This window comes from Zingiber officinale, chromosome 4A (assembly GCF_018446385.1).
Source record: "Zingiber officinale cultivar Zhangliang chromosome 4A, Zo_v1.1, whole genome shotgun sequence".
Taxonomy (NCBI): domain Eukaryota; kingdom Viridiplantae; phylum Streptophyta; class Magnoliopsida; order Zingiberales; family Zingiberaceae; genus Zingiber; species Zingiber officinale.
The window spans coordinates 163363994-163435660 of record NC_055992.1 but is presented as its reverse complement, the minus strand read 5'-3'; the positions used below and the strand labels follow the sequence as shown (position 1 = coordinate 163435660).

Genomic DNA, 71667 nt, shown 5'->3' with positions numbered 1-71667 from the left:
GAGCGTGCTTCCCTCCGGCTTCTCGTCCCTCGGAATTGCCGCGTGTCCCTTCTCGTCCACCAGCGTACTCATCCGCAGACTTCGTCCCTCGGTCGCACCTCGTGCCGACCTTCGCGCTAGCTGCGTCTCTTGCTCCCCGAGCAATCTTCCGCTCCGGCTTTCGTACCTCGGAACCACCGCGCGCACTTCCTTCTCGTCCGCCGGTGTACTCTTCCGCAGCACCTCGTCCCTCGGACGCACAGCGTGTCGTCCTTCTCGCTAGTTGCGTCTTCCGCTCGAGTACCTGTGCTCCTAAGCTCCTGCACACTTAGACACAAGGTTAGAAACAACGCAGGACCTAACATAACTTGTTGATCACACCAAAACAACCTTGGGGTTCCAACACCTCACACATACATCAGCATTGAACCTGCAGCTTCCAAGTAAGAACATCTCTCATTTTATTTATGTTTTTGCTTTCATGTTATAGATAACTAAAGCACGTTTATATATGATAACATCTAACATGATAATAGTAATTATGTACCTATGATTGTATTAGTTATATATGTCCTCTATTTCTTTAGAAAATGGTACGAGGACGCCCAGCTAGAAAGACACTAGCTACTGAGCGCCAGTATGAGGCAGGCAGCTCAGTGCCTGTCACGCCCCAGAGGAGTCCCTGCCAGACAAAAATCTGACAGCATCTCCCCTGTACCGGTGACAATATGAAGCATACATACATACATCACAATATATAAACATAAACAACATATTCATCAGCCCACACGGCTGGAACATACATAAAATAAAAACAACATAACCACGAAATGTATCAATTATATATATCTATCCATAGACTACAATTACTATACAGATAAACGACATCTGTAACAAAAGTGCAAAATGTAAATACAACGAAACAAAAGTAAAACAAACCAGAAAATCAGCACGTCGAGATCTCTGAGCAACTCTATGAAAGTCCAAAATCAACAGTAATATCAAAAGGATCCCTGTGTCTGCAAAACTGGAGACCAAGGAATGTAGCAAATTAGCCAAATGGCTAAGTGGATACTCAAGAAAGATGTGCATGAATTTAATCTTATTGAAGAAGTCAAGGAAGTAGAATAAATCATCATCTTTTGTTACAACTTTAGGATTATTCTTAAAGTTCTACATTTATACATATATATGTATAATCATCTTCTCATTATCTATAATCAGGTAAAATTTTTAGATTAGAGTTTAGGATCTTCACCTTATCATCACTTGTCATCATTAATAAAATCAATTTTTTCAATCTTATTATTTAATCACTCAATTATAAGTTATCATGGTAAGATCAACATGTATATCAATAGTCTGAATCTGATAAATCAACTAAAAAGTGAATCACTGGAGCCAATATCATCAGAGTGAAATATCATATGGATAGGCTAAAAGCCTCCTAAGAGTATAAAACTGTCGCATACGTCATCTGACGTACGGGCTATCAGCCCTCACCGGTGGAAGACATAATAAACACTGACCGAGGGCTACATCACGCCAACACGCCTCGGGTGTACGGTCAGACTACCGCGCTACCACAATAACATGTGGGCGGTCCAGTACTCTAGTATAGAGCTCTGGTATAAAGCTAGGCTCATAGTCTTCACTTTTTAATTCTTCATTTACTATCTTTATTATTTCACCTTTATGATTATATTCATCCATTTATCATGTTTATTCTCTTTTCATATTGAATGGTCAATCAAGGTAATATTTTCGTATCAAGTCTATTAATTTATCATTATAGGGTCCACAGATAAAAAGCTACAAGTATCAACAGATAGAGTATCAAAAGCATGAAGTATGAAAGGTCAAGCAAGTCAAAAGAGACAAGGTATCAACAGAAGAGAAATTCAGAATATTTCTTTAATTTTTAAAAAAACAACCCTTCCCATATCAATCCCTATATGAACTCACATGTGAACAAGAAATAATATTAATTATTTACCCTCCAATAATTTTAATATTTTAACTCATTTCGCTATTTATAATATCAGTTTAATCCCCATTTTTAAAACAATAATATAACCTATACATATTCCAATTTATATATTTATTCATGCATAAGGAAATAGACAAGAGTAGATGTATCCACCTTATATACAGCAAAATCTCCGAGTATCGGCAGGTCACCGTGCTCCACTCGAGCTCGGATCTACAAACACAATATCAAACATAACTTAAATAATCAAAATACTATCTAATAACAATAATGACCTAAAATCTACACATTAACTCTGATTCAAAATCAGTGAATTATTTTGATCTCGATACCTCGTACCACTTCGCATTCCTAGATACAACATCTGTTCTAATCTAGATATCCCTTCTAACTACACATCAATTTAACCCAAAAGCAACCTAAAATATACCTTCTAAGGGTTTTGTGTGGCTGCTGGAAATTAGGGCAGCAATTAAGGTTCTTTGTCGGCAACTCCGGCAAGCTACGGCAAGCTCCGGCGAACAACGACGACGCTGCCAATAAAAGGACAGCAGCTAGGGCTGCTGTTGGAGGAAACAAAAGGCAGCAAAACTGCTGCTGTTGGTGGGGGAAAAAGGAGAGAGCAACTAGGGTTTTGTTTCCCCTCTTTTCCCTGTGGTTTGGCGAGCTCCGGCGAACTCCGAGGAGCTCTAACAGTGCTGCCGAGAAGCAGAGAAGAGGAAGCAAAGGAGAAAACAGTGCTCTGCCCTAGCTGGAGGAGGAGAAGAGGTGCGGGAGGAGAAAACGAGGGCTGCTTGAGAAGAAGAACGGGAGAAAAAAAATCTGCCGTTCGTCGCCGCTAGAGAAGAAAACGAAGAAGAAGAGAGGGGTTTTGAGGCTTCGGTGGGGAAGAGAAAAGGGAAAAGGAAAAAGGGGGGTGTGGGGGAGGGCAGTGCACGTGGGTGAGTGGCATGGGTGTTTTTTTTTTTTTTTCTCACTTAACATTCTCCCCCACTAAAAGAAATTTGGTCCCCAAATTTAAGTAAGTGTGAAGTATTGCTACCTGGGGGAAATAAATGAGGATATCTGATACGCATGTCCTCCTCACGCTCCCAAGTTGCTTCTTGATCAGAATGGTGTTGCCACCCAACCTTTACGAGACGAAGGCATTTGTTCCTCAACCGATGTTCCTTGCGATCTAGAATACGAACAGGGAATTCTTCGTATGTCGCATCAGACTGTAGGGGAACTACAAGATCCTTCAAGACATGTGTCGGATCCGGAACATACTTTCGCAGCATAGAAACATGAAAGACATTATGTACTCCTGCTAAAGCTGGGGGTAAAGCAAGTCGATATGCAACAGCACCAATCCGGTCAAGAATCTGGAAAGGTCCGATAAATCTGGGTGCTAACTTCCCTTTTAACCCAAATCTCTTAACTCCCTTTATGGGTGAAACACGAAGAAATACGTGATCACCTACTGTGAATTCTAACATTCTTCGTCTTTTGTCTGCGTAACTCTTTTGGCGACTCTGAGCAGTCAATAGTCTCTGTCTAATAGTTCGTATAAGCTCAGCATCATGCTGAACACTCTGAGGGCCCAAGAGTTGACGTTCACCGACTTCATCCCATAAGATAGGAGATCTACATGCTCTGCCATAAAGTGCCTCAAACGGTGCCATTTGAATAGCAGAGTGGTAACTGTTATTATAAGCAAACTCTACCAAATGTAGGTGGTCCTCCCAACTACCCCCAAAATCTAGCACATAAGCACGCAACAGATCCTCTAGAGTCTGGATAGTGCGCTCTGACTGTCCATCAGTCTGAGGATGAAAAGCGGTGCTAAAGCGCAGCTCGGTTCCCAACGCCTTTTGGAAACTTTGCCAGAATCTCGAAGTAAAATGTGGATCTCTATCAGAAATAATACTGAGGGGAATACCATGGAGTTTAATAATTTCTCTGCAATATAACTCTGCTAGACGATCTAGAGATTCTGTCTTACGAATCGGTAAGAAATGTGAGGATTTAGTTAACCGATCGACAATCACCCAGATTGAATCATGTCTCCTCTGGGTTCTTGGTAACCCCGTGACAAAATCCATAGTGACATGCTCCCACTTCCATTCCGGCACTACAATCTTCTGAAGTAACCCGGCCGGTCTCTGGTGTTCTGCCTTAACTTGCTGGCAAACTAGACACCGAGCTACAAAGTCTGCAATATCTCTTTTCATACCTTTCCACCAATATGATCGCTTCAAGTCTCGATACATCCGTGTACCACCAGGATGAACTGCAAATCTCGATCGGTGGGCTTCTCGAAGAAGATCCTCCTTAACAGGATGTACCTGTTGGTGCAATCGACCTAGGTTTTGATATGTGTGTCAAAGAGTTTAAGTTAGGCTTTCATATGTATTTGATATGTGTTTGAGTCATGCAGGACTTGGTGGAACACATAAGGATTTGGTGTGACCAAATTCGGGAAGCTCATCCAAGGGCTCGGATCGTTGAGTCGGTGAAGGATGATGTGGAAGACATCCGAGGGACCGCGCGGACGAGGAGCAATGGAGTGGAGCCGAAGGAAGTGGACTTCAAGGCAGCGTGAAAGATGGCACGGAGAGGAGCCGCGGGCTCGGGTGCATCTGAGGGACGAAGGCCGAGGAAGAGGACTTCAAAGGCGACTCCGGAAAGGATGAGAGGAGTGAATGTACTGGGACCAGTCGACTGGTCATGGGACCAGTCGACTGATCTAGCTTCACAGAATGCACAGAAGCATTCTGTGCTTGTCGACTGGTCCTAAGACCAGTCGACTGGTACATGACCGTTGGCAGAAAACGGGCTCTAAAGAGAGCCGTTGGTGTTGCCTAACGGCTAGCACCAGTCGACTGGTGCATGGACCAGTCGACTGGTGTCAGAGTTTGAGTTGATTGGTGATCAACTCTTTCCTCTTACTTAAGGGGAGCTTTGGGGCATTGAAGGGATTACTGATACTCATTGTAAACCTTCTGAATCTTGCCCAAAGCTTCCAAGCCAACTCTCTTCCTTCTAGCTCTAAGTTTCATCTTGTAAAGAGGAAGAGAACTTTGTGAGAGGTTTGCTCCACCGAGAAGGAGAAGCTTTAGCCGGAGATTGCCGGGGACTGATCCACCAAAGGATCAAGGGCTCATCCACCTCAAGGACACGTCGTGGAGTAGGAGCAAGCAATCTCCGAACCACGTTACATCGAGCGTGTTCGCGTTTGTATTCTCGTTTGTGTTTCATTGTTTTAGTTTCTATATTTCCGCTTGCGCAAACTAACGTATTGTAGAGAAGAAATCGATTTGGGGGTGGCCTAGCTATCCAACCCCCCTTCAAGCCGGCCACCGATCCTCCAACAGTACCTCTGGGACACATAATCTGTTTCGGAACCGAAGAGATCCATCCATATCACGTGTGAATTCTGGCTTAGGGCCTAATTCCAACTCACTATCTATAGATCTGAGATACTGGTCTTCCATTTGACTTTCCTTAATCCGCTCCACCAATGGGGACTGTGCGATCAAGGAGACCAGTATACCACGCTGTGTTTGCCCTACTTCAGTTAAATCTAACTCTGAAAACTGTCTGACTAGATCTGTAACTGCCACCCTGTGAGTTGTCAATACTCCTCTAGACTTCCTGCTCAATGCATCTGCGACTACATTAGCTTTTCCAGGATGGTAGTTGATAGTGCAGTCATAGTCTTTCAGAAACTCCATCCACCTTCTCTGTCGAAGGTTTAACTCTTTCTGAGTGAAAAGATATTTCAGACTCTTGTGATCGGTGAATATCTCAAAGGTAATACCGTAGAGATAATGTCTCCAAATTTTAAGGGCAAAAATGATGGCTGCTAATTCTAAATCATGCACGGGATAATTCTTCTCATGATCTTTTAGCTGACGAGAAGCATAAGCTACTACTCTATCATACTGCATCAAAACTGCCCCTAATCCTTGAATAGATGCATCCGTGTAAAGAATGAATCCATCATCTCCAGAGGGAATAACTAATACTGGAGCACTCACCAATCTCTGCTTGAGCTCTTGGAAGCTTGCTTCACAAGCCTCAGACCAAGTAAACTTGACTCTTTTTCTAGTTAATCGAGTCAAAGGTGCAGCAATACTAGAAAATCCTTCCACAAATCTCCGATAGTACCCAGCTAATCCGAGAAAACTACGAATTTCCTGCACTGACTTTGGTTGTTCCCATCGGTCAACTGCTTTAATCTTCTGGGGGTCTACTGAAATCCCTTTACTAGAGATTACATGCCCTAGAAATCCCACAGAAGTAAGCCAAAAAGCACATTTACTAAACTTTGCATATAAGCGTTCCTTCCGTAAAGTTTCTAGAACTATTCTGAGATGTTGTTCGTGTTCCTCTTCTGATCGCGAATATACCAGAATGTCATCAATAAAGACAATAACAAACCGGTCTAAATATTCTAAGAATACCCGGTTCATCATATCCATAAAAGCTGCAGGAGCATTGGTAAGCCCAAACGGCATTACCAAAAACTCATAATGTCCATACCGAGTACGGAAGGCAGTCTTCTGAATATCTGTATCTCTAACCCGTAACTGGTGATAGCCTGATCTTAAATCAATCCTTGAGTACACACAGGTACCTTTAAGCTGATCAAATAAATCATCTATTCTAGGTAGAGGATACTTGTTCTTGATAGTTGCTGAGTTTAACTGCCTATAATCAATGCAGAGCCTTAAGGATCCATCCTTTTTCTTAACAAAGAGCACCGGAGCACCCCAAGGAGAAACACTAGGACGGATAAAACCCTTGTCTAGCAACTCCTGAAGCTGGATCTTTAGTTCCTCTAGTTCTCTTGGCGCCATCCGATATGGAGCTTTCGATATTGAAGCTGTGCCAGGAAGCAACTCAATGGCAAACTCTACCTGTCGCCGAGGTGGCAAGCCAGGAAGTTCTTCAGGAAATACGTCGGGATATTCACGTATTATGTGGACATCAGAAAACTGGACAGAACTATCCACATTGGAACTTACTAAAGACAAGAGATACCCCTTGCATCCCCGAGCCAACAACTGCTGAGCCTGGAGAGCTGAGATAATAGATACCCCTCGATCATTGATCCCAATAAATTCCCATGATGATTGATCTAAGGGTTGAAAAGTCACCACTTTGGCTCGACAATCGACAGTGGCATGATGCTCTGACAACCAATCCATACCCAAAATAATATCGAATTCAGTCATCTCTAGCACTTGTAGATCCCCAGTAAGGATATGACTATCAAAAGTTAAAGGGCAACTCTTGATCTCCTGATCTGACATCAATACTCCACCTGATGGTGTCACTACTGATAATCCATAAGGTCGAAGAGTTGGGACCCTCATAATCTTGCATACAAACTCAGGAGAAATAAAGGAATGTGAGCTACCCGTATCTATCAATATATCCGCAGGAATATTATAAACAGAAATAATACCTCGGATAACAGATCCTCCAGCTCGCTGTGCCTCCTCACGAGTCAAAGCATAAACATAACCCGGCTCAAGACCTGATGGCTGACCCCTCTGGATAGAAGAAGAGGGCTGACTCTGATCCTGCGAAGGTTGGTATGACTGGGTCGAAGGCTGATAAGAGAATGGTGGCTGATACTGCTGGGGTGGAGGTAATAAGTACTGCTGGGGTGGAGGTAGCAGGTACTGCTGGGGTGGAGCTGGCAAGTACTGAGATGGAGCTGGCAGATACTGCTGAAGTGGAGGTACTGAGTGATACTCACTCTCCACCTGGGACTGCAAATGATAGAGTTGTGGCTGGTGAGCAGACTGTGTAGGTGGGGGATTTCGTGGCTGAGACTGCTGGGATCTCTGCGGGCCTTTCTGCTGCCGAGACTGTGGAGGTCGTGAGGTAGGTCGAGCCTGCTGAGACTGTGATCCTCCTGCTTGATGTTGTGCCTTCAAAGTGCAATCTTTCTGCATATGTCCTGGCAGTTTACAATAAAAATATATACTCTTATCCAGTGGACATTCTGATGCCAGGTGATTTGGTGCACCACATTGAAAACACTTCACCAATATCTGGCCCCGCTGTGATGGAACTGGGTGACTAGATCCCTGTGATACTTTGGCCACCTTTCGTGACCGTGAAGATTCTCTAGTCGTATCCTGACCACGAGATCGACGACCTCGACTCTGCTGTCTAGAGTGTGAGCTCTGCGAGGTCTGTCGGCTGGCTTCTCTTTCTTGAGAGACTTGCTGCTGAGTCATCTCAATAAATATGGCTCGATCAAGTGCCTCTCGATAAGTAGTAACAGGAAATCCAGACATCCTGATCCGAATATATGCTGCCAGTCCCTGTGTAAAGTGAAACATACGGTCTGAGTCCTGAGCAACCATATGTGGGCAAAACTCAGCAAGTCTGCTAAATTCTGCACTATAGTCTAGCACGCTTCGGTCACCCTGCTTGAGACTCATGAATTCCTGGCGTCGAGCAACACAAAATGCTGCAGGAAAATACTGTCTCTCGAACGCCTCTCGAAAAGACTGCCAAGAGATAATCTGATCCCCAAAGACTGTCTTTTGCATCTTCCACCATGTGGATGCTTGCCCTCGAAAATGATAAGCGGCTAGCTCTACCTTCTCTGTGTCTGAACAGGACATGTATCCAAAAGTGGCCTCAATATCCTCCAACCATGTACGCGCCACCCAAGGATCGGTGCCTCCATGGAACAGCGTAAAACGATCCTTTGCTGAACTAGCAAGCAAAGGAATACGGGCCTTTTCCATAATAAACGATGCTGTAGGAATGGCTGGTACGGCTACCTGAGCTGCAACAAGATGAGGTTGTCCCTCAGTCTGACCACCGACTCCAATACTGGGACCAACCTGAGCTCCCGGTACCAACTCAGATGGGGAGATAGGAGCCTCATCCAAACCAAGATCAGTAGTAGTGGCACGCTGACATGCACGACCACGACCGCGACCACTACCACTGTCGTAACCACGCCTGCGACTACGGGCACGGCTACTGCCCCAACCGCGACCACGGGCTCGTGGCATTGCCTATAAAATCAGATGAAAATTTTCAATAATAATTTATAATCAAGATAATTAAAACAAAGAATGACCCGTAAATCCTATAGCTCAGAGATACAACTCGACTTGTATAAAAATGTCTTTGATCGAGAACTACATAAACCGAAAAAATCTTGAAATAAAACCAAAACCCACGAACAAAAAACGAAAAACTGAGCTCTGATACCAATAAAATTGTCACGCCCCAGAGGAGTCCCTGCCAGACAACCTCTCCTGGTGACAATATGAAGCATACATACATACATCACAATATATAAACATAAACAACATATTCATCAGCCCACACGGCTGGAACATACATAAAATAAAAACAACATAACCACGAAATGTATCAATTATATATATCTATCCATAGACTACAATTACTATACAGATAAACGACATCTGTAACAAAAGTGCAAAATATAAATACAGCGAAACAAAAGTAAAACAAACCAGAAAATCAGCACGTCGAGATCTCTGAGCAACTCTATGAAAGTCCAAAATCAACAGTAATATCAAAAGGATCCCTGTGTCTGCAAAACTGGAGACCAAGGAATGTAGCAAATTAGCCAAATGGCTAAGTGGATACTCAAGAAAGATGTGCATGAATTTAATCTTATTGAATAAGTCAAGGAAGTAGAATAAATCATCATCTTTTGTTACAACTTTAGGATTATTCTTAAAGTTCTACATTTATACATATATATGTATAATCATCTTCTCATTATCTATAATCAGGTAAAATTTTTAGATTAGAGTTTAGGATCTTCACCTTATCATCACTTGTCATCATTAATAAAATCAATTTTTTTCAATCTTATTATTTAATCACTCAATTATAAGTTATCATGGTAAGATCAACATGTATATCAATAGTCTGAATCTGATAAATCAACTAAAAAGTGAATCACTGGAGCCAATATCATCAGAGTGAAATATCATATGGATAGGCTAAAAGCCTCCTAAGAGTATAAAACTGTCGCATACGTCATCTGACGTACGGGCTATCAGCCCTCACCGGTGGAAGACATAATAAACTGACCGAGGGCTACATCACGCCAACACGCCTCGGGTGTACGGTCAGGACTCTGGACCGCGGCCGCCGCGCTACCACAATAACATGTGGGCGGTCCAGTACTCTAGTATAGAGCTCTGGTATAAAGCTAGGCTCATAGTCTTCACTTTTTAATTCTTCATTTACTATCTTTATTATTTCACCTTTATGATTATATTCATCCATTTATCATGTTTATTCTCTTTTCATATTGAATGGTCAATCAAGGTAATATTTTCGTATCAAGTCTATTAATTTATCATTATAGGGTCCACAGATAAAAAGCTACAAGTATCAACAGATAGAGTATCAAAAGCATGAAGTATGAAAGGTCAAGCAAGTCAAAAGAGACAAGGTATCAACAGAAGAGAAATTCAGAATATTTCTTTAATTTTTAAAAAAACAACCCTTCCCATATCAATCCCTATATGAACTCACATGTGAACAAGAAATAATATTAATTATTTACCCTCCAATAATTTTAATATTTTAACTCATTTCGCTATTTATAATATCAGTTTAATCCCCATTTTTAAAACAATAATATAACCTATACATATTCCAATTTATATATTTATTCATGCATAAGGAAATAGACAAGAGTAGATGTATCCACCTTATATACAGCAAAATCTCCGAGTATCGGCAGGTCACCGTGCTCCACTCGAGCTCGGATCTACAAACACAATATCAAACATAACTTAAATAATCAAAATACTATCTAATAACAATAATGACCTAAAATCTACACATTAACTCTGATTCAAAATCAGTGAATTATTTTGATCTCGATACCTCGTACCACTTCGCATTCCTAGATACAACATCTGTTCTAATCTAGATATCCCTTCTAACTACACATCAATTTAACCCAAAAGCAACCTAAAATATACCTTCTAAGGGTTTTGTGTGGCTGCTAGAAATTAGGGCAGCAATTAAGGTTCTTTGTCGGCAACTCCGGCAAGCTACGGCAAGCTCCGGCGAACAACGACGACGCTGCCAATAAAAGGACAGCAGCTAGGGCTGCTGTTGGAGGAAACAAAAGGCAGCAAAACTGCTGCTGTTGGTGGGGGAAAAAGGAGAGAGCAACTAGGGTTTTGTTTCCCCTCTTTTCCCGGTGGTTTGGCGAGCTTCGGCGAACTCCGAGGAGCTCTAACAGTGCTGCCGAGAAGCAGAGAAGAGGAAGCAAAGGAGAAAACAGTGCTCTGCCCTAGCTGGAGGAGGAGAAGAGGTGCGGGAGGAGAAAACGAGGGCTGCTTGAGAAGAAGAACGGGAGAAAAAAAATCCGCCGTTCGTCGCCGCTAGAGAAGAAAACGAAGAAGAAGAGAGGGGTTTTGAGGCTTCGGTGGGGAAGAGAAAAGGGAAAAGGAAAAAGGGGGGTGTGGGGGAGGGCAGTGCACGTGGGTGAGTGGCATGGGTGTTTTTTTTTTTTTTCTCACTTAACAGTGCCTCCTCCAGACCTTGCAGCGGTAGTGGCTCAGTTACAGAAGTAACTAGCTGAACAGCAACAGGAGATAGCCACCTTAAGGGATAACCAGCAGAACACTCCCACTGTCATTTCAGAACCTAACTTAGCAACTCCAGTAGTGATAGAGGTTCCACCAGTCCAACCTGCAGCACCAGTGGCCCCAGCAGCGGGGGCAAAGAGGGAAGCCTATATGATCCAGTGGCAGAAGATCAAGCCAGAGAATTTCTCAGGAACGAGTGAACCATGAGATGCCCAAGCCTGGTTCAAAACACTGGAGAGTACGATGGAGCTTCTGGAGTGGCCAGAACCTGAAAAGGTGAAATGCGCCTCCTTCTGCCTGACAGGAGACGCACGTATGTGGTGGGAGAAAATTAAAGCGAAGCGCCCAGTGAATCAGATGACATGGGTCGACTTCGAAAGGGAATTCTTCAAGGAGTTCTTTCACATGCGGGTCACAAACCGCCACTATGATGAGTTCACTGAATTTCGTCAGGGCAACCTTTCAGTTGAGGAGGCCGTGAAGAAATTCAACAGACTGGCTCGTCTATGCCCCGAATTAGTCAGCACTGAAAGAGAACGAGTCCGTTTGATGCTCAAGATGTTAAGGTCGGAAATAGCAATGAATGTGGCTAGCGGCGTCTATAGACCGCAAACCACAGAAGAACTGATAAGTAGTGCTCTGACCACCGAGCATTACCAGAACAACATCAAGCAGCAGAAGCAAGCCCTCTCAGAGTCGAAAGGCCAAGGAGGCTCAGGTACTCAGAAACACCAGGGCCACAACTCTAACTGGAAAGGGAACTCCAGTAATAAACGCAAACCAGGGAGTTACCCAAAAGGAGGACCAGCTAGTAAACAACCCAGTTATCCCAAGTGCTCTACTTGTGGGAAATTCCACCCAGGAGTTTGTCGCAAGGGAACACGAGGATGCTTCGAATGTGGCTAAGAAGGGCATATGGCTAAGCAATGCCCGAACAAGACCAGTCTTCCTCCGCCACAGCCGATTCAGGACGGAGACAAACCATCCCAGTTACATCAGATGCAGGCTGCTATAGATGGTCCACACATCAGTCAAGGCAGACTAGAAGCCCCCTCAGCCACGACGAATGCGAGGATCTACTCACTCACCAGAGAAGACGTAGCGAATGCCTCGACAGTTGTTACAGGTCAGATTAGTATTTTACAGCAAAGTGCAACTGTCTTATTCGATATTGGGGCAACCCATTCTTATATATCCAGGGCATTCGCCGAAAAGTTGGCAATACCTCCAGAGGTACTCAGTGGTCAATTTTTGATGACACTATCTTCGGGAGAAATTATGGCATCCACGCACTGGCTCTGAGCAGTGCCGGTCATTATAGCAGACAGAGAGCTTTTTGGTGATCTGATAGTATTAGATATGGCCGACTACGACGTCATCTTGGGAATGAACTTTCTGATCAAGTACGACGCCTCCATAGAGTGCCGTAAATAGAGAGTTGTATTCCAACCTGAAGCAGGAGTGCAGTTTGGGTACATCGGAGAACCAAAGAGAAAGGCCAAGAAGTTTCTCTCAGCTCTGAAAGCACAGAAACTACTGGATTCGGGATGTACGGGATTCCTAGCACATGTAGTCAGTACCAGTCAGAACAAGAACCGAAAGCTGGAGGAGGTCCGAGTTGTATGTGACTACCCAGCAGTCTTCCCTGAGGAGTTGCCAGGCCTAGCACCAGACAGGGAGATTGAATTCGAGATAGAACTTATTCCCGGTACAAATCCTATCTCCAAAGCACCCTACCGCATGGCTCCAGCAAAAAACTGAAAGAACTTCAGGAGCAACTACAGGAGCTGCTCGACAAGGGCTTCATACGCTCTAGTCACTCACCATGGGGAGCGCCTGTATTGTTCGTGAAGAAGAAGGACGGGAGCATGCGCCTGTGTATAGACTACCGGGCACTAAACCAAGTCACGATTAAGAACAGGTATCCTCTTCCCAGGATAGATGACATGTTCGATCAGCTAAAGAGAGCAGCAATGTTCTCTAAAATAGACCTCAAATCGGGATATCACCAAGTGAGAGTTAAGGAAGGTGATATACCCAAGACGGCTTTCAGGACCAGATACGGACATTATGAGTTCGTAGTCATGCCCCTTAGTGTGACGAATGCTCCAGCTACTTTCATGGACCTAATGAACAGAGTATTCAGGGAATACTTGGATAAGTTTGTTATCGTGTTCATCGATGACATTCTTATCTATTCCCGAACTCAGGAAGAACACGCAGAGCACTTGAAGATAGTACTGCAGACCCTTCAGCAGAACCAGCTGTACGCCAAGTTCACGAAATGTGAATTCTGGCTCGATCAGGTAGCCTTTTTGGGTCACATCATCTCCAAGGATGGTATCATGGTATACCCCAGTAAAATAGAGGTTGTGAGTAACTGGAAAAGATCTAAGAATGCCAGTGAAATCAGAAGCTTTCTAGGACTAGCAGGCTATTACAGAAAATTTGTAGAGGACTTCTCCAGGATAGCCTCCCCACTGACAGCTCTTACCAGGAAGAACAGAAAATTTTAGTGGACAGAGGACTGTGAAAACAGTTTCATGGAGCTCAAAAAAAGATTGACCAGTGCTCCCATTCTGACTCTACCAGAAAACACAGACAGCTTTGATATTTACAGTGATGCCTCTAAATTGGGATTAGGAGCAGTACTGATGCAAAATGGTAAGGTGATCGCCTATACCTCTAGACAACTCAAGGACTATGAGAGGAACTACCCTACTCATGACCTTGAGTTTGCAGCAGTCGTCTTCGCCCTCAAAATTTGGAGACATTACTTATATTTTCTTGGTTGATTTCTCAATGCTGAAATAATCATTTTTTTACATAAATTAATCTACCAATTCTATTATGCTCTAAATTATTGTTTTTTTAAAAAAAAATTAATTCCCTTTTAAATACTTCTCAAACCACACAAAACAAGCTACTACAGCTTTTAAGTTAAAATATGTGGAATTATCTGGTTATTGAACTAATTAATATAAAGCTTTGTTGAGAGTTACAATCCAGTTAATAGAGGGATTATTTTATTATTTTTTAAAAAATTGCATATATTTTAGTTTTATAAAAAAATTATTAAAATTTAGAAATTGAAATGAAATTTCTTAAAAATAAATTAAATTCAAAGTTTTGTATTTAAAAGTCATCAATTGGATCAACTAATTAATAATCTAAACAACAATATGTAAAATAAATTACTGTTTTTTCATGATTCTTTAGTTGGAAGTAGTTAATTAGTAGTTCATCTAAACTCTTCCTCTTTTTCTTTCTTTGGGCACCCCCCCTTCCAGCATTAGTGTTTAAGATACCAAATTATCTTTATTTTTCATCAAATAAAGTAAAAAAAAAATCCTTGCAATAAATTAATACTTCAAAAACATCAAGATTAGTGCAAGAGTCACCACAATATTGCTCCAAGTGAAGACAATGGACGGCCAATATACAAGAGAGCCGGCTTCCAACACACACTCCTTCTCCCTCAATTGCCATCTTTGGAAGAGCAATAGCAATGACCAAGAGGCAAAGAAACATCGGTGCGACCAGAGCCGTGAAGCTAAAGAGAACAAGAAAGAGTGTACCGAGAGAGTCTCCTTCTCAACGCAGCTCCATCTACCGCGGTGTCACCAGGTTAACCAGTTAATTAGTCCCTAATTAATCATTCTTAATACTTTGCTTAATCACTATTAATTGCTGTGTTTTTAGGGTTAATTAGTGTTCATTAATCATAATTAAGTTGAGCAGGCATCGGTGGACCGGGAGATACGAGGCACATTTGTGGGACAAAAACTGCTGGAATGAGTCGCAAAATAAGAAAGGAAAGCAAGTTAAGCAATTAATTAATTAATCACAAAGTCAATTATTTATTTCTTTTTTTCTTAATGGAGTTAACATTATTTTACATTATGTTTTCTGTGTTGCTTCGAAAAACATTTTAATGTATAATAATAATAATAATAATTTGAGAATTAATTTCTGGATTAATATTAATGCAGGGGGCTTATGACGACGAAGAGGCAGCAGCTCATGCGTATGATTTAGCAGCATTGAAGTATTGGGGCCAAGACACCATCTTCAATTTCCCTGTATTATTTTTTTATTTTCTACAATTTTCATTTTTATTATTTTTAATATATTTTTTAATAATTAATTATGAATTATTTAATTTAAATTAATCGAAGATATCAGCATACGAGGAAGAGCTCAAGGAAATGGAGAACCAGACCAGAGAAGAATATATTGGATTATTGAGAAGGTATTAATTAATATATAATGATTTTTTAAGTGAAAATTAATTAAGTGGTGAAAGTAATTAATACAGGAAGAGCAGTGGCTTCTCGAGAGGAGTCTCTAAGTACAGAGGAGTAGCAAGGTATTTAATTTGTTTATATCATTATTTTTATTTTAAAAAAAATCAAATGAAAATTTTATATATGTTAATTAGGCATCATCATAATGGGCGATGGGAAGCTCGAATTGGTCGAGTTTTTGGCAACAAGTATCTCTACCTCGGAACATATGGTAAAAAAAAAATTATTATTGGTGATTTATTTAGCTACCTACATTCAAATAATGCAAGTAGTTTATAAAAAAAAATTATTCACCTGTTGCAAACTACTTTGTCATGATTCCATAACTAAGAGGTGGCGAGTGATAATGCATTTAATGTCAAAGAAGAATGAAAAAATAAAAACACACATATAATAATGTTATAATAGAAAGGATCATATGAGACCTGAAAAACAAGAAAGAATTGAGAAACGATTTGTTTACATTGAAGCGAGTGCGTCCCTCATCTCTGCCACAGAAGGAACAGGCTCATTGACATATATTTTGGCGACAAGCTGGACGAAACTTCCATATTTTTCAAGAAATTCCTTCTGCAATGCAGCAAGTCATTGTTAAACCTTAAGCTCTTACATATAAATTGGTAATGTTGCTTCTATGTTGGAGTTTAGATGGCCAGTTCAAATGGTACAATTTTACTACTGTACATGTACCTATAGAAAGCAATTGAAGATAGGAATTTTAAGTGGACAAGAACGATGACTCATTATGTCAATATGTCGGAGGGTGTCTTCTTCTCAAGTTAGTCATTTAGAGAAAAAAGAGCTGAATGCAATATGGTATTAGAACTATAATGAATCTCTCAATTATGATGGCCATAAGGATGCATGTCGTGTTTGTCACATGGGATGGAATAAACTCCATCCAAACTCAACAATTTGAACAAACAAAAACACAAACACAATTTGGGATGGTGAAGTCATTCCATCAGAGAAATAAAAAAAAAACATTTGAGGATGAAACAAAAGCAAACCTTGCATTTATCCCATAAAGAAGGCAACAACTCCTGAGCAGTTGTATTCTTCTGTAACTTACGATACATAGCATTGATGATCTTGTCAAGCTGTCAGAAACAATGAGGTAGCATAGTTGAAGTTCCTCTCAAAAGATTGGAAAAATGATGTTGATGTTGTTTAACTTACCCCTGATAAACTAGACTTCAACATTTTACGAAGATCAGCTTTTGACATTCCAATTTGGAAGGGAATCTGCACATTGATGATAATTGCACAAATAAGAAAAGTAAGAAAAAAGGGTTCCATATCTATAGCAGTGGATGATGAATTGATTGCTGAAGATAAACAAATGAAAGGAAAAAAAAAAAAAAAAAGGTAAACTGACACTGGAAACAAAAACTTGCAGAAAGTTATATAAGGAACTTGTTGATAAGATGAATAGGAAATAATCTGAAACTCAGAGTGTACAAGCAATAACTCTCAAGTTCTGACTGTTATGAATTCGCAATAAAATATCGAAGTGGAGCTGGCTTTAACAATAAAAGCTCAAAATCCATATAAGAAAACACTAATGCACTGGAACCTGATAACTAGATGAAGCACCGACGAGTTGATTCATTTTAGAGGAATATTGGTTCCCACTGGTGCACAAGATTCGGCAAGTCTTCCCTATGATCCGACAATCAACTCACTCTTCACATGTGCACTCAAGACATAGGATGAAGATGCACTATCCCTTTGTGAAAGCCTCAAGAAAGGAGACGGGCAGGAGACTAGAGGGTAACAAGGATCATGGAGTTTTAGATGAAATCCCTTTCAAATACCAACATTCACAAGAGTCCAAAAGATTCGACGTAAATGATGCTGATCGAAGGCATTTGATTTGACTATGAAGTTCCAAGCACTGACCTCCTCAGGCGGAATGGTGTGCATCAATTCCTCAACTCTGCGGGCAAACTGGAACAGTTTTTCAAAATGCTGAAAAGATATATTTCAATAGATATGATTGCTATTTCAGAAATGGCTTTCAGTTCAGACCTTAAGAAGATTCCCATCTATTGCCAACAAGTAATGGAACAAATGAAATATATATATTTGGTATACTCACTATGTAAATGACCATGCTAACGTGACGAAGGCAAGCCTGCTCATATGATTCACTAGCTTGGTGATAGAACTTTGCCAGGGTTGGTACGACATTGGCTAAGTCATACAGGCTGCATATATATAAAGTTACAGAACAGAGTAAACGGTTGCCGTGTGATTCACCAGATAGAATATCTAATGATAAAAAAAAAAATGCATATGAAAGGTCAGTAACCATGTCTGATCAGCCTACTCACCTGTTCTGGAAAGCCGCATAGTTTTCTAGAAGAACAATATCAGAATACTTGGAGTCAACTTGCGCAGCCCTCTCCAATGCCACAAACATGATGCTAACCTAATCACGATAAATTAAAGATGAATGTTTGTGATTGCAACTTAAACAAAACCAAATACGAAAATTTAGAATTACACACAAGTCGTGAGTATCGAACAATCTTACAATTTTAGTGTAAGCTTGATCGACCAAATCCCTTGACTGGCCTTGGGTGTATTGTTCCATGCGTGATGCGAGAATTGCAAACCTAAGTTGGAAAAGTGATTTTTGGGTTTCTTATTTTGTTACTACCAGAAAGCATTTTCAATCAATTGAAATAAGTTATTCAAGATCACTTGGCAAGTTATATGTTCAATAAAGCAACAAGTTATGCACATACAGTGGCATTCTTTGGTTCTTTATCTTCAAATATAAGACTTTTATCTCCAAATTTAAGACTAGAAAAGTCAATTGAATTAAAATTTGAAATAATAAATTATAAAAAAATTATAGCAATGAGCGAGCATTGATTCCTAAAGCATCCTGGTAAAATCATATTTATAATTTTATAAGACCTACATGAACTCATTTTCCAGGACATTTTATAGTTAAATACTATTGTTGTTAGTGTCAAATTGATTCTTTCCTCCTTTTCCTCCTCTCTCTTTTTATAGCATTTAATCTCCTCCCATGATAGGCAAACGAAATTGATGGATAGCCAATGGGGAAATAATCTTTGCATCTCAGATGGTGTCTGTCGAGAAAAGCCTTGTCTAAATCGTATCATTGAAACTACATTTGGCACAAGTGGCATAAGATATTTACCAATACCAATATTGTATCAATATTGATCGGAGACTAGAACGGTCCTTTAACCCTAACCCCTTAATTTTCAATCTAAAAGGTAGAGGGTCAAAGGTTGAAAAGAAATTCAACATACAGTGTTCAGGGTACAATGGAAATAAACAAAGTATAAGTTGCTTTCAGAGGATCCGATATTGATTAGACCATGTTAGTGTAAGCTGAAAGGAAAGCTTACCTTTGAATGCAAGGGAGAACTCCTGTTTGCCGTCCACGTTCATATTTCTCCACTGAATAACAAGCATCATCAACAAACTATAAAGAAAACAAGAGTTCAAGCTGTTTACCAAACATTATACAATATGACAAGCACAAGGACAACTTAGTGAGTGCATAACACACCCTGCTGAACAGCATTGAGATCCTTATTTCCAATTCATCAAGCAGAAGGTGCACAAACCCAGAAGTATCAGCCTTGTCGGCTGAAAGATACCGTTCTGTAATCCCATGCATCGTTATGCAGCACAATGGATCAATTTTGTACGCCCAATCCACTATCGAATAAAAATCCTCCTGAAGGAAGATTGTAAAATGTTAGTCATGCTTTTCCCTAATCTGGAAGATGAAAGGAACTTTAGAAAACAATAGGTGCTTATCACATCTAGATTAACCTACAAGCTACATAACTTCAGTAGTATTTCCAGATTTTAAACCAAGGCATCTCTTTCTTCGCCCTGCAGTTTTACTGATTACTATGCTTGGTATTAAACTAGGCATAACCTATTGATCATCTCCATCTCATCCAATTTATTCTTAGGATATAAAGGTCCAATGAACTAACAAACTAGCTTAATCTATGAAGGTTGAAGGTTGAAGGTTGAAGTGATATGCAGCTGCATATGTATATGCATTATCACATAAGTATATATGAGCACACGTGCCAGCATGAGACACTTTTAAGACAATGATCATTCGTGTTGTTCGTGTGATGCTTTTAGGTGAACGTGTTTTTCCCTGTTGATGGAGCATGAGACTGAATTTACCTCAAGCCCAGCAAGCAGTTCTTTTAGACATTCATTTAGAATTGCGAGCTCAGCAGCATCATTGCCTGAAGAATTTGATAATTGTGTAAGTTGAAGAAAAACTGTAAACTATTCCAAGGGAAGAATTTGTCTATGATGATTTTACTTAAGAGGACAAAAAAAAAGGGCGAGAAATGAATTAATATAATTTCCTTGAGGAACCATCATTGGCTGGGTAGAGCTAACAGCAGTTCCATCAGATGAAGCAAGTACAGCAACATCAAAGCACATAAAATGAGCAAAAAAAGCACTCTAGTAATAAGAAAAAAGTAAGAGTTGTTAGTCGTGTAGAATTAATTATAAAGTAATTAAAATGCAAGAATCAATAACAAAAAGAACCTCATCCACAAGAAGAGGAATGAAAACTGTCAGCATCTTAGAGTATGCTTCGGAAACTGAAGAAGAATCTGCATTAGCTCCCTGACATGCAGATATCGGGCCCTCGAGCCAGAGTATTGGTTTAGTATTTGCTACTTTGGTAGCACCACGGAGTTCATTAGCAAATTCGCGTGCCTATAATAGTATGAATTTTAATTTCATATACATAATCTTCATTTAAACTAACACAAGCTCGACAGCAAGGTAATCATCGGAAACTTGACAGACCATATATAATATGTATACCAATACAATCACAGTAATGACTGGCACAATCTTAAATCACTGACCTCTCGACGAAGCAACACATTTAGAGAATGACAGAAAGCTTTTCGCAAAGGGGCCAAGAAATTTTTGTCAAGCGTCTGAGAAGTTTCAAACAGGGTATAATAGTCATGGCCTACCATTAGTGAATCCGAGATAATAGTACCAGACAAACCTTTATATGCATCAGAAGTCTTGCATATGTCCTGCATTTATACCTGAGGTCTGCATGGTCAGGTCTCTTGAGTTGTCCACGCTGCATGCTGCTAGGTCAGTCTAAACTTCACAAACAATTTCGTTTTTGGAAAAATTGACGACTTGATCACCTGAGAAAATAAGCTCTTGTCATTCATCATCTGGTCCACCAAACTTGGAAAGTAATTTCGTAAAAACTCTGATGCTCGGCAAACAAATGTGCATTTTAATAATACAAGTTCTGCACGTTTTTCCTTGATCTGCACAGAAAAAGTAATTGAAGATCAAGAATGAATTAAGATGTCAAAGAAGATTAAGAGGGCATGGAAAACATATAATTGTAGAAAAAAATGTAAATTTTTTGAATTTGAAAAGTGATGAAAGATCTTTAAAAAGCAAATAATTTTTTTTATGAGATAAGGTAGTGAAAGAATAAATATATGGAACTAGAAAATGAACATGAAAAATACATTTAGCAAACGTCATGTGGACTTACATTTGTCCTATATTTTTTTAGCGTACTCTGTTTATAAAATTGGACAAGCATCTAAGAATAAGTAATTTGAATCTTGACTAACTAAATTGGCATAAACTCAATAAACTTCTAATAGCTCATCATTGCTAACTGTGGTTGGCCCCATGGGAGGTGGCCTCCTCTAGGAGGGTTAGTAACACAGAGAAAGATTGAAGAACATACACCTCTCATTCTTGCATAGCAGGGATCCAAATTTGACGCTTCGAGATTGTGCAAGGCACCAGTTAGCCATTCACAAACCTCGACGTTTTTATGCACGTTGGCCTCATCGAAATAATCTCCTGTGAGACATTCCTCATACTGCCAATGCAACCAATATTAATTTACACACAAAACTTCAAACAACGAATCGAATGTGTCTAAATTTGAATTCACTATTTTGTGAAATACTAACTACATACCTCTTGAGGGATTTGAAAGCGTTCAAGTAATCTATCAAGTTCCTCAATGAGAGCCTTGTTGCTCACGGATTGCAACTCCAACTTATTATTACGAGATTCAATCTTGAAGGCGGAAAGAAAAATATGCAAGTCTAACAGTTAGGAGTGCGGGAAAATGAAGATAGACATATCGATCGACATGCAATTATAGCTTGCATAATTTAAAACAGAAAAGGAGAAATTTACTTGCTAAATATTCTGCCTAAGTTGTTCCCACTTTAGTGTAGGACAGATTAGATAATGGAAACTAAGTATTCATCAGTTTCTGCTTACTGATTCAATATCCTCTCTCATATGCCGAAGTTTCACATTAAAAATGCCAAGCCACTCATCCATATCTTCCACGCATGTGCTGGCACCTTCTAATCCTTGCAATACCTGTGAAATTTAACAAACTGGTTAAGCAATCTATCCCTTGATCATCTACATGCATGGAAGCAAATCACATTCATACATGCATATATTGAGATATTGAATTATACACTATTACAAATGCAATCCAAACTATTATATTCAGGATATGTTCTTACTGTACATTTTTACAAATGGTTTAATTTCTTTGATCGCTAACCGGGACTTCCTGTAAACCCTTATCATATTACATCAATTATCATGAGAAGTAAGTAAAGATTTTGCCTATCATATTGAAGTCACGAAAGGAGTTTATATACGGGGCATAAGGTTGCATATATCCAAACAAGTAGTCCTAGTTTGTAACGAACATGAATAAAATTTATTAAAGTTGATTAACCGATCGACCATATCCCATACCTGATTTGGTCAACCCAATATATGACTATGAGCTGACATAACTGGACATATATTTTTTAATTAAAAAATAAATACAAACTAACCAAATTAAATGATCACCTGTCCCAAAAGCATGAGCTTCCAGGAAAGGACCTAGGGCAGACAATAATGCTTTCAACAAATTGATATCTAAAGTTGGAGAGACCTTGCTAATGACTCGGCGTATAAAATTGAACTATAGAATATCAAGACCAGCAATACCTCCTCTATTATGGATTCACATTCAACAAGTGCATGAACATTTGCTGCTTCTAAAGCCAGAAGTTCCCTCTTTAACCTTTCTGAAAATGCTTCTGCTTCACCAATTCCCATAACATACCTGCATCAGAATATCTTGTGTGTGAATCATGGCATAAATATGAATATTAGAGGGAACATTATGGACATAATGCAAGTAAAAAAATTATCAAAAGATAAAGGAGGTACAGATTCATATATTGGAAAACAAACACCTGAAGGTTAATTTGAAAAGAAAAATAAAACTCATCAGATTAAATGCTCCGTTTCACTGAGCAACAAAAAGCATCACGGAAGTATCAAAGATGCATACCTGCATGCTAGGCATGACTTTTACATGATAATTCAAACATAATCAAGTAACATACGTGCCAAGGAGAGCCTCCATGTCCTCTTCTTCAGCTTGTGAAACAAGATCTCTTTCGACAGTAACTTGTGAGTGACCTTGAATCAAACCAGATGCGTCTTGCCCACCATGAGTAATAACTTGACTGCTTACTGCAGTATTATTTTCCTGTAGCAGAATATATAACTTATTTTCCCTTTTTTTTTGGCTTTGGTTTACATACACAGTAGACTATGTACAGGTATAGAACATCCAATGCCTATATTCAAACACCGTGTTCACTAATCATATGCACTGAATAAAATAAGCAGAATGGCTGTTAAAAACCTTTTGTACACTGAACTGCCCATAAAAAGGAGTGAGAAGTAGGATTTGTGCAACTTCAACTGAAGAAATATTGAAATTTAAAGTTCTAACGATTGCATGACAACAACAGTTTCAAGCTCAGGATAAACAAGAGCAGTTCTTGCGCTATCATGCTTGATGGAAGATGGTTAGAAAAGGATGAGCAGGATACTTTGCCAAAGTAGCTACATTTCAAAGCTTTTTCCCTTTATTTTTTTTTTTTTGATAAATACTAGCCTAATTCCTAATCTAATATTTAGTCTTGTATTTACAACATGGTACAACTTCATATATAAAGAACACTATAAATCTTAAGATAATAATAAAACCTATTAGTCTTTGTATTCACATATTCATATGCATATATATAATGGTCAGATGGGCATGAGACAAATTAAGAGGTACACCTTTGCCCAGAGAGCCATCTCCACTATGTCTATCCCAACAACTTTTGGAAGACGTCCCAATATCTCCTTGCTCATGTTTAAAATGCATAGAAGTATGCGGTTCCTGCAAGAGGAAATGAATAAATAAGTGCATTCTTTATAGAGCATATCCTTGTGTCCATCTCTGACACAGAATAGTTTGGGAGGCAATCACCTGTCACCTTTGTTTCTCATTGTCCACTGAGGAGGAGCAACACTTTGGCTTCTAAGATTATCAAATCCCTAAAGAAAATGCGGTAGAAGGAAATCAATGACAAGATTCAGCAAAAGGGTTAGTAGAATTCCAAGGGAGAAAAGATATGACAAATACCAGCATGAATGAGCAACCACTTGGATCATTTTGCAAGACTTCCACTTTTGAAAGATGTTTCAATTTGTAAATTTTTGCAGGCTACAAAATTACTAGAGGTTGTGAGAACGAGTACATCAGCAATTTTGGTGTAACAGCTGTAAACACACTTGATTCTTATTCAATTTAAGAAAAGAAAACATTAGCAGTCAAACATCTTACAATGAGACCTTTGGAGAATGAGAAAAAAAATACACTTGATTTTGAAAGGAGTTTTAAGGCTTTCAGTACAAGAAGATTTTGAGCATCAAAATCAATCCTTCGAAATAGCATGAAACTTTAAGCAAATTTTCAAATGACAAAAAATAAGTTAAATGTTTAGGAACATAAAAGTATTATTATTATTAACTAGACACTTCAAGGGACAAAATTATTTTATTTTGTACATATTCATCATAAGCATTATTATTAAAAAAAAACATAAAAGTATTATTATTTACTAGACATTTCGAGGGATAAAATTATTTTGGCACATATTCATAAGCATATCATTTTAAGATACCTCAAGTACTCCTCCTCCTCCTGAATCTTTCAAAACACGAAGAAAAGCCTTGATTTTTGGACCTTTTGCTTTGGCTGCGTGATTAGACAAATATGAATGTACATTTTCCTACAAATAGCATCTTAATAAATTCTTATCCTGCATAATGTACATGCTTAAGCAAAGATTCATATAGCTAATTACTTAAAATGGTTAGAACTAGCACAACTTCAATTATTTTTATTACTTTGTTGTCGCTTTATTTGTATATACATATATCAATACCAGATGCTTTCTTCAATTTTCCAAAAGATATTTCTAAATATAATTTAAATACGAAAAGCAAAAAATACTTAAAAGTCATACAGGTAGAAAATGGCATGCCTGCATACAATTACGACAACTATCTATGGTGTGTGTTTTTTCTCCATTGATTTCATGGTGTAATGTTACATCTCAATGAAATTATAAAATATTTTTAAAACATCAATAACACATTGCAGAACCTAGAACAACAAGACACGCCTATATTTTTAGCAAGTGTATACTTAAATTCATTCGATCGATCTGTTTAAGCCTATATAATATGCATGAATTCTTGAGTAAAACATTAGGAGAGACGAGACGAGACGAGACGATATGGAGACGTACTGGTGAGGGCAAGGACTCTGGGTTTGGCCATCTGTCGCCCCAGTTTGCTGGTCTTGCCCCAGACGCCACGACTTTTGGCGACGCGGATCGACAGCACCACTTTTTGTTTGTTGATGGCAGCGTCGATGGCCACCTCACATGCTCGCCTCAGCTCGAAGTCATCGGCGCTCGATCTCGCCATGGAATCTATCGATCGATCGGTCACCTTCCTCTTCTCTTCTCTTCCCGTCTAACTACCTTGTGATACCCTGCGGCTGCCTTGTGATCAGATCGATGGAAGACATCCAGATTAAAGTGGGGAAAGAATTAATAAAGAGAGCTCGGAGATAAATATGGATCCGTGATTTTTTCTGATCGATGTTCCTAATTATTTGCATGTGTTGATCATATTCTCAAAATAGCGAGGCGAATTAATATATAATTAATTACATACAATATATATATTGTCTTTATAGTCAGCATTATATTCCATTTGTGAGGAGATTTATAATGACGTACAAGATATAACAAACGACACTGTATATGACTATCTTCAACCTCATTCAATAAATTAAAAACTACTCATCCCGATGCCTCCCGGGGGCTCGACCTACTGCATACCTACAACTGCTGATCAAATAACTCAAACACAATCTAATGTTTCATATATCAACTAAAAACTGGGGAAGAAGAATTTGATTCATCTGCACTATGACATTATGTATCTTGGTGGTTCCTGTAATTAAGGTGTCCAATTGACTAGAGGATATGAACGTAACCACCTTTTATTAATACTACAATTGCTGGTTACTGCAAAAGCCAAAGGAGTATCAAAACTGGCAAGTACAGATTCCCTTCGCGTCCCTCCCTAGGCTCCCTAGCTATTAATCTTCATTCTCTTGACACTCCAAGTTCTTCTTTCTCATTCTACTTTCTTTCTCCCACTTAATTGGGAGATGGGAAGCCATGGGAGTCCCCTCTGTGAGTTGCTGCGACAGCAACAGGAACCATTTCTGTTGGATGTTTACCTTGCTCTTCCAGCATCAAGTCAGTCTCTGTCTAGCAACTTTTGCTGTCATGCTAGCTAATGCATTTGAGAAGCCACAATTCTTGACCAGCCATGGCTTCATCAAGTATTGCAGGAGGATAAGAGGACAAGATGGCAAGTGAAACACAATAATCTTTCACACTTCAATTAAATCATAAAACATGTAGCATATTTATAAGCTACTTACATAACTCATTACAACCCACTAACTCCATAATTCACCTCACTAACTCAATTACTCTACCCCACTAACTCCATAAATGTAAATATATTAAATATAGACTTTTTCTTTTAACTACTACTACCACTTATTGCCACCTCATCAATTCACTAACTTAATTGTTAATTTTGAGTCATTTTATAAACACTCCCCCTTGATTCAAAATTACAAACGCCAAGACACTATCTAAAGTAAATAAATTTATCTCTTGGAAGTGACTTCTTCAAAATATCCGCCACTTGTTCATGTGTGCTGCAGTGCTCCAACATAATTTCATTATTTGCAACTAAGTCTCAAATGAAGTGTAAACAAATATCAATATGCTTAGTTCTTGCATGGAAAGCCAAATTTTTTGTCATTGCAATTGTCGCCTTGTTATTATAAAAAATAGTAGTTGCATCTTTTTGTTGTTAGTGAAGATATGCAAGTAATCTTCTAACCCAAATTGGTTGACATGCTGCTGAAGTTGCTTCTACATATTATGCTTGTGAAGACGGTAAAGTTGTAGTAACTTGTTTCTTTGAACTGCATGAAATTGCTCCTGATCCAATATTAAAAACATTAGCTGAGATGTTTTTTCGATCATCCACTGAACTTATAACCCAATCACTATCTGTGAATCAAATTTTAAAACTTTAGTATAATAAATTATATAATCCACGATTCCAGTAACATATCATAAAATCCTTTTAGTTGCTCCAAGATGATGCTTTGTAGGATTTTGCATAAACTTGGAGATTAAACCAACAGAAAAGGCAATATCTAGTCTAATATGAGTTAAATAAATTAAACCTCCAATCAAACTTCCAAAATTTCTTGCATTAGCTTTTTTGAACCATCTTCCAGTTGCAATTTCTCATTTATATTCCTAGGTGTAGTAGCTATATTGCAATTGAATAAGCTAAACCTTTTCAGAAAATCTGTTGCATATTTTTTTTGTGAGATAAAAATGTTGGGGTTGAAAGGTTGCAAACATAGTCCCATATTGAAAACACATGGAAAAGATCATAGGTTTATAAGAGAAAGATATCTCCATTGGCATGAGGCCTTTTGGGTAGAGCCCAAGAGCAAAACCATGAGGGCTTAGGCCCAAAGTGGACAATATCATACCATTGTGGAGATATCTATATTCTTTTCGATCCTAACAATTGGTATCAGAGCCCGGACTGCCAGAAGGTTTAACCGCCGACTGTGCACAAGAGCTATGGTCTGATTGAACCATGTGAGTACAATATTAACCTCGAACAAAGAAAGTGGGGGCTCCTATGTTCGGATCAAGAGGACCAGACACCAGGTAGGAAGTCCTAGTAGGTCGGGTGGACCGAGGGGCAGGAAGTCCTAGTTGCGGCTAGGCAAGGAAGTCCTAGTAGGTCGAGTGGACCGAGGGGCAGGAAGTCCTAGTAGGTCGGGTAGACCGAGGGGCAGGAAGACCTGGTGGGTCAAGGATCGGACGTGGGAAGCCCATGGTCCTTTGTTTGAGGGGAGGATTGTTGGGGTTGAAAGGTTACAAACATAGTCCCATATTGAAAACACATGGAAAAGATCATAGGTTTATAAGAGAAAGATATCTCCATTGGCATGAGGCCTTTTGGGTAGAGCCCAAGAGCAAAACCATGAGGGCTTAGGCCCAAAGTAGACAATATCATGCTATTGTGGAGATATCTAAATTCTTTTCGATCCTACAAAAAATCCCATCAACTCCTTGCTTCACTTCAAGATCAAGAAAATAATGTAATATTCTCATATCTGACATCTCAAATCTCTTCATCATATTAAATTTAAAATCAGCCAATAGAGAATCAGAAGAACTCATATAGATTATATTATCGACATAAAGACGCATAATAATATAATCATCTCTATCTTATTTCTTCACATAAAGAGTGACTTCATTTTCACTTCTTGTGAAATCATGTTATCGAAAATAACCATCAATCTTGTTATACCATGCCCGCGGGGCTTGTTTTAACCTATAAAATGTATTTCTCAATTTGTACACCTTCATCTCTTTGCCTTCGATTATAAAACTTTCTGGCTGATCTACATAAACTTATTCTTGCAAATCGCCATTCAGAAATACAGATTTAACATTAAATTGATAAACAGGCCAATGTAATTGTGCAGCTAATGCTAGGATAATTCTCATAGTTTCAAATCTAGCAACTGGAGAAAAGGTTTTTTCGAAATCAATACCTTGTTATTGCGAATACCCTTTTACAACAAGTCGAGTTTTGTGTTTCTGAATGGTTCCATCGACATGATATTTTGTTTTAAACACCCACTTGAGACCAATCACATTCTTGCCATCGGGTAGATCTACCATATCCCATGTTTCATTTTTATGGATTACAATTAACTCTTCTTTCATTGCATTCCTCCATTCCTTTTTTGGTACTACTTCTTCAAAGGTTGTAGGATCTGTAATAAAAAGAGCAAATTGACTTGACTCGTATATTTCTCTTAAAGATCTAACCTTTGCTGAAGGTGCTTCATCAGAAGATTCTTGTAAGGAGGGTGAACTACTACTTCTTGAATTTAATGGTGAGGGAGCTGGTGATCCCAAAGGAGATGATTCAACATCTTCTGTTGTTGGAGTTCTATTTTCCATTAGGATGTAAATTTGAGTCTCTTCACCTTGCGTATTCTAATTCCACTTTAAATTTTCATCAAAATCTACATCTCTCCGTATAATTAATTTGTCAATAAGAGGATTATACAATCGATGTGCTTTTGATTGATTGCAATATCCAACAAATATGCATTTTTCATATTTCTTCTCAAGTTTATGACGAAATCAAGAGTTAATCAAACTATATGCAATACAACAAAAAATTCTTAAGTGATTTACTGATGGTTTTCTACCTCGCCATGCTTCATATGGTGTTTGATTCAAAACAACCCTTGTTAAAGAAATATTCAACAAGTAAACTGATGTGGCCACTGCTTCAGCTCAGAAAAGATTTGGAAGTCCTCTGATATTTAGCAAACGTTTAGCCATTTCTATAATGGTTCGATTTTTCCATTTGGCGACATCATTTTGCTCCGGTATATAAGGCATTGTTAATTCCCTGTGAATACTATGTTCTTCACAATATTTACTAAATTTTTTAGATAAAAACTCACCTCTTCAATTTGTACGAAGAGTCTTTATTAAAGTACCATTCTGATTTTCCACAAACTCATTGAATTTTCTGAAAATTTCAAAAGTTTCTGACTTGTCTGCTAGAAAATATATCCAACTCATCCGACTAAAGTTATCAGTAAATATTAAAAAAATATTTACTCCCACCAAATGATGTAGTTCTCATAGGATCACATAAATTAGCGTGAATTAACTCAAGACATTCTGAAGCTCTCCATGATTGCTCAGTTGGAAAAGACTTTTTTTTTTGTTTTCTATAAATACATTCTTCACATAAATTAAGAGAACTAATTTGAGGTAATCGAAAAAAATCATACCTTTCTGATTTAAAAGTTGCATGCCTTTGATGTTGAGATGCTCATATCTCAAGAGCCACATCTTGAATTCATTATCTTCGCTATCAATAAAAGCTTGGTTTTCCACATTAGAGATCTTCAATAGAAACATCTTATTTTCTGTGATTTGCACACTAACAATAGACTATCAAAAATCTTTGTCAGAAAGAGCACAAGCTTCGTTATTAAATACAATAGCATAGCCACCCATCATCAATTGCCCAACACTAAACAAACTATGTGCCAAACTAGGAACAAAATAAACATTGTAAAGCAATTTTACTTTACCATCGCAAGTCTCCACAGCAATTATGCCTTTTTCTTCAACTTATATCTGCTTATTTTCTCCAAGCCTTACTAGCATCTTTTGTGATTCATCAAGCTCTTTAAATAATGACTTATTGTGAGTCATGTGATTTAAACATCCACTATCCAAAAATCAAATATTGTTTTGAACTTCGTTAGAATGAGAATGAACCATAAATAACTTACTTTCCTCGTTTTCTTCTTTTAGATAGTTTGCTTGTGAGCCATTGCTGCAATTTGCCTTTATATGCCCAAATCTTTTACAACCATAACACTTAATAAAATTTTTATTCCATTTTTGATCCCTGTTAAATTGCTTCTCTTATTCATTTAAATGATTTCTTCCTCTGCCACGTCCTCTACCACAAAAACCTCCTCTTCCACGACCTCTGTTAGCGAAGTCTTCTTTTTTTTTTCCTATCTCCTCCTTTACTTGAGAAGCTTGAAATGCCTTTTTTTTTTTTTATTCTTCTCAGCGGATCTATTTCGCCTTGCCTCATGAGCTTGCAAAGAACTCATTAGTTCATCAAAAGATAAAATCGAAAGATCTTTTGCCTCCTCAATCGCAATTACTATGTAATCATATTTAGGAGTCAAACTTCTCAAAACTTTCGAAACAATAATTGCATCAATGATCTTTTCTCCATAAGATCTCATTTGACTGATAATCGAAATTACTCTAGATAAAAAATCTTATAAAGTTTTATATGCAAGGTCTCAAACTCACTTCTAAGAGTCTAGAGTTTCACTACTATCACCTTAGAGGAGACTTAAAATTCTTTCTGTAGTATTTCCAATGCTTCTTTGGAAAATGAGACAGTTGCAATTCTTGAGAAAATCGTCTTATGTACTACTTGTGGAAGAATGAACAGTGCTTTCGAATCTTTCTTTCTATTCTCCTTCAATCAAGCTTCATCGGCATCCTCGTTGTCAAAGTCTTTCTCTACTAAATCCCAAATATCTTGAGATCTAAATAATCCCAAAGATCTTGAGATCTAAATAGAGTCTTCATTTCCTATCTCCTGCTTTACTTGAATTTCTCAATCCAAAATTCTTAGCACTCTCCTTACAAAATGAGGATGAGGGATTGAGAAATTCCGTTGATTGCCATTGCGAGCAAACTAAGACACGTCAAACCGGTTGCTCTGATACCACTATTAACAAAAATTGGGAGGAGGATAAGAGTACAAAATGGATAAGTGGAACACAATAATCTTTCACACTTCAATTAAATCATAAAACATGTAGTTTATTTATAAGGTACTTACATAACTCATCACAACCCACTAACTCTATATGTCACCCCACTAACTTAACTACTATACCCCACTAACTTCATAAATGTAAATACATTGAATATAGACTTTTTTCCTTTAACCACTACTACCACTCATTAATCATTATCATCTCATCAATCCACTAACTCAATTGTTAATTTTGAATCATTTTATCAATATTGATCAGTACTGTAAATTGCTCTTCTTGGTTTTTTTTCCCCTTTTCTCGTGCGTGCCTAGTGCATGAGTACTGATGAGACTAAGGCTCTCTATTTACCACGGAAAAAGGATCGGACAGACGGCAAGCTAAGAACGATCTCTGCATCATCTGAGAAAATCAATTGAACTATTAGCGCCTCGTCATCGAGCCGAGGAAAGTTGTCAACATCTTCAACGAGATTCTTGAGGCAGCACACACTCCTGCATTTTATCAGCTCATTGGATCAAAGAGGAAAATGGTAGAGAAGGAAATCATTCATTTGAAGATACTTGTAATGGTGAGACAGCAGAAACGTTTAACATGCAACAAAAGGAATTTAGCGATGCCTTCAGAGTTTTCAAGTCTTAGTAATTTGGAGTGGAGCGGATTGCAGTCTGACCAGGTTGGAGAGATTAAAGTGGAAATAGGAGCTGCACTTTTGGAAGACATGAAAAGGAAACAATCTTAGACATGCATAATAGGTCGTAGGGGACAATCTTAGACATGCATAATAGGCGCGACGAGGTGCGGAACGAAGAAACAGAAGAAAATAGAAAGAGGAAATGTTTTATTAAAAAAATAAAATAATATGACGTGGCAGTTGGTCCGTAACAATCCGTAGGATAAAGTCCATAGCATAACTGATCCTGTCTGAATCGCTGAACCAACGGACGCTGGGCATGTGGCGCTCTCCTAGTCGATGACGTAGGCCTCCGTCTGGTTGCACGAATCTCCGGCGAGCCTGCACAAAAGTCGGGCCGGGAAGGGGTTCCCGGCGACGACCCTCCGACGCTCAAGTCAGGCAAGCAAGCAGTGAAAAAGTGGCTCCCAAAATATTAGAACGCGTACCTCCGGCGAAAGATGAGGGCCTTTATATAGGGCAGCGGAGAAGCGAGTGTACACATACCGAGGTGTACACGTGTTCGTGGCTCATACCTCCGTAAGGGCTTGTCAGCGAGCTTACCTGACTCATACTGCTACAGTCTAAGCATGTCCTCGATGGGACAGCGGAACCCCCTGTCATAAGATTTGGAGTATGGCCTACATGTGGAACATACCCGCTGTCAGAAAAAGATATCACTTGTCCTTTTGCCCTTACTCCCTGGAGGGCGTCCGGCCGGCCAGCTTCCGCGACATCCGGCCGGGCGTATATGGTGGTTTACTTAGGGAGATTCTCAATCACGTGCTTTGTGGAGACTATCAGCAGTATGCTACCTGATGGCTTTGGCCGAGCGTGCAGTCCGATCGGCCCTGTGATCTTGTCCGCTGAGCGCCGGAACCCTGACTTTCGACAGGGCGCCTTTAACCATCAACTAGACACCGGCCGGCCGCCCGGCCGGTCGAACCCACCTCTCTCCGGCCGGCCACCTGCTACTTTGACTTCCACGTGGCGTTGACTCCACCGGATGGGGGGCCCCTATTCTTACAACCGGATCACTTGCCTCCCCTTCAAGTCTAGTCGAAGGAGGCGATTAGTCCGACTGACTGGACTGTTAGCCTAGCCGGGCAGCGCCTTTAGGCACACCTAATTCGCTCGGCTTTTCACAGGGATGACCTTTAAGGTTAGTCAACAGCAACCTTCCTCGGATCTCTTCGTAACCCGTGCCAATCTTCGACATTAAGGCTGAGCATGCGCTCATTAAATGCATCGAATGACCGAACGTCACGTGGCGAACTGTCGTCATCATACGGCGGCGGCGGTGTGGTGCTTTGATGGGATCGAGGCGGTTCAAAATGGACGGCGTGATGAGCACTTTGATTCCCGTGACCTGGATCCAACGGCGGAGGTCGCCTGGCCCCCGCTATATATAATCTTCGCTCTCTCCTATTTCCCTCACTTGCTTTCGCGATTTCTACCTTTGTCTCTGGTGTTTCGGTGCTCCGGCGATTCCATTCCTGCTTTCCGACGCTCTCCGGCGCCTCTTCCTTGATCCTTTTTCCTCGCAGTAAGGCTCTATACCTTTTCTTTCTTGTTTCCGGTGTTTACTCCGTATTTCTCTCCCCAGTTTCAATCCTTGAAACCTCTTTTCGCTTGCTGTTGTTTTTCTCCTGCCTTTTTGCCTTTTTGATTTCTTCCGATCGGCCCATGGCTAGCTCTTCCCATCCCGAAGATCAGTCCCTTGGCCCTTGGTACACTACCATGCAGTCACGATTTGATCAGCGTGACTTTGACACTCTAACCGATAATTTTGAAATCCCCGAAGATTTTGAACTTCTTTTAGTCGGTCCTTCCGCCCGGCCGCACAGGCCGCTGCGCGGAGCTTTCTGTGTCTTCCGCGACCAGTTTACCGCCGGTCTACGTTTCCCTGTACATCCTTTCATCATAGATGTTTGTAATTTTTTCGGTGTTCCGCTCGGCAGTCTGGTACCCAACACCTTTCGTCTCCTCTGTGGTGTTGTTGTTTTGTTCAAGATACACAACATCCCCCTCCGACCGGAGGTCTTTTTTATTTCTATTATCCCAAGCAAGCCGAGTTGGGCACCTTCATGTTCCAAGCTCGGCCCGACTTAGTCTTCTTCAACAAACTACCTTCTTCCAATAAACATTGGAAGGATTATTTTTTCTACATCCGTATGCCCGATCAGGCCAACTTCCCGACCAAGTGGCAGGTCAACCTACCCCCCACTCCCGAGCTGAAGAAATTCAAGACCCGACCGGACTACCTTCATGCTGCAAATATGCTAGCCGGTCTGCGACTTGACATCAATAAGCTTCTTCACGAAGGAGTGATGTACATCTTCGGCCTGAGTCCCATACGGACTCCTCTTCCGACCGGCTTCGGTAAGAATTTTACTTGGGCGTTTGCTTTGATTGCTAACTGATTTTTCTCCTTTCCTTTGCAGCGGACATCGTCATGGAGTCGGTGATGGCCGGCACTCTGAAGAGAAAGGCGGCGACGCTCGAAGCCGCGACAGCCAAGGAGATGGAGGTGCTCGGCATCCAGTCGGTCGGCTCGCATGAAGGGGAGAGCGGGACTCATGCAGAGTCGGCCGCTCAGGTTTCTCAACAGCATGAGGCAAGTGGAGCCACTCCCAGCGGAGGACCAACTGTCCAAGAAGAAGGTTCCGCTCGGGAAGAGGGGCAACCCGCCTCGAAGAGGCGCCGAGTGGAAACTCCACTCCGCTCGGCTACCTCTGTCGTTCAACCGTCTGCCCAAGCTACTGCACATGCTCGCGGCAAGGCGCCAGAAATCGAGGCTATTTCGTCTGATCGGACGCCTTCGGAATGGGACGAGTCGGAGGCCCCTATTGAAGCTATTCCGGTCAGCACCCTTCCGCCCGTTCGTCAACCAGTCAAGCGTTCAACCATTCATTCTCAGTTTTCGGCTCCGGCTTCTGATCCTCTTTCGACCGCCGGGCAGACGACCCCCGGCCATGGCCGCACTGTACGAGTCTCTCTTCATCTCCCGACTGAAGAGTTGCTGCTAGAGGCCGATCGTCCAACCGTGCCCGAGCACACCATCACCTTGAAGGGGCCCCTAGCCGAGATGTGGGCTGACGCTCGGGCGCGCGTCGCGCTGATCCCCCTTCGAAATTTGGCCAATAGCCATATGCAGGAGGTCACGGGGGTAAGTTTGTTTTCTTCAGTGTTTGGTATGCCTTATCTCCGTTCGGCCACTAACAACTTCTAATTCTCTCGCCAGAGATGGGTGGAAGAGATAGCTGTCTCCAACCGCCTGGCGATGGTGGATGACGAATTAAGACAACTGAAGGCGGTTAGCGGCCCGTCCGGCTCTCAAGGTCCCTCGTATGCCGAGCTGCAAAAGGAGCTGAACAAAGCTCAAGATCTGCTGGCGGTCGAGCAGAAGAAGGCGGCCGACCAGGCTCACGCCCTGGCCGAGTCCGAGCGACAAGTCAAGTCGCTTGACACAAAATTAACCCTGGCCACCACTCGAAAAAATACGGCCATCTCCGATCTGGAGAAAAAGAACGTGGAGGCTCGGGGCCTGGAGCTGAAGGTGAAGGAGCTGATGGAGCAGCTCGACAGGGAGAAGGCGGGCCGCTCAGCCGACGCGGACAAGCTTCAGAATCTGAATGAGGCCCTTGTTAGGACCAAAAGTAGCTAGAGGGGGGGTGAATAGCTCGTCGCGTGCTCGTTGCTCGGTGTTGCTTGTTTCTTCAAGATGTGCAGCGGAAAATACAGAAACAAACACAAACACGCTAACACTAGTATTTTACTTGGTATCCACCTCACAAGAGGTGACTAATCCAAGGATCCACACCAACGCACACACCCTTCACTATGAATAACACTCCTTTATGGTAACTACCAAAGGCGGAGAAGCCCTACAATACTCTCAATACAAGAAGAAGAAAGGGAAATACAAGTTAAGCAAAAGCTTACAAGATATGCCGTAAAAACCCTAACCCTATCTTCTTCCTCTTGCAATAGATCCGCCTCTTGACTTGGAAAGCCTCCAAGAACCTTCAAGAACTAGCGATCACGTGCTTGTAGAGAGCTGTGGAGGAGCTGGAATGAATCTGAGAAGAGCTCGTAAAAAGATGCCGAAGACCACGCTCGCCTGCGGCTTTAAACCCGACGCAACGGTCGGATCCCGATCGATTCGAATGTTCCCAATCGATCGGGGAGGCTTTGGATCGATCCACGGATCGATCCAGAGCGCCTCTGTGCTCTGGAAACGCGCCTGGATCGATCCACGGATCGATCCAGCGCTTATCGCGCGAAGCAGCCGCGATCGATCCACGGATCGATCCAGAAGCTTTCTGTTCGCTGGGAAGAATCTAGATCGATCCACTGATCGATCCACAGCCTGGATCGATCCACGGATCGATCCAGCACTTGGTTTTTGCCCAAAACCAAGTTCCAAACCTCCCTAACCAACATCCGGTCAACCTTGACCTGTTGGTACATCATGCCTCGCATCTGGTCACTCCCTTGACCTGCCAGGACTCCCCACCAAGTGTCCGGTCAATCCCTTTGACCCACTTGGACTTTTACTCGTCGTGCCAAGTATCCGGTCACTCCATTGACCTACTTGGACTTCCACCAGATGTCTGGTCAACCTTGACCCATCTGGACTTTCTTCCTTGCCAAGTATCCAGTCAATCCTTTGACCTACTTGGACTTCCCAGCACCAGATGTCCGATCATCCTTGATCCATCTGGACTTTCTTCCTTGCCAAGTATCCAGTCAATCCTTTGACCTACTTGGACTTCCCAGCACCAGATGTCCGATCATCCTTGATCCATCTGGACTTTCTTCCTTGCCAAGTATGCAGTCAATCCTTTGACCTACTTGGACTTCCCAGCACCAGATGTCCGATCATCCTTGATCCATCTGGATTTTCCCTTGCCTGGCTTCACTCACCAGGGCTTTCACCTAGCTTCACTCACTAGGACTTTCACCTGGCTTCACTCACCAGGGTTTCCATCTGCCTAGCTTCACTCACTAGGACTTTCATTTTGCCTAACATCCCAGTTAGGACTTCCCAGTCAAGTATCCAGTCAACCTTGACCTACTTGACTCTTCTTCAATCAATATCTTATTGTCAAACATCTAAACCCAAACCAAGACTCAGCTTGGTTACCCAGGTCAACCTTGACCTGAGGGATATTGCACCAACAATCTCTCCCTTTTTGATGTTTGACAATACCACAATAACACTTACAATCCCATATGTAAGTTAGGCTAATCCCATAGCCTCCTTCTTCATGCCACTAGGTAATGAAAGCATAAATTAAGCTTTTCATTCTCCCCCTAAGAGGGCAAACTCCCTCTAGGTAATGAAAGCCTAACTTACTCCCTTTCATGAGTCCTTTCATTCTCCCCCTATGACCTTCCCATAGGTAATGAAGGACTAAGCTTAACCATACATTCTCCCCCTATTGGCACACATCAACCCATCGTTGGACACACATCAACCTATGCTCCAATTCTGGACACACTTCAACAAATCCATTTGTTGAAGACTCTCCCCCTGAAGAGTTGCTCATCGTTGTTCACAACATCACTCGTTGTGATCAACACGATAATGAAGGTCCCATACCCTTCATTTATCCTTAACCTCTCCCTCAACGTTGACAAATACCCAGCCTTGAGCATTTTCAACCACTTGAGTGTCCACTTGAAATAATGAGGATATCCACTCCCCATTTTTTCCCATTTCAAGTTTAAATGCTCAACATTGAGCAAGTTTACAACAGAAGGTTAACCACCTTCCAAGGTTCATGAAAAATAATTTTCATGTCTTTAAAGAGTCCCTCCCCCTAAAGACATGGTGGTAACTTCTGTCATTGCACCAACAATGACTTGGAATCCCTAAACCTTTAGGAAACCCAAATTTAGAAGTTTTGAGGTTCAAATATTCAAAATTTGAAACAACCTCAACCTAAACTTCTACTTAGTCTTCGTTAACCAAACCATCCTTGTTTTCAACATGAAAACACCCTTTGTATGTATACAAATGTATTTAAGGGGTTTGGAATGGTTACCTAGACTCAAAGCGGTTCAAAGATGCTGAAATCAGGCCTTCCCAGCCAAAATCAGCAACTTGGATCGATTGAAGTTGGGTTCCAATCGATTGAACCCTTCTGAATCGATCCACGGATCGATTCAGACTCCCTGGATCGATCGGCTGATCGATCCAGCGAGCTTCTGCTCGCGGGAAATGCCGTTTGAATCGATCCATGGATCGATTCATGGAACTCCAATCGATCCATGGATCGATCGGAGCTCTGATAGTTGCTGAAATTTCATTTCAGTCAACTTCAGAAACCCCTAGAAAATTCTACAAAAATCCAAAAATTATGAAATTTCGTGTAGACATTATTTAGGGCATACTTAATCATGGAAAAATAGTTTTCTATGAAAATACATCATATTTTCAAAGATTGACACAAACTTGAAAACTTACAAAAACTTTAGTGTTTTTCTTCAAGTTTGTGTCTAACTATTCAATGGTGATTACTATCAAAAGATAGCCTTCACCAAGGTTTTCCAAAAACATTTTAAAAACATTTTCAAAACCAATATCCCATCACATTCCTTGGGCTTAATGCACATGACTTGTACATTAGCTTTCCCAATGATGGGAAAACACATAACTATGTGTTTTGATGAACCTAAAACTCTAAAGAATGCACTAAATCAACATCTTGAGTGTTGTTCATCATCCTAACATCTCACTTGTATATAATATGCACTAAAACACATACAAGTCACCTTATAGTCTTTGTGAGATGTAGATTTTGGTTTTGCCCTAATCTAGGGATCATGCATATCTATCTAGGCATTTTAGAGATATTAGACATCTACCCAGGATGTCACTTGTCAATAAGTGTCGTTAAATGCCATTCGTCCTTAATTACAAGGAATTAATCTTAATGCATGATTATGTTATGGCATACATCAAAATAAAATAGCTTTCAAAAGAAAGATTTCTATAACTACATGATGTATGTATGGCATGACATGGTATTTTTGTATTTTTCATGATAAGTCATGAATGCAAAATACAAATAAGATAAAATATGATGTCATGGCATATGATGGGCAAACAATCATGGTAAGATTTAGCATAAATAAAATATACCTAGATTAACTATCTAAGTATCCTTAAAGTCTTAGCTAAACTTACACCTTAAACCTAGATTGCCCTAAAGTGCTTCAAGAAAATGCCAAAGCCTAAGTTTGCATTTCTTATTCCCTTGATTAATTTATGCCAATTAAAATAAACATGTCCTCAAATGTTGGCATATTCCATTTTTCCTCAAGAGTAGCACTTTTAAATTTAAGGCCCGGATTGCCTTAAATTGCCTAAGAACATACCAAAAACCCAACTTGATAGTTCTTATTAATTTTCCAATATGTGCCATTTAAGATTAAAATCAATTCTTCCACCATTAGGCACATTTTACTCTTTCAAGGAGTAATCAATAATTCCATTTCATTTTCAAAGGTTAACAAAAACCCTGAAAATGCTCCTTGAGTGTCAATTTCCTCAAAGTTGGGTTAACTACCCTTCTAATCGGAGTTGACACTCTCTAACCCATCTATGGGGTAGAGAAGATGCTCCTAGGAACCCAACACCTATTGGTGCTCCTTGGATGCTCTAGGTACTCACTAGGGATAACTTCCCTAGCTACCTTCCTAGTGACCTTGTTGGGCTTCTTAGAAGCCTTGGTCACATTTTCTAGGTCAACTCTAGGGATAACCTCCCTTGTGACCTTGTTTGTGACTTTCTTAGACTTCTTAGAAGTCTTATTCACATTTATTACAAAAATACTCTTAGGGATGACTTCCCTAGTATTTTTGGCTTGACCACTAGACCTAGGATTTGTTCCATAGCTATATGGAACTCTATGGTAAGAGGGCACATCCTTCTTAGCCTTTGGTTTGTATCCCAAACCTCTATGGCCATTAGATGACCTTTGTGCTCCTAGACTTAGGTTATGCTCATTTTGCCCTAATAGGATATTTTCCATCCTTTTTAGGGTCTTTTCCATTTTATCAAGTCTTGACCTCAAGACTCGATTTTCTCTCACTAAGTCCTTAGTATTTGACCCATGAGCATTTTTGTTTCTAGGCTTGTATCTAAAATCCTTAGAGTTTACGCCTAGATTTTTACCTACAATCCTAGCCTTAGGTGTAGTAGTTTTAGCATGAAAGGCTATATGTTTTTCTTTAACACTATCATGTTTTCTATTTTCATGGTAAATAGCATTAAAATGATAAAAGTTAGAACCATCATGCTTTTTACCATAATGTAAAGGGGTAGGCTCAATAAATGTTACCTTCTTCTTTACCTTGAAGGCTCCCCCTTGCCTAGTGCCTCCTTGAGCCTTGACCACCTTCTTCCCCTTGGGGCATTGACTCCGGTAATGCCCCTTTTGATTGCAAGAGAAGCATATGATATGCTCCTTGCTCTTCTTTGTCCCGGGGGTGGTCTCCTTGGGCTTCTCCTTGCCCTTTTTCGTCACTTGACCCTTTTTCTTGGCCAAGTTGGGACACTTGCTCTTGTAGTGCCCACTTTCCCTACACTCAAAACATATTATATGATTTTTATTTTTAATTGAAACATTTATACCTTCTTGTGTAGGGATGGCACTTGCTCCTCCATTTGCTACTTCTTGAATTTCGGAGGTGGCACCATCTTCTTCTTCTTCACTTGACCCGGATGTAGAAGCTTCTCCTTCTTCTTGATCCGGCGTCACCAAGGATTGCTCCCCCTCAATCCTAGAGGTGGAGGCTTCATCATCTTGAATGTGAAACAAGGAGTATGCTCCCTCCTTGTTCCCTTCGGTGCATTCCCTTGAGGATGAAGCTTCTTGGATTTCCTCTTCTTCGGAGATTGAGTATCTCTCAACCTCGGGGTCCTCCTCTTGGTCTTGCTCCAAAGAGTCACCCTCTTTGGATTCTTCATGATATTGTACAGTGGAGGGGATCTCTTCATGAAGCTTGACCAATTTGCTCCAAAGCTCCTTGGCATCTTCGAATTCTCCAACTCGAGCCAAGATGTGGCTAGGCAATAAATTGACCAGAAGCTTGGTCACTTTGTCATTTGCCTCGCCCCTTTGAATTTGCTCTGAGCTCCATCTGCTTTTCTTTAGAAGCTTGCCCTTGGAGTTTGTTGGAGCTTTGAAGCCTTCCATTAGAGCAAACCATTGCTCTATCTCCATCATAAGAAAATTTTCGATTCTTGATTTCCAAGAATCGAAACTCGTAGAAGTGTATGGTGGAGCCACCCTTGTGTCAAATCCAAGCCCATCTTGGAATTGCATCTTGAAGTTGAGCTTGATAAAGTCTTGAACTTGAAGAATTTGCTCCAACTTCTTCACCCTCTAGCTTTTCTTGATATGCTTGACCCTTCCGGCGATGATTCCGGTGAAGAGCGGCCTCGCTCTGATACCACTTGTTAGGACCAAAAGTAGCTAGAGGGGGGGTGAATAGCTCGTCGCGTGCTCGTTGCTCGGTGTTGCTTGTTTCTTCAAGATGTGCAGCGGAAAATACAGAAACAAACACAAACACGCTAACACTAGTATTTTACTTGGTATCCACCTCACAAGAGGTGACTAATCTAAGGATCCACACCAACGCACACACCCTTCACTATGAATAACACTCCTTTATGGTAACTACCAAAGGCGGAGAAGCCCTACAATACTCTCAATACAAGAAGAAGAAAGGGAAATACAAGTTAAGCAAAAGCTTACAAGATATGCCGTAAAAACCCTAACCCTATCTTCTTCCTCTTGCAATAGATCCGCCTCTTGACTTGGAAAGCCTCCAAGAACCTTCAAGAACTGGCGATCACGTGCTTGTAGAGAGCTGTGGAGGAGCTGGAATGAATCTGAGAAGAGCTCGTAAAAAGATGCCGAAGACCACGCTCGCCTGCGGCTCGGATCCCGATCGATTCGAATGTTCCCAATCGATCGGGAGGCTTTGGATCGATCCACGGATCGATCCAGAGCGCCTCTGTGCTCTGGATCGATCCACGGATCGATCCAGCGCTTATCGCGCGAAGCAGCATCGTCCCGATCGATCGGCTGATCGATCGGGACCTCTGGATCGATCCACGGATCGATCCAGAAGCTTTCTGTTCGCTGGGAAGAATCTAGATCGATCCACTGATCGATCCACAGCCTGGATCGATCCACGGATCGATCCAGCACTTGGTTTTTGCCCAAAACCAAGTCCCAAACCTCCCTAACCAACATCCGGTCAACCTTGACCTGTTGGTACATCATGCCTCGCATCTGGTCACTCCCTTGACCTGCCAGGACTCCCCACCAAGTGTCCGGTCAATCCCTTTGACCCACTTGGACTTTTACTCGTCGTGCCAAGTATCCGGTCACTCCATTGACCTACTTGGACTTCCACCAGATGTCTGGTCAACCTTGACCCATCTGGACTTCCTTCCTTGCCAAGTATCCAGTCAATCCTTTGACCTACTTGGACTTCCCAGCACCAGATGTCCGATCATCCTTGATCCATCTGGACTTTCTTCCTTGCCAAGTATCCAGTCAATCCTTTGACCTACTTGGACTTCCCAGCACCAGATGTCCGATCATCCTTGATCCATCTGGACTTTCTTCCTTGCCAAGTATCCAGTCAATCCTTTGACCTACTTGGACTTCCCAGCACCAGATGTCCGATCATCCTTGATCCATCTGGACTTTCTTCCTTGCCAAGTATCCAGTCAATCCTTTGACCTACTTGGACTTCCCAGCACCAGATGTCCGATCATCCTTGATCCATCTGGATTTTCCCTTGCCTGGCTTCACTCACCAGGGCTTTCACCTAGCTTCACTCACTAGGACTTTCACCTGGCTTCACTCACCAGGGTTTCCATCTGCCTAGCTTCACTCACTAGGACTTTCATTTTGCCTAACATCCCAGTTAGGACTTCCCAGTCAAGTATCCAGTCAACCTTGACCTACTTGACTCTTCTTCAATCAATATCTTATTGTCAAACATCTAAACCCAAACCAAGACTCAGCTTGGTTACCCAGGTCAACCTTGACCTGAGGGATATTGCACCAACAGCCCTTACTGGCTCCCAGGCGGCTTTCAAAGAATATCAAGATGCCGAGCCGAGTCGAGTCGCTGCCTTAAGACAGAGCTACATCCGCTCGCCTGAATTCTCGGAGAAAATCTGCGAGCGGATGTACACAGCCTTCAACTTGGCTATGACCGCCACCACCACTTATCTGAAGTCTAAGGGTCTTCTTCCGGAGTCCACTACCATTCCGGCCGGCGATCAGGTGGCGCTTCTGGATAACATCCCCAAGACCCTTTATGATTACATTGAGTAGACGTCGGTAGATGTAGTTGGGCCGCTAGGCCAAAAAATGATCTTTTCTGTACTTAGGCCGCTCGGCCTAAAGTTTTAATTTTAATGCAATGTTTTTCTTTCATGTACTCTGTCCTTTCACTGGTGAATATGTGTGTTGCCCGCTCGCCTATTATCACCCCTCTGGTATTCGAAAGGTTACTAAGTATTTGGCATTGCCCTTCCGCTCGGCTTAATATGTAATATTTCGACTACTTAATATTCCGCGTTGATAGCAGAGATCGCTCGCTAAATACCGATGAAGTACCTTTGGATGCTGGGCCGAGCGGAACGTAGAGACGATCTAACGATATTGAAGGTGAGTTTCTGGGGCAATTGCATCCTTTTTGTTGGCATGTTCCACTCAGAGGGTTTATAGACGCCGGCTCGTCTCTCGATATTAATCGTCGGAGCTCGACGGTCTTCCGCTCGGAGGGTTTATAGACGCCGGCTCGTCTCTCGATTTTTTATGTCGGAGCTCGACGGTCTTCCGCTCGGAAGATTTATAGACGCCGGCTCGTCTCTCGATTTTTAACGTCGGAGTTCGACGGTCTTCCGCTCGAAAGATTTATAGACGCCGGCTCGTCTCTCGATTTTTAACGTCGGAGCTCGACGCTCTTCCGCTCGGAGGGTTTATAGACGCCGGCTTGTCTCTCGATTTTTAACGTCGGAGCTCGACGGTCTTTCGCTCGGAAGATTTATAGACGCCGGCTCGTCTCTCGATTTTTAACGTCGGAGCTCGACGGTCTTCCGCTCGGAAGATTTATAGACGCCGGCTCGTCTCTCGATATTTAACGTCGGAGCTCGACGATCTTCCGCTCGGAAGATTTATAGACGCCGACTCGTCTCTCGATTTTTAACGTCGGAGCTCGACGGTCTTCCGCTCGGAGGGTTTATAGACGCCGGCTCGTCTCTCGATTTTTAACGTCGGAGCTCGACAACCTTCCGCTCGGATGATTTATAGACGCCGGCTTGTCTCTCGATATTTAACGTCGGAGCTCGACGGTCTTCCGCTCGGAGGGTTTATAGACGCCGGCTCGTCTCTCGATTTTTAACGTCGGAGCTCGACGGTCTTCCGCTCGGAAGATTTATAGACGTCGGCTCGTCTCTCGATTTTTAACGTCGGAGCTCGACGGTCTTCCGCTCGGAGGGTTTATAGACGCCAGCCCGTCTCTCGATTTTTAACGTCGGAGCTCGACGGTCTTCCGCTCGGAGGGTTTATAGACGCCGGCTCGTCTCTCGATATTTAACGTCGGAGCTCGACGACCTTCCGCTCGGATGATTTATAGACGCCGGCTCGTCTCTCGATATTTAACGTCGGAGCTCGACGGCCTTCCGCTCGGATGATTTATAGACGCCGGCTCGTCTCTCGATATTTAACGTCGGAGCTCGACGGTCTTCCGCTCGGAAGATTTATAGACGTCGCCTCGTCTCTCGATTTTTAACGTCGGAGCTCGACGGTCTTCCGCTCGGAAGATTTATAGACGCCGGCTCGTCTCTCGATTTTTAACGTCGGAGCTCGACGATTTTCCGCTCGGAAGATTTACAGACGCCGGCTCGTCTCTCGATTTTTAACGTCGGAGCTCGACGACTCTCGATATTTAATGTCGGAGCTCGACGGTCTTCCGCTCGGAAGATTTATAGACGTCGGCTCGTCTCTCGATTTTTAACGTCGGAGCTCGATGGCTCTCGATATTTAACGTCGGAGCTCGACGGTCTTCCGCTCGGAAGATTTATAGAAGCCGGCTCGTCTCTCGATTTTTAACGTCGGAGCTCGACGGTCTTCCGCTCGGAAGATTTATAGACGCTGGCTCGTCTCTCGATTTTTAACGTCGGAGCTCGACGGCCTTTAAGGCTAATTTGAACATCGTCGTTCGACAAAGCTATTTGTCATCCTTTTTATCATTTTGCTGCCTGCATTACAAGTACATAGGCGATCAAAATATATACAAAAGCGAGTTACATCAATGCACCTTTCACCCAGCTCGATAAGGTTGGAGATGATTCGCGCTCCATGGTCGGTCCAGTTGTCGCCCGCCTTCATCCTCCAAATAATAAGCGCCCGAGCGGAGCTTTTCGATGATTTTGAAGGGGCCTGCCCAGGGAGCTTCTAGCTTGCCAACGTCGTCGACCGGCTTCACTTTCTTCCAGACAAGATCGCTGACCTGGAAGGATTTGGGGATTACGCGCCGGTTGTAATTCTGCTTCATTCTTTGACGATACGCCATCAGTCGGACGGACGCCTTGGCTCTTTCTTCTTCGACCAAATCCAGCTCCATGTTCCTCCGCTCGGCGTTGTCGTCATCATAATTCTGGATCCGAGCGGACTCGACGCCAACTTCGACAGGAATAACCGCTTCGCCGCCATACACCAAATGGAAGGGCGTGACTCCAGTTCCTTCCTTCTGTGTCGTTCGGATGACCCATAAGACGCCTGGCACTTCATCCACCCAGCTACCTCCCATATGGTCGAGCCGAGCGCGCAAAATGCGAAGAATTTCCCGATTGACTACTTTGGCTTGACCATTACTTTGGGGATATGCCACGGACGTGAAGTGCTGTTCGATGCCGTAGCTTTTGCACCAATCTTCAAGCAATTTTCCTGTGAACTGTCACCCGTTGTCGGAAATAAGTCGACGGGGGATGCCGAATCGACAGATGATGTTCTGCCAGATAAACTTCTTGACCATCTGCTCGGTGATCTTGGCTAGCAGCTCGGCCTCCACCCACTTGGAAAAATAATCGACAGCCACTAGTAAAAATTTCCGCTGCCAGGTCGCCATAGGGAATGGACCCACAATATCCATTCCCCATTGGTCGAAGGGACAAGGTACAGTGGCTGCCTTCATTTCTTCTACCGGTCGGTGAGAGAAATTATGATACCTTTGACAAGAAAGGCACGTCGCGACGGTCCGAGCGGCGTCTGTTTGTATAAATGGCCAGAAGTATCCGGCTAGCAGGATTTTTTTAGCCAGCGATCGTCCGCCCGGATGCCCACCGCAGGATCCTTGATGCACTTCTTGGAGGATGTACGCCGCGTCTTCCGAGCTCACGTATTTCAACAGTGGGCGAGAGAAAGCCTTCTTGTATAGTTGGTCTCCAATGAGCGTGAACCGACCGACTCTTCTCCTTAGTAGTTGGGCTTCATCCCGATCGGACGGTGTAGCACCCGAGCGGAGGAACTCCATGATGAGTGTTCGTCAGTCGCTCGGAAACGAGAGACCCTCCATCCGGTCGACGTGAGCCACCAACGAAACTTGTTCAATTGGCTGCTGGATGGCGACCGGCGTTATTGAGCTTGCGAGTTTGGCTAACTCATCGGCCGCTTGGTTCTCCGCTCGGGGTATCTTCTAGATAATAACCTCTCTGAAATCGGCCTTGAGTTTCTCGAAGGCTTGAGCGTAAAGCTTGAGCCGGGCGTTGTTGATTTCAAAGGAGTCTGAATGTAGCGTCACCCGTCCGGCCCCTACATGCCGAGCAGCCTGTAAGCCGGCTATAAGGGCTTCATACTCTGCTTCATTATTCGTAGCTCTATAATCAAGCCGGACGGATAGATGCATCTTTTCTTCTCGGAGAGAAAGCAACAATACACCAATACCGCTCCCGAGCCGAGTGGCCGATCCGTCCACAAATATCTTCCACATGGCTTCGGGTTCTGGCCTTTGCACTTCGGTGAAAAAATCTGCCAAGGACTGCGCCTTTATCGCCGACCAGGGCTGGTATTGGATGTCGAATTCGCTCAACTCCGTCGTCCATTTAATGAGCCGTCCAGACGCTTCGGGATTTAACGGCACTCTTCCCAATGGGCTATTCGTCCGGACGATGATAGTATGAGCCAAGAAATAAGGACGGAGGCGCCGAGCGGCGAGGACCAAAGCGAAAGCTAGTTTCTCGAGCCCAGTGTAGCGAGATTCAGCATCTTTTAAAATATGGCTCAGAAAATATTCAGGCTCTTCTCCGCTCGCCCTTACTAGTGCCGAGCTGACGGATTGCTCGGTTGAAGATAAGTAGATACAAAGTGGCTCACCCGCAGCCGGCTTGGCTAATACCGGGAGAGAGTTCAGATATGCCTTCAAATCTTCGAACGCCCGATCGCATTCTTCGTCCCAGTGAAACTTAGTGGCCTTGCGCAAGATCTTGAAAAAAGGAAGGCTCCGGTCGACAGTTTTGGAGATGAACCTGGACAGAGCAGTTATCCGACCAGTCAAACGCTGTACTTCCCTCATATTTCTTGGAGGCGGCATGTCTTGTAGGGCTTTCACCTTGCTGGGATTTGCTTCGATACCCCGCTCGGTCACTATGTAACCTAAGAAACGCCCTCCTTTTGCTCCAAACATGCACTTCTGGGGATTTAGCTTGACTCCATATTTCCGTAGCGTTCGGAAGGTTTCCTCCATGTCTTTGAAGAGATCGGCCGCGCGGACAGACTTGATAAGAATGTCGTCCACATAAACTTCCAGATTTCGCCCGATCTGCTCCTTGAACACTTTGTTCATTAAGCGTTGATAAGTGGCTCCCGCATTCTTCAATCCGAACGGCATCACATTATAGCAGTAGGTGCCGTCGGTCGTCACGAAGCTAACTTTTTCTTGATCTTCCCGGGCGAGCGACACTTGATGATATCCCTGATAGGCGTCGAGCATACATATCAACTCGCAGCCGGCCGTAGAGTCCACCAGTTGATCGATTCGGGGCAAGGGGTAAAAGTCCTTTGGGCACGCCTTGTTAAGGTCCTGGAAATCGATGCACACTCTCCACTTGTTGCCGGGCTTGGAAACTAGCACCACATTCGCCAACCAACTCGGGAACTGAACCTCGCGTATATGGCCGGCCTCCAAGAGTTTCTCAACTTCCGCCCGGATGATGACATTCTGCTCGGCGCTGAAGTCCCTTTTTCTTTGCTTTACTGGCCGAGCGTCCGGACGGACATGGAGCTCATGCTGCGCTATACTTGGTGAAATCCCGGGCAGCTCATGCGTCGACCAGACGAAGACGTCATGATTTCTTCGGAGGCATTGGATCACTTCCTCCTTCTGACTCGCTTCCAGATCGGACGCGATGAATGTCGTGGCCTCCGATCGGGTCGGGTGTATCTGCACTTCCTCTTTTTCTTCATAAACTAAAGAGGGAGGCTTTTCAGTTATAGCATTCACCTCGATCCGTGGCGACTTCCGAGCGGAATTTGCTTCTGCTCGGACCATCTCGACGTAGCATCGCTGAGCTGCCAGTTGATCTCCCCGTACTTCTCCCACTTTGTCTTCGACGGGGAACTTGATCTTCTGGTGGAAGGTGGAGACGGCCGCTAGGAATTCGCTGAGCGCCGGTCGTCCCAAAATGACGTTGTATGATGAGGGAGAGTCAACTACCACAAAGTTTGTTGTACGCGTCCTCCTGAGCGGCTCTTCTCCCAGTGAGATAGCCAGTCAAATCTGTCCGACCGGCAGGACTTCATTGCCCGTAAACTCATAGAAGGGGGTTGTCATGGGCAGCAGCTCGGCGCGGTCAATTTGCAGTTGATCGAACGTCGTTTTGAATATGATGTTGACCGAGCTTCCTGTGTCAATAAAAACGCGGTGAATAGTGTAATTGACTATTACCGCTTTGATGAGAAGAGCATCGTCGTGGGGGACTTCGACTCCTTCCAAATCCCGAGGCCCGAAACTGATTTCGGGTCCACTTGCTCGTTCCTGGCTGCAACCGACCGCATGGATCTGGAGCTGTCGGACGCTCGCCTTCCTTGCTTGGTTAGAGTCGCCTCCGGTCGGCCCGCCAGCAATAATGTTGATCTCGCCTCGGGAAGTATTACTTCTATTTTCTTCTTCCCGAGCGGACGGTCGGGACCGTTCTCTAGACATTCGGCGATTCTCCCGCCTCGGAGAGCGATGCCGATCGGGAGTCTGTTGTTTTCTCCTGTCAGCTTGAGTCTGATCGGCTTCATGAATTCTCTGTCGTCTATCGGATGAGGGCGATCGTCGACCACCACTTCGGGAAACGGGATGAGCAATCAAGGGAAGACTTCGACAATCCCTTGTGTTGTGCGTATCCGTCCGGTGGAAGGAGCAGAACATTGGGGTCCATTTCTTCTTTGGCTTGGGCCGAGCAGCAGCTACCTCTTGCACGTGGGACCTAGCATGGGGGGAGCGGATTGCTTCGGCCCTCGGTCCTCTGGGTGGTTGAGCGTGCGGCTTCCGCTCGGCAGGAGGAGCCCGCTCGGTTGGAGTTTCTTTTTTCCGGGCTGCTTGGGCTTCCTCCACGTTGATGTATTCGTTGGCCCGGTGTAGCATGTGGTCGTAGTCTCGAGGCGGCTTCCGAATGAGTGATCGGAAGAAATCCCCATCCACGAGGCCTTGTGTGAAGGCATTCATCATGGTCTCCGAGGTGGCCGTTGGAATGTCCATGGTCACTCTGTTGAACCGCTGGATGTAAGCTCGGAGCGATTCGCGGGCTTCCTGTTTGATGGCAAACAGACTAACGCTGGTTTTTTGATAACGCCGACTGCTTGCAAAATGATGGAGGAAGGCCGTTCGGAAGTCCTTGAAGCTTGTGATGGATCCGTCCGGCAGCCTCCGAAACCATCATTGAGCCGATCCGGAAAGGGTGGTGAGGAAAACTCGACACTTCACCCCATCTGTGTATTGATGCAGAGTTGCAGTGTTATCGAATTTACCTAAATGATCATCCGGGTCGCTGGTTCCATTGTACTCGCCGATCGTCGGAGGCACATAGTGCTTGGGCAGAGGGTCTCTTAGAATAGCCTCTGAAAATTGGCGATTCATCCGCTCGGGCGATGCATCCGCTCGGGGGGCTTTCCCTTTTCTGTCGTCTCGTCTAGGTATTTCATCCGAAGAAGATCCCTGATCTCGATTAGTTGCTGCGGCTTCAGGGGTGCGGAATAAGGCCCGATGGAATGGAACGGTGACCTGTGGTGCTTCCGCTCGGCCACTAGATGCTGACGTTGCTTGCTGCTCAGGCCGCTCGGCTGGTGCTTTCTGTTTTTACTCCACAAGCTTGGCGGCCCTCAACTCGATCAGAGCGTCGAGTTCCTCCGTGGAAAGCGTCACCGTGTGTTGTCGTTCAGCTTCGTCCATTGCTTCCGCTCGGATACAGGAGCGTTCCTACAGACGGCGCCAAATTGATCCTATCCGAATCGCTGAACCAACGGACGTTGGGCACGTGGCGCTCTCCTAGTCGATGACGTAGGCCTCCGTCTGGTCGCACGAATCTCCGGCGAGCCTGCACAAAAGTCGGGCCGGGAAGGGGTTCCCGGCGACGACCCTCCGACGCTCAGACCAGTCACCCTCACGTTAGAGGCCAAGAACCAGGGAAAAAGTCCCCGGAACAGACCCTCCGACGCTCAAGTCAGGTACTTTTTCCCCAGAAGTACATTGAAATGAAAGGACGAAAAGTAAAGGACGAATGCGAAAGGATGAGTGAGCGTACCTGCGTAAGGGAGAAAATCTCCCTTTTTATATGACAGTGAGTACTTCTGGAGTCTGACAAGTGTCAGGGAATGTCGGGTGTCAGGATTTGTCTGGCGGTGAATGACACGTGGCATCTTCCTATGAGTCGGAGGAGGGATCAGTGGGTGGGTCATGAGCCCTAAACCGTTAGCATATTTCCTGACATGCGGTGATTACATGCCCACCCAGGTTCGTTAACCCTGGACTAGGCCCCCGTACCTGCAAACCTTGGCTTGTGGGTACAAATCTGCATTCCCTGGCGTGTGTTTGTCGCCTCGTAAATCAAGATCTGTATGTCCAGCCCTGCATTTGCCATTCGGTAAATCTCGGTAAATCCGTACCTACGCTTACCACCCTGCCAATCGAGATCCTCGCTTGCCGTTCCTTAAGTCTCGCCCTGTATGCACGGCCCTGCTCCGTATTTTATCTTGTAAATCCTGAACCGTACGTCCTAGTCTGCATATTCTGTTCTGCATATCTTATCCTGTAAGTCCTAACCTGTAAGTCTTAGTCCGACTATCCTGAACTGTACGTCCTGGTTCGTATATCTTGTTCTGTATGTCTTATCCTGTAAGTCCTGACCTATAAGCCTTGAACCGTATGTCCTGGTCTGCATATCTTGTTCTGCATATTTTATCCTGTAAGTCCTGACTTGTAAGCCTTAGTCCGTCTATCCTGAACTGTACGTCCTACCTTCTGAGTTCCTACTTGTCATGCAGGCCTAACCCCTGAATATCACATAGGCTCGACCCTGACCGTCATGTAATCTTGACTTTTGACTACCACATAGGCTGGACCTTTGACCGTCACGTAAACTTGACTTCTAACCTCCACGTAGGTTTGATTTCTAATCACATCAGTTATTCGATCCCTCTATCATGCACCGTATCAAAATATATATATATAATGATTTGGAAAGACTTCTTGAAATATCTCATTTCTAACGTGGAACCACCAGCCTATTCTGTCTTTAGGCTCTAAAATGTTCTACAGATAAAGACATTTAAAGTTCTATCCATCACATTGCAAAATTAAACTCCCAAAAATAATTACATTTGAACTATACTCGGACCTGTTATAGGTCTAATATGCGGCAGAATTCAACATGAACTGATTCAAAAACATGTTGCATTAGCATATGAAAAGTAGCAGCTTACAAATATGATGGATATATCATATATGCTTGGCGCCCATGCCATAGTTAAAGATTGCAATCTTCTTTTTGAGCATTATTGCTTAAAAGAAACCACTCGATGTCGTACTATAAAAGACATATGCAGATGATAGTGTATTTGATGCTAAAAAGAAAGTTAGGATTATAAGTATTTTGTGATAGTTTTGATATGATCAATTAAGTTAAATTAGGTTTTGTGTGTGTTTGATCTTTGTGTCTAAGTGTGCAAGAGTTTAGGAATACAAGAAGTTGAGCGAAAGACGCAGCTAGCGAGAAGGATGGCACGGGAAGAGAGTCGACGGGTTCGGTGCATCCGAAGAATGAGATGTTGCGGAAGAGTACACTGGCGGATGAGAAGGACGTGTGCGGCGGTCCGAGGGACGAGAAGTCAGGGAGGAAAATTGCTCGAGAAGAAGGTCGGAGTTAGGTTCGGGTGAACTCAATTCCGGATGGACGAAATCACCCAAGCAATCGAAGCAGCGGAAGAGCAAATGGAGAACTGTAGAGCTACTGGAGGCACCTCCAATGATGTTGAAGGCACCCTCATGCCTTTCTGGTGGAAGACGCCTTCAACCCATTAAAGACGCCCTTGAATCCTTTTTGGAAGACGCCTTCAACTCCTTGAATACGCCTTAGACTAAGCAAATAGTAACCGTTAGCGAAGATAGAGTTTTATCTTCACATGGATAACACTTGCCATGCTGGAGGCACCTTCAAACTTCGGATAAGATTTTCCAAAAGCTATAAAAAGACCCCCTAGAACTAGGAAATTAATAACTCTTGTATTCATTTCCTAACAACTTTCTGAGCGTTCAACGAGTGTAAAAAGCTTCTTTGCCTTTAAAGAATGAGATTTTTAGTAATTTATTTTACCTTGGATTAATAACCACCTAGGTTGTAACCAAGTAATTTCTTTGTCTCTCATTTTTAGTTGTTGATTTAATTTAGTATACTTGTGCTACTAATTAAAGATGAAAGATCGAGAAAGGTCAATTTTATTTTATAGACAATTCATCCCTCTCTTGTCGCCCCCGTTACACCAGTAGAAATAAGATAAGAATTGCACTTGCCTAGAGATGGAGATGTGAAAGATGCTTCTTACCTCTACTTGTTCATATGTAGGGATGTAAACGAGCCGAATCGAGCCGAACCGAGCCGAACAGTATTAGGCTCGAGCTCGGCTGATTTAAGTTATATTCTAGCTCGAGCTCGGCTCGAGCTCGAATCGAACTTTTATTACAAGACTCGAGCTCAGCTCGATTTGAAATTATCAAGCTCGCGAACAGTTTGAGCTCGGCTCGTTAGTGGCTCGATTATCATAGTTAACGAGCCTAATTCGTTAAGCGAGGTCGGGCTCATTTTCGGGCTCATTTTAGAATTCATTTTTTTGACTCGTTTTAAAGCTCGTTTTAAGGTTCGTTTTAGAACTCATTTTTTGACTCGTTTTAGAGCTCGTTTTTTGGCTTGATTTAAGGCTCATTTTTTTACTCATGAACCTACAAACGAACATGTTCGCGAGCTCACGAGTCGAATATCCTTAAACTCGAGCTCGATAAAACTATCGAGCTCGAAATCGAGCTCAAGCTCGGCTCAATAAGATAAACGAATGAACTCGAACAAATTTGTTATCGAACTGAGCTCCAAATAACTCATAAATCGTTTGATTCATTTACATCCCTATTCATATGGCTGTTGCATCTGGCCATTATCTGTCATAAATGAGTACTTGAATGAACCAAAAGATGCCATTTCTTTCTTGTCGTGATTCATTTTTCATCGAGGCATCACTACCATCCTTCATTGGAACTAGTTGAATTGTTCATGCTGACATAGTTTAGGCTGGAGGAAAATAATACTTCTGAAAACAACCTCAGCTTCATCATTTGTTGATTCATGTAGAGCATTCTCAATCATCGAATGGTTCAAAGCAGAACGGGTAAATGAACAGAACTTGTAAATAGAATCAGTGAGAAGATGACTAAAAAAGATAACAAACTGCAAGCAAACTGAGAAAATTACTGTCGTTACAAATAAAAGCAAATGCAAAGTGATTGAGGCTTTCAGTTCTAAACGTCTCAAAAACACATTAAGACTGGATATTCAGGAAAGCCTGGTGCGTACAGAGAACCAGGCAACAGAAACAGAACAAATAAAAGATCCTAGCATATTAAATTCTTATAGTTTCATGTTCTTGACTAGTTAAGTCAATGCTGGTTTCACCAACATCCTCTATCACCTTTTTGTGATTGTCCTTTTCATCTTGATTCGGTCAGCTTGAGCTTTAGAGTGGGGGGATTGTTGGAGCATTTACAAGCGTTGAGGCATTAAAGTCGTAGCAGAGGCTGCTTGTACTCTTGTGAAGCATGAGATTCTCAACCCTTGGGCTACTTCCTGTGCTGCTAGACAGGGATGCAAATGAAGTTTTCTGCAGGACGCCGGTCGGTGAGGACTCCATTTGGGTACTTGAATCCCATCCATCTTCCAAGAGGTTTAGAGACATCGAAGAGTTCTTGCTTTGATCCTTGGGAGTGCCACCAGTGCTGTTCAGCACCTCTCCTAAAGGTCCATCCATGGAAGCCTCCCAGGAGAAAGATCTCCAATTTGCTTGCCTCTGGCACACATCAGTTAAAACTCCCACACCCAAACCCATACGGATACAGTCATACTCATATTCTCTGGACAACTTTAGTGGTGAAAGTGTCAGTATGTCAAGGTTCGATGAAGTGGAGGATGAGAAGTCAGAAGAAGACATTGGGACCGAGATGGAGAGTTGGGTTCTATCGGAGTACGATTCTTCAACTTCAGGCCAAGTGGTCGTCGGACCATCAGATTGGGTTTTAGGACAGTCATCCATGAAGTGGCGGAGGGGATTAGACTGGACATCCTGGTGATTGAGCTTTGGGGTGGGAATTAAACTGATGTTATCAGACAATGAGCTCCATGAAAGATTCAAAAGTGAGTTGTTGGGAAAGACTTCCAAGTCGGAACCTGAGGAGGTTCCCTCAAAGATTGCCTGCTGCTTTGAGATTGGATAAAAGTTGCTATGAGGACTTTGGCAAATAAGACTTGGCCCAGGGAGGCTTTTCGAATTCTGGGCATAACTATTTTGTTCTTCATTGCTTGATGGCATCCTGCAGATTAGAACATAGATCATCATTGCAAATGCAAAAGAGAAGATCTTGACTAAAGCTAGAATTGTTTGGAAAATACAATATTTAGAGATAATAGCAGAATTATCAGCTCTGAAATTTACAAACCTGATTCATCATGCAGAAAGCTTCTAAAGTAATAAAATTTTATTACCAGAAATGCAGTGCATCGTGCTGTAATCAGCATCATGTTTTAACTTGATACAAGTTTATGGAGCAACGTAACAAGAATGACTGATTATAATAGTTATGTCAAAAGCTAAATGTAGTTCTTCACAAACACACCATAGAGGAAAATGAGATTATTTAAATCTCACTCCCTTTATAGATAATTGATATCTCATAAATTATAGTGTAAATAGGATGCTTTCAATCTGTGGAGATTGCAGGCGTCATTCTACAGATCAGAGATTGTTAAGATCAGAAATGAGGTGAAGAATATATACATAGTATGCACAAACACGCATGGAAACAATAGCGAATGATTTCTCTATTTTGTGTTACTTTGATGAAAGGATACAGACCCAATGTAGGGCTCCTTTTAGGCCGTCTGAGAAGCCCCTCCATGGGATTCCTGTTCAGTAACTAGTAGGGTGATACCACTTTTTCCACGGAAAGAAAGGAAGAGAGAAATTTGAGTTTCCAACAATTAGTTCAATAAAAGCACAGCAAAACATAAATAATAAAAAGATTTGAAAAACAAATATTTTTTGGTCTGATTCAAAGAATTTTTGCTTTGGATAGTACTTCTTTCACCTCATTTGGGTGGAAGAAAAAAAAGGAAAACTTGAGAAAAGTATTCCTATTGCTCCGTTTCATAAAACAAGGGAATTCTTCAGATTGCTCCACTGTTTGGGTGGCTAAGGAATTCTTCCCTCAACAATGTTTCCTTCCTTAGTTATCACCGGCCTGGAAATCTCGGTTCGATAACCCCATGTAACTTTAACCAGTGTAGAAATCTTTAAAAGATTATATAGACTATATTGAATTGTGAGGTTTTGAAGAAAGTTCACTTTTTAGTTATAGTAATCGAATCAATTCCTTCACTGTCTGAGTGTGCTACATTGTCACATAAACATTTATCCATCCTTGCAAAATTGTTCAACCCAACAACTACAAGATATCATGGCAATGAATCCATAAGCTGTTTCTATAGATCACTTTTTTTAACTCATTCATTCACTAACTTTACCAACAAATGCATCATATCAACAAATTATCAAAACTTTATATCAACCTATAGAGTTCACTTACCCGTTGTACTGCACTGCATGAGGATCTTTGATGTTAGATTGCAAGCTTTTACTCTGTTGTTGTGCAACTTTTAGAGTACCAGAACAAGGACCACCAGGAAGTGCAGAAGCTGGTTGAGAAGAAGCAACTACAGGTGTAGTTTTGGCGGCATGGCCACTTTGGCCTTCCACATGCTTTCTTGAACGATGGCGGCCCCTGTTCATGTGTCGCTCACAATACTTCTGGTCAGCAACTGCATCCCTGGAGCATCGCCATTTCTTCCCATCAGTCCGACGGCATCTACCAGGCTCTGGGTCGGTGTTCTTCGAATAGAATGACCCCCATCCAACTACAGCAATGTCACCAATTTAGTCACTAATGCTCATTAGAACAGATTTTCAGCACATTAAGCAACATAGTCATGAAATAGTAATAATGTATATATGCTTCGATTTCTTTATCATAAAGCTGAACCTTTGATTGTGATCATAAAATTAGCAATGAAAACAAAAGATAAAAAGGAGGAAAGGGCAGAAAAAAACATTCTCAAAGTACATTTTAAATGGTAAAGTTTGAATCTTGAGACGCATTAAGATGAGGAATCAAAATTATTTCGGAAAAGATTAGATTTTGCATATCTACCAAAACCAGCATCTTCAGCTTATTTTCCACTAAATAAAGATGTCAGAAAGCAAATGAAGATTCTGAAAAGATAATATTCCTGCGAAGCTGGAAAACCACGGATCAAGTTATGTAACGGTGACAAATCTTTTCCCAAGATAACCATGCTCCTTTTTGCTAAAGAAAAAAAAAATCAACAAGCACCTGAGCCAAAAGATCCTGCTGGCAGAGGAGGGAACCAGGAAGAAGCACCCAGACTTCGCCGGAGGGGGACAAGAAGAGCGGCCGGTATGGGTACATTTGCAAGTAGGTATTTGTAGACCAATGCTTGGTGTTCCAGCTCCAGCCACTGAGAAGGAGTGAAGGGTCCCCTTACCCTCGCCAGAACGCTTTGCATGTTGCCATTAGAACTTGCTGATACCAAACCTGGAATGCAGATCCAAGAGATGCATATCAGGGAGGGAGGGAGATAGAGAGACAGAGACAGCGCATCATGGCTCATGCAGCTTAGATATCAAACAAATGTCATTGCGATAATTTCTGTCTGAGGAGAAGTATAAGAGAAAGCAAACGAGAATGATTCATTTGCTATTTCTCCGGAACCATACTAATTAAAGCCCTTTTTATGCCCCAAAAATCAAGCCATGGACGACAAGACCTAACCGGGAAACCGAAAGAGAAAGGAAGCAACTTTCTACTCGACAAGACTAAAACAATGGCCCGTTACTAAAAAGAACCTCCTCTAATTAATGCCGGAACCTAATAGACCACCTAACTAGCTCCAAAAAAACCCTAATGTCAAATCCCCCCAAAGACGAAAACCTAATAAACACCGCCGCTTACTACTGTTCCTGTCCTAGCAGGAGAACCTACCTGCATTTCCCCTGAGGTAGCACTGCGCGGAGGAAGAGGTCACGGAGAGGTGGTTGTAGTAAGCCAATGTCGCATCAGTCACCATCTCGCTCTCGGATGCTGACGAGAAGCAAAGCATTTGCTCGCCGTCATGAAAGAGAGGGTGGGTTTCGGATCTGAGGAGGAAAGGGGCCGCCTTTGCGGGTGCTGTGGCCAATGCATCGAACCTAGCCACCTTGAGTGATCTCCAATCGTAGCCCTCAGCCTCAGCAGGCCGCCTATCGTGATTCTGCAGCACGGATCCGAAGGGACCTCTCTGGATGCTGATAGCAGTATCCGTAGGAAGCAGAAGCGAGGCTGAAGAGGAGAAGAGGCCACCAGTGCCACTACCGCCGCCACTAGCAACGGCATCTTCAGAAGAGACGCCAGCTAAGGCGTCCATGGCGAAGTCAATGATCGACTCCGGCGCTGCTAATGGTAGGGACTGAAAGAGAAGGCGGTGAGTTGGAGTGATGAGGAGGAAAAGAGAAAAGAGAGCATTTTTGGAGGCGAAGGTAAGGGAGAGAGCGTGACGGTGTTTTTATGTAGCTCGCTGGTTTTTCTCTCTGAACAATCGGTGGGGAGTAAACAGGTATGTTACATAATTATTGTCATGCTTCTTTTAACGACGATAATAATAATAATAATAATAATAATAATAATAATAATAATAAGCTGAACTTCTATATTTAGATTATTAAATGGCCTCTCCATGTCCTCTATCGTTTCCAATTCAATAGAAGATTTACTATTATTTTTATAATACTTTTTATTTAAAATTACCTTTAAAAAACTTAATTCTGGGATATAAATTATTTTAAAAATAATTCTTATTATTTATCGTTCTTCTAACAAAAATTTCGAATCACTTTTTATAATCATGAAGTATAAACCTCGGACAACTTTTTTAAAATTAGTAACATCATCTTTTATTATGTTATTGATTTTTAAAAATAAAAAAAATATTATGAAGTATAAATTAGGAATCATTTTTCACGGTATTATTTATTTTTGAAATTCAGTAATACCACATGATTGTATATGAAATATGGGAAAATGAGACGCTGGTAAGTAGCTTTGCTACTGAACATGAGAAGATTATGAGCCGGAGAAAGATGGTGCAAAGTGATCCTCTCTAAGTATACCACAGAGAGAGAAAATATGAACATTAGAGCGAGAATGAGGGAGGAGATATTTAGCGCAAACATTCCGATACTCAAGTTAGAATAATAGCCGGAAAAAAAGATGAACAATAGAACTATAGTGTAGGTGTACATGAGAAAACGTGATAGTGTAGAAAAAGTAGAAAAAGTGTATCTGGCCAACGGAGAATACCTCCTTTTATACTGACTCTCATAATCTCCATGATAATAAGATATTAGGAAATGTCCAACGTCATAATATATCGAGTGGTGGAAAATGTACGACAGCTTTTTCCTCCAAGCATAAGAAAGTTCCATTGTGTGTATATATATCTGGGTAGCAGAATATTCCCTGATGAGCAACCACTATTCTCTGACAAATAGTTGTGATTCTCTGACAATTCTACCTCCTAGAGGAGGTTTGACCGACTCTAGAGCAGAACAGACGTACACTGGAATTCGCTCCTAGGAGAGGTGAGAAATTGAGTCTGGAGATCTGACGGACTCTGGGGTCAGACGGATATATGTTGGGAGTTGCACCCAGAATTGAGAATTGAGTCTGGAGGTCCTATCACTTTGGGGTCGAGCGGATATATGTTGGGAGCTGTATCCGGGAGTGGAGAACTAAGTCTGGAGGTCTAAACGGTTCTAGAACCGGGCAGATATATATTGGGAGCTATGCCCACAAGTGGGAAATTGAGTCTGGAAGTCCGATCCGCTCTAAAGTCGGGCGGATATATGCTGAGATCTCCGCCCAAGAGGAGTGGGGAGCTGAGTCTGGAGATCTGGCCGGTTCTGGAGTCGAGCGAATATACATATACCTTAACCTCGACTGCAACCTCATCTTGACTTTGACTGTCACGTCATCTTGACTGTCAACTCCTCCTTACCTCTGGGTCCCCATACAACACGTCGTATCATATGTCTCCCATTCAAGTCTAGTCGAGTGAGGTTCATGACCGACTGACTAGATTCGAGTCCCACTGTCATTTGATCGCCCACTTGGGTAGCTTCCCCATGTTATCGTCAACATTATCTTTCTCGAAAAAAGACGTGTCAGACATTTGAAGTGCCAGACAAAGCTTCAGAGAGAATGTATTAGAGAAATAATTTGATTATCTTATTCATCATAAATATCGTTTCATAGGCTTCTACAATGTGACAATTGATGCACGCCCTTTCCAACGAATTGACGTTGATTCATTTCCTTTGATCTGACGATTGTCACCTATCAGGTCATTTTGATCGGGTGGTCAGGTGTTCCAGGCTCTTGTTTAAAAACCCTATGTGTTTCAAGAACAACCATTCGTGACTTGTCTTCTTCCGATTTCTTCTCCGGTGATTCCTGCTGCCTACACCCCCTCACTCATGCTCCCTAGTAAGTGTTCTTTTCAATCTCTTTGTCTCTCTTCTTCTTTCATCCATGGCCCGGGAAACTTTTGCCCTTGGTAAATGTCCACTAGTTTTGATTTTGATAGTTGTGACCTTGAGGGATCCATTTATCCCTAGATATTCCCAAAATCTGTATATACATTATTCTTTTAGGGAAAAAGTACTTGATTTGAGTGTCAGAGGGTATATGCCGGGGGCTTTTTCCTTGGTTTCGGGTCTATAACATTCTGTGTGTTTGTTTGAGTGTGCATAGAGCCTAAGTTTAGCCAGGTAGATCACCGTCGTCCTTCAGTTCCACGTGGGAGTATGTTTTCCGGTGCACATACGCCAAGTGTCCCCGAGTCGCCTCTCCATCAACACCGACGACACATCAGCCGTCCTTCGTCTGACTCAGATTCCAGACAGGATCAACACCCATACATTAACTGTGTTTAAAGAATTAACGTCGTTAATTAGCAGTATTTATATTAAAAAAAAATTTAAAATAAAAAAAAATGGGATATAAAGATTAAAGATGAATAAATAGATAGTTGAACCATAAATAATTAATATTAATATTATTTTATGTGAAGTCCAATCATAGGAAAAACTAATGTACATGTCATGTACATTTAGTCTAAAGTCATGGTTGGAAATTTATTTTTAAAATTATTTCAAAAATATTTTGTAAAACCTTGGTATAATCTATTTATTGATAGAAATCACCAATGGTTAGTTAGATATCAAGTTAGAGTGAAATATTGAAGTAATGGTTTATAATTTTATATTATTATTTGAAAATAAGATTTATTTTCATAGAATACTATTTTTCCCTAATAGTATATGACATAAGTAATGTCTATGCAAAATTTCATAATTTTTAAAATATTATAGAATTATTTGAGTTTTTGAAATTGGGTCTAAAATTGAATTGAAAGTTCAGAAACCCGCACTGTTGCCAATCGATTGGGACATGCTGTAATTGATTGATAGTAAGCACCAATCAATTCACACGAGCTATAATCAATTAGTGGCTTAAACCAATCGATAAACATGATTGTGTTTCGGCTGAAATGGTCTGTTTTCAATCCATTCAGTCACATTTAGTCAATTTAACTATCACTAACCCTTTGAAGTGCTTAGGTAAGCATTTAAGAGTAATTTTCTTGATGAAAATAATAAAGGAATAGTTAAAGAGGACTAACGTGAAATTAAAGAGGATGTTTAGATTAAAGGATGAAGTTTTAACCATATGACTTAAAATTTTGGAACTTCCTATAGGTTTAGGGACTCCAAATCATTACTGATACAATGATAGAAGTTGGAACATGAGGGATAGTTCTCCTTAAAAAGGTAGATCCGCTACCTTAGCGACCCCCCTAATGCCGGCCCCACGGATATGGAGGGAGGTTCATGCAGGTACAGAGGCCATAGGCGCATGGCGGGATAAACCTCAGGTCGTCAGTTCCTGAAAATCGACCCCTGGCCATTACGCTAGAGATACCATGCGCCCACCGTCTGCGCTACGCCCTGGGGGCGGGATAGTTCTCCTTAAAGGCATAATGATGGATGGATGCCTGGCCAGACACCCTAGAGGTTCGACGCCCGGAGTTGCTCCAAGCGCCCGGATAGTCAAAATTCAATTTGCTTGAATAGTTGGAGTGCACTGACTGGTAGAGCTACGTCATAGTTCAGGCGCCCAGGGATGGTCGGGGTGCTTAGAAATGGATAATTTTTTACAGATCGAGTTTTGACAAGAGCACGCTATGTCAGCCCTGTGGCGGCGCCTGGGGAGGTTTCAGGCACCCAGAGTGGGCTATAAAAGGAGGAGTCAACCAGCACCTCAGGTACAACATTCCTAGCATCTTCTGGTCTTGCACTACTCAAAAAACTCTTCCATGATGCCCAAATGCTACTCCGACAATCGAAAGCTCGCGACTTCAGATCTTTACAAATTGTCGGTATAGTTTTGTTTACAGTTTTATAATTGTAATTCTTATAGATAATATTTGTAATCTTTCTTCGAACTACTAGTGAATTTTCCATCGAAAGTACTCTCACGTGTGAGCCTTGGAGTAGGAGTCGTCACAGGCTTCGAACCAAGTAAATCAAAGTATTAGCGATTGTTTGTCTTTTTTTTCTATCTTTATTCCGCTGCTTATCTCTCAAAAGTTTTTAACGAACGAAAAAGTCATGAGCTCTACTCACCCCCCTCTAGTGCAACGATCCTATAATTGGTATCAGAGCGGGGCCGCTTCGAATCGATGAAACGACCATTCGAGCAATTTTTTTATAGTTTAGTTTCTAAATTTTTCAGAGTCGATCGGAATCGGTATAATTACCCCTTCTGATCATTCTTTCTTGTAATCGAATTTTTTCTTAAAGTTGATATAACACCACTCTAGTTCTTAATTAAGGTTTTTTTTTATATAAAATATTTATACCACACTTCTAATCCAAGACTAAGTCTTGGGACAAATACCCACATTTTATTATGTTCAAGATTTACTTTTCAAATAGCTAATGCTTAACTTAATTTTGCAATTTCTTTACAAAACTTATGCTATTACATTTTGTTTATTTTTTTTCCCTAACTTGAACTTAGGTTTATGCACATCAAAAAGGAGGGAGATTTTTGGAACCTCGTGATAGTTTTGATATGATCAACAAAGTTAAAGTTAGGTCATGTTGTGTTTGAACATTATGTCTAAGTGTGCAAGAACTTAGGAACACAAGAAGTCGAACGGAAGACGCGGCTAACAAGAATGATGGCACGGGAAGGGAGCCGATGAGCTTGGTGCATTCGAGGGATGAGGTGCTGCGAAAGAGTACACCAGTGGATAAGAAGGATGTGTGCGACGTTCCGAGGGACGAGAAGCCAGAGTGGAAACCTACTCGAAGAGAAGGTCGGAAAATGGGTTCCAGTGAGTCCTATTTCGGTTGGCCAAAATCACCCAAGTGAAAAAGCCAGAGGAAGAGAGTGAAGCTCGATAGCTGTTGAAGCCTTCTGCTAGAAAGCGCCTTTAAGCACTTGAAATGCGCCTTCAACCCTGCCTTCAATGTACATAGAAGGCGCCTTCGACAAGGCTGATTTTAACCGTTACCAAAGGATAAAGATTTATCCTTTGGTGCCTCGTTGTAGGCGTCTTCAAGCCACAGATAAGATTTTTCACGGGTTATAAAAAGATCCTTGGACCTAGGAAATAGACAACAACTTCTGTATTCTTTTCCTAGCAATAGTCTGAGCAATTAACTAGTGTAAGAGACTTTTCCGCCTTCATTGAAGGAGATTTTTAGAACTTTCATTTGTCCTTGGATTAACAACCACGTAGGTTGTAACCAAGTAAACCCTGCGCCTCTTCCTTCATTTTCTTGTTGTTTATTTTAGTTATATTATTGCTGTTAATTTGAGTTGAATGGTCGAGAAAGGTATTGTTTTACTTTTTGACAGATAAACTCAACTCCCTCTTGTCGGCCCTACCTGTTCCAACATAAATTGAGTCTAGAGGTCCAACGGACTCTGAGACTGGTAGATATTTGCTAGGAGATGCACCCAGGAGGAGTGAGAAACTAAGTCTAGACGTCCAACCAGTTTTAGAGTTAAGTGGATATATACTGGATCTGGCACCCAGGAGGAGAGAGTTGAGTTCGGAGGTCCGGCTAGCTCTAGGGCCGAGCAAATATATGTATACCCTAACTTTGACTGCTATCTCATCTTGACTTTGACTATCATATTGTCTTGACTGTCGACTCCTTACCTCTGAGCCCCTAGACAACACGTCGTAACACCACTCTTTTACTGTGTTGTTGAAAATCAACAACATCCCCATGTTTTTTATTTTTAAAAATCAATAACATTATGGAAGAATTATTTTTTACGGTGTTATTGTTTTTTAAAAAACAATAATATAGTAAAAAATAGTGGTTCAAAATTTTTTAATGAATAGTAAAAAAAAAAGAGAGATTCAAAAATATTTTAGGATGAACAATAAAAAGAGAGAAACAACATTATTTGAACTATATCTATTCAATCATATTATGCTAGTTATGATTTTGTAATTACTATAACACAAATTTAACAGTGTAGTTACTATGAACTTGTAACCACTATAAAATAATTAAATAAATCATGATCATATTATAATAATTATGGTTCTATAATTACTATAATATAGTTTCATAATTGTTATAATATACGGTTTATATTGTAATAACTACGGTACTATTACTTGTTGGAGTGTATACTGAAAGCCTAAGCTTTTGTAAACATTTGTCTTGAATAAAGAATCACATTTGCTCAAATTATCTACATTTGTTTGTAGTTGTTCAATTAATTTATATTGTAGATAACATAGCATGTGGTGTCATATGCAGAAGATAATGTTATCAGTACCTTATAAATTATAAACAGTAGCTCACGACCAAAATGGAAAGGAACAAACCATTAGAAGGTCGTAGTGTAATTATGTATCAGTTTATCTTGACTGTATAATTACACTAGTACACTTAGAGTGTATTGAGTAGGACCATTTGAGGTCGTTTCTTTTATACTGATTTTATAAAGAAACAAAGACCTCGGTTATTATGGAAGTGTGTGCTCTTAATCCTAATATAATAACAAGCACATATATTTGATATTTATTTCTTTAATTTATCAATGGGTGAGATTTAGTTCGATGAATCAATAAGCCCGATAAGTTGGGAAATGGTATCACTTATAGTGTGTGTTGTTGATTATAGAAGGAAACTGTGTCCTAGAGATACTAGGTTGATAATGTCCCCAAGAGGAGCTCATAAGGATTGTCATGTTAAACCCTGCAGGTGGACTTAGTCCGACATGACGATAAGGTTGAGTGGTACTACTCTTGGACTAAGATATTAATTAAATGAGTTGTCAGTAACTCACTTAATTAGTGGGCATTCGATATCTTAAACACAGGGAGACTAACACACTTATAATAAGAAGGAGCCCAAAAATGTAATTTGGGATTGGTGCGATAGTTCAATGATAGTTCTCTAGTGGAATGAATTATCATTGATAAAAATAAGTTGTGTGTTCGGGGCGAACACGGGATGCTTAATTTTATCGGGAGACCAAAACCAATTCCTCCTCTCGGTCCCTATCGTAGCCTCTTATTTATAGAGTTCTATACCCACCTATACCCACCTTCATACCCACCTAGTAGGGCGGCCAAGCTAGCTTGGGAACAAGCTAGGGCCGGCCAAAAGATTGGGTCGGCCCTAGCTTGAACCCAAGCTAGTAGGGCGCCAAAATAAATTAAAAAGAATTTTTATTTTATTTTATTATGTGGAAGAAATAATTTATTAAAGAGAATTTAAATTAAATTATCTCTCTTGTAAAATTTAAAAGATTAAAGAAAGAGATTAGATCTCTTTCCTTATTTGTAGATTGGTGAGATATTTTATTTTCTCTTTAAAAATTATTCACATGTTGTAAAATTAAAATTATAGAAATTTCTTTTATTAACCATGTAGAGATTTTTAAAGAGAAATTTTAATTTTAAAATTTCCGGAAACAAATTAGGAAGTTTTAATTGTTGATTGAAACTTGTCCAATTTGTTCTCCAATGATGTGGCCGGCCAATGTAGATTTAATTGGGAAATTTTATTTTATTTTTCTCAATTAAATCATGTCAAGAAAATTGAGGAAATTTTATTGTAATTAAATTTCCTAATTTGCCTAGGCCAAGGAATATAAAAGAAGGGGTGAGGGTGCCTTCATGAAACACAACATCTATTATTTCTCTCCCTCTTTTGTTCCTTGGTGTGGCCGACCATCCTCTCCCTCTCTTTCTCTTGTGGTGGCCGAACCTCTCTCTCCCCCTTGGAGCTCTTGTGGTGGCCGGATACTACTTGGAGAAGAAGAAGAAGAAGGAGAGAAAGCTAGCATCTCTTGGAGCTTGGTTAGTATTTTGGTTTTTCTCCTTGGTGAAGTTTTCCTTTGTGGCCGAACCTTGCTTGGAGGAGAAGAAGGTGGTTGGTGGTTTCTCATCTCGGTAGATCGTTGCCCACACAACGTCCGAGGTTAGAAGAGGAATACGGTAGAAGATCAAGAGGTTTTTCTACAAGATATAACTTGTAATTTTTATTTCCGCATCATGCTAGTTATTTATGGAAATAATACCAAATACAAGAGGCTTACGTTCTAGAATTTCGAATATGTTTTTTCGATGCTGTGTTCTTTTGTTTTTTCTTTTCCTTGTGATTTGATTGTTCTCTTTGGTTAACCTAAAGTTATTTTAGGAAATTAAATATTAGCTTTCTATAAAAGGTTTTGTCTAGTCGGTGGTGGTTGCTCCCATATCCAAGAAGGTCATGTGTCTCGCCACGTCAGTACTGGGAATCAATTATGGAAATTAATATTTAATGGAATTAATAACTTAAGGAGACTTGGGTCGAACGTGTAAAGTTCCGCAGGAGATCCAAGTCAAAACCTAAAAGAACAAATAGATTAAGTTTTGGATCAAACGTGTTAAATTCCCCAGGCAATCCAAAATTTAATTTAAAAGAACACATGGTAGCTAGGAAAAGGTTCAGACCTTTGTACAAAAATTTTGTACAGTGGAACCTATATATTTTCTGAGTAGCAACCAACATTACTACTATAATGTGATTGGATAATAAAATAACTATCCCACTGCAAACTTAACGTCTGTCACTATAACAGCAAAAAATTAGAAAAAAATTTTACATGAGTGTCTTTGACTTACTCCTTCCTTAATTATATTTTTGGTCAAATTAATGATATATAATCCCTTCCCTAATTAATATAACTTAATTCTTTTAAAGGGAATAAAAAGTTAGGCCTTGTGAGAGTGCATCAACAGCCTTTGCAACAATTATATAATCATAAAAGTGATTATATTTGTCTTATATATTCTTCCTTTAAATTATATAAAAAGAAATAAAGTATATAATAATTTATAGTCGATCATTAATTGAACAATTATACAATATGAATATTAAAACTAACCACTTGGATGAGTACAAAGTTATTCATTACATATTGTCATGCTTTTGCCTTTTGATGCTTCTTTTCCTTTCGTTTCATCCTTTATGCTATTTGGACATGCTAAGACCATTTTAATTCCCAAACAAGAAAAACAATCACTAAAAGAAATTACAATTCTATAAAAATATTTTGCCTCAGTCCTCACTCACTCACCTCTTCTTCATCCTTTTACTGCACAGTAAAATAATTATAGCAGTACTAATATGATGAACAAGTTGAATGCAATTAAGATGGGAGATATGAGATAGGATATGAACAATATATAGTTGCTCCAAAGTTCACGTACGATATTCCATTCAAATTGATTCCCTAGCTCTAAACTCTGAATCATGTATGTCATTGTACAGATCAGCTGAGAGAGGGTTAATTGCTCTGGTTCTACGAGTCCTTTGGCATATATATATAGGCTGCCCCCCATGGTATGGTATGACTCCCAACAGTAGGGAACACTTTAGGGCTTCATTTTCTTCTAAAGAAAATAAACAAATGAAAGAAAGAAAGAAGGAAGGAAGAAGTGGTTCCAAATATATATTGTTTGTTTAGCACGGTGGAAAACGGAAACAGAGTTCTTTGTTTCTCTCACTGATAAGTTGAGAATGGAATGAAGGAAAGGCGATCCAAGTTGCAGAGGAGATATTTCTGTCTTTGTTCAGGCAGTTCAGCAACAGAAGGATCACTTTTGAACTTGGATTTCAAAACAGAGCTAAAAGCTATTGCTTCTAATGGAGGGAAATGAGGGGTGACTTTCGATCGACCTCTTTGTTTATGGGTGTGGCCACAAATTATCAATAAGATAAAATTTATCGAGTTAGAAATTTTAATTTATTGATAGAAATTTGCAAAGCGATTTAATGGTTTCAGTGTCAGATTATATTGATTTGTTCTCCATTGTTCCGTTGGATATAGTTATCCCTATTAGATGGATTTATTTATAAGTGACATATGTGATCTGAATCCTTTAAAATGATTTAACTTAAATTTATTGAATTTGGTTGTTGGATGTAGATTTTATATATGTAGAATCTTTAGTCCCATATCTATTATCATCTATATGTTGATAATATATATTCAGTATATATTTGGATTTATAATCCCGCATCTATGAGCTAATAATAGATGTCCACTATATGTAGGATTGATCCCCAAGGGCTTAGGGAATTATCTTGACATAGTTTCTTGTTTCCTATTGACAAGAAGGTTTATGGCGTCGTCATCCCTTAAGCCCCTTAGAAGAGCTCCTTGGGAAGACCTTCCATTCTGTTGTATCTTCTTCCACATAAATCAATTATTTGTTTATGTATTTATTTTTCTTATGTCATGTTCTCGATGAAACGAAGATCCATGTTCACATGTTCTTATTTTTCCTATTCGAATTATTATTTTGATTGTCTAGAATTCTCGCGGCTTAAGTTTTACAAGAACTTTTCAATTGGTATCATAGCCAAGTTGATCTGTTTCATCTTTTTTATTAGCAATAAAGTGTTGAACTGTTTCGTCTTTTTTATTAATAATAAAGTTTAAGTTTTTCGTCGATTTATTGTTTGTATGCTAGATCAAGTTTTTTTTAGTTAATATAAATTTTTTTGATCATCAAAAATCATATAAGAAAAAATTAGGATGGATTTGCTTTTAAGTTTTTCGTATTTATGTGAAGAATATGAAGAACAATAAAAATCATCATTATGTAACATAATTTTAGATAAAATTATGATGGTTCAATCGATTGCTTTAATTTGTCGAACAATCGATTGTCAAGTTTAAAATTTTGAATCGAAATAATTAAAATTTAATTAATTAATAGTCTTAAATTTGTGATTATATTAATTTTGATTAAGTTTGATTTTAATTGATTGAGATTATTTTTTAATTAATTAAGTTTTTTTTTCATGAGTACTGTTTCATATTGAAATAAAACTTGAAACAGTATTCAGAAAAAAAAAACAAACGAAGGAAAAAAACCAAGGGACTGTTTCGTTGAAACCGTAAAAGAAAAAAAACCGTTATTATTTCATGTATAAAAAAAATATTACATTATATATATATATATATATATATATATATAAATAATTAAGACATGAAATAGTATGAAATAATACTATTTAATTGTAAAACTTAAAGAAAATTTTAACTGAAGGTTAAAACTTAAAGAAAATTTTAACTCCATATGAGAAAATTCTATATATGTTCATATGGTCACATAGTAAATTTTTAAATCAATTATGATAATTAATTAAATAAAATTAATCGACTGTCATATGATATTAATTGATTGATAAGTCTAATTTAGAATTGTTAAGGTTGATTAAATAATTTCTACTTGAATTAAGTTCCTAAAATTTTCTTGAATCTATTCATATAACGTGCTATTAAGTTCAACTAATGCGTCGACACCTCAGGTAGATTTAGTGAATTTTATGTTGGTAGACGCATCTCTATGTTAAAAGTAATTGGCCCAAAGAAATGCACAGGGTCATTCCTCGGGCATCGCACGAATGACCCCGACCATTCGCTCGGGAGGAGGAGAATAGAGGCAATGCGTCGAGGGGTGAAATCAACATCATCGCCGGAGGGCTGGCCGGAGGCGACTCCAACAGGGCACGAAAAGCGCATACAAGGCAGCTTACGATCCATGCAGTGGGCTGCAGTCAGGAGCGAGCGAAAGGGCCCGAGATCAGCTTTGGGCTTAGGGACCTCGAAGGAGTCGAAGTCCCGCATGATGTCGCCCTCATCATCCGAGCGGTAATAGCTAACTACACTATTCACCGCATCTTTATTGATACAGGCAACTCGGTCAACATAATCTTCCGGAAGGCATTTGACCAATTGCAAATCGACCGAGCCGAGTTGCTGCCGATGACAACCCCCCTCTACGGGTTCACCGGTAATGAAGTTTTGTCGATCGGACAGGTCCGGCTGACTATCTCGGTGGGAGAGGAGCCGCTCAGAAGAACGAGGACTGCCAACTTCATTGTAGTCAACGCTCCCTCCGCGTACAATGTGATTTTGGGGCGACCGGCTCTCAACGAGTTCCGAGCGATCGTCTCCACCTTCTGCCAGAAAATCAAGTTCCCAGTAGAAGACCGAGTTGGAGAAGGACCGAGTTGGAGAAGTCCGAGGGGATCAACTGGCAGCCCGGCGATGCTACGTAGAGATGGTTCGAGCCGAAGCTAAATCCGCTCGGAAAATGCCACGAGTCGAGGTAAACGCTATAACCGAAAAACCACCTTCTCTTGTTTATAAAGAAAAGGAGGAGGTACATATCCACCCTATTCGATCGGAGGCCACGACTTTTATAGCGTCCGACCTGGAGGCAGGCCAGAAGGAGGAGCTGATCGAATGTCTCCAGCGAAACTGCGACATCTTCGCTTGGTCAACTCATGAACTGCCGGGGGTCTCGCCGAGCATAGCGCAGCATGAACTCCACGTCCGACCGGACGCTCGGCCGGTGAAGCAGAGGAAGAGGGACTTCAGCGCTGAACAGAATGTCATCATCCGAACTAAAGTGGAGAAACTGCTGGAGGTCGGCCACATACGGGAGGTGCAATTCCTGAGCTGGCTCGCCAATGTGGTGCTGGTCTCCAAGCCAGGCAACAAATAGAGAGTCTACATCGACTTCCGGGATCTAAACAAAGCATGACCAAAGGATTTTTACCCTCTGCCCCGGATCGATCAGTTGGTAGACTCTACCTCGAGGT

At 41.4% G+C, this 71667-nt stretch overlaps 4 protein-coding genes across 4 annotated transcripts; 1 reads left to right on the top strand and 3 right to left on the bottom strand.

Annotated features, from left to right (window-relative positions):
• Positions 1-6317: 6317 nt before the first annotated feature.
• LOC121973029 lies at positions 6318-9000 on the bottom strand. The gene is made up of 3 exons (XM_042524625.1): positions 6635-9000; positions 6475-6571; positions 6318-6347 (listed from the first exon to the last, which is right to left on the bottom strand). Exons 1-3 carry the CDS (start codon positions 8998-9000, stop codon positions 6318-6320), a joined length of 2493 nt encoding a protein of 830 aa, XP_042380559.1.
• Positions 9001-15059: 6059 nt separating this feature from the next.
• LOC121973027 (AP2-like ethylene-responsive transcription factor At1g16060) lies at positions 15060-16259 on the top strand. The gene is made up of 7 exons (XM_042524624.1): positions 15060-15207; positions 15322-15403; positions 15573-15662; positions 15759-15832; positions 15899-15949; positions 16022-16098; positions 16219-16259. The coding sequence occupies exons 1-7, from the start codon at positions 15089-15091 to the stop codon at positions 16257-16259; spliced, it is 534 nt and encodes a 177-aa protein (XP_042380558.1). The 5' UTR covers positions 15060-15088.
• Positions 16260-16281: 22 nt separating this feature from the next.
• LOC121972201 (exocyst complex component SEC3A-like) lies at positions 16282-25956 on the bottom strand. The gene is made up of 25 exons (XM_042523895.1): positions 25601-25956; positions 24971-25044; positions 24430-24510; positions 24274-24341; positions 24081-24183; positions 23351-23496; positions 22947-23064; positions 22209-22313; positions 21897-21998; positions 21658-21795; positions 21092-21220; positions 20941-21021; positions 20792-20866; positions 20463-20636; positions 20286-20375; positions 20085-20192; positions 19444-19614; positions 19280-19356; positions 18427-18508; positions 18224-18321; positions 17989-18097; positions 17790-17858; positions 17067-17132; positions 16898-16987; positions 16282-16457 (listed from the first exon to the last, which is right to left on the bottom strand). The coding sequence occupies exons 1-25, from the start codon at positions 25779-25781 to the stop codon at positions 16347-16349; spliced, it is 2646 nt and encodes an 881-aa protein (XP_042379829.1). The 5' UTR covers positions 25782-25956; the 3' UTR covers positions 16282-16346.
• Positions 25957-54507: 28551 nt separating this feature from the next.
• LOC121972200 (growth-regulating factor 6-like) lies at positions 54508-59005 on the bottom strand. The gene is made up of 4 exons (XM_042523894.1): positions 58409-59005; positions 57740-57961; positions 56936-57263; positions 54508-55663 (listed from the first exon to the last, which is right to left on the bottom strand). The coding sequence occupies exons 1-4, from the start codon at positions 58827-58829 to the stop codon at positions 54814-54816; spliced, it is 1821 nt and encodes a 606-aa protein (XP_042379828.1). The 5' UTR covers positions 58830-59005; the 3' UTR covers positions 54508-54813.
• Positions 59006-71667: the final 12662 nt, after the last annotated feature.

Excerpts from the sequence above, each read along its gene's own strand:
- LOC121972201 (XM_042523895.1), bottom strand. The coding sequence starts at position 25,781 with ATGGCGAGATCGAGCGCCGATGACTTCGAGCTGAGGCGAGCATGTGAG. Across the intron at positions 20,637-20,791 it reads ATGTGTTGCTTCGTCGAGAG|GCACGCGAATTTGCTAATGA; the intron begins GTCAGTGATTTA and ends ATACTATTATAG. Across the intron at positions 16,458-16,897 it reads CTTTATGGGATAAATGCAAG|AAGGAATTTCTTGAAAAATA; the intron begins GTTTGCTTTTGT and ends GCTGCATTGCAG.
- LOC121972200 (XM_042523894.1), bottom strand. The coding sequence starts at position 58,829 with ATGGACGCCTTAGCTGGCGTCTCTTCTGAAGATGCCGTTGCTAGTGGC. Across the intron at positions 57,962-58,408 it reads CTACCTCAGGGGAAATGCAG|GTTTGGTATCAGCAAGTTCT; the intron begins GTAGGTTCTCCT and ends TCTGCATTCCAG. Across the intron at positions 57,264-57,739 it reads AGCAGGATCTTTTGGCTCAG|TTGGATGGGGGTCATTCTAT; the intron begins GTGCTTGTTGAT and ends ACATTGCTGTAG.
- LOC121973029 (XM_042524625.1), bottom strand. The coding sequence starts at position 9,000 with ATGCCACGAGCCCGTGGTCGCGGTTGGGGCAGTAGCCGTGCCCGTAGT. Across the intron at positions 6,572-6,634 it reads TCAGCAACTATCAAGAACAA|GATTGATTTAAGATCAGGCT; the intron begins GTATCCTCTACC and ends TGTGTACTCAAG. Across the intron at positions 6,348-6,474 it reads ATGGACATTATGAGTTTTTG|AAGAGGAACACGAACAACAT; the intron begins GTAATGCCGTTT and ends ATTCGCGATCAG.
- LOC121973027 (XM_042524624.1), top strand. The coding sequence starts at position 15,089 with ATGACCAAGAGGCAAAGAAACATCGGTGCGACCAGAGCCGTGAAGCTA. Across the intron at positions 15,404-15,572 it reads AAAATAAGAAAGGAAAGCAA|GGGGCTTATGACGACGAAGA; the intron begins GTTAAGCAATTA and ends ATATTAATGCAG. Across the intron at positions 15,833-15,898 it reads TATATTGGATTATTGAGAAG|GAAGAGCAGTGGCTTCTCGA; the intron begins GTATTAATTAAT and ends TAATTAATACAG.